This window comes from Lissotriton helveticus, chromosome 1_1 (assembly GCF_964261635.1).
Source record: "Lissotriton helveticus chromosome 1_1, aLisHel1.1, whole genome shotgun sequence".
NCBI classification, from domain to species: Eukaryota; Metazoa; Chordata; class Amphibia; order Caudata; family Salamandridae; genus Lissotriton; species Lissotriton helveticus.
In genome coordinates this window covers 71,140,002-71,208,164 of record NC_136057.1, presented here as the reverse complement: position 1 = coordinate 71,208,164, position 68,163 = coordinate 71,140,002, and the positions used below count along the sequence as shown (strand labels likewise).

The 68,163-nt window shown below is 46.8% G+C and overlaps 1 protein-coding gene across 1 annotated transcript; it reads left to right on the top strand.

Moving 5' to 3' along the window:
• The first annotated feature begins 21,385 nt into the window (after nt 1–21,385).
• On the top strand, nt 21,386–66,732 carry LOC144767578 (uncharacterized). Its single transcript, XM_078650995.1, has 3 exons — nt 21,386–21,445; nt 35,655–37,354; nt 64,027–66,732. Exons 2-3 carry the CDS (start codon nt 35,686–35,688, stop codon nt 64,761–64,763), a joined length of 2,406 nt encoding a protein of 801 aa, XP_078507121.1. The 5' UTR covers nt 21,386–21,445; nt 35,655–35,685; the 3' UTR covers nt 64,764–66,732.
• The last annotated feature ends 1,431 nt before the right edge of the window (nt 66,733–68,163 follow it).

Sequence of the window (68,163 nt, the reverse complement as noted above, 5' to 3'; positions counted from 1 at the left end):
AGGGCGTTCTGTGAGCTGGATACTGTTCCTGTCACTGGAGTGGATGCCATAATCGAACATTTAAAGGGCGTTCTGTGAGCTGGATACTGTTCCTGTCACTGGAGTGGATGCCATAATCGAACATTTAAAGGGCGTTCTGTGAGCTGGATACTGTTCCTGTCACTGGAGTGGATGCCATAATCGAACATTTAAAGGGCGTTCTGTGAGCTGGATACTGTTCCTGTCACTGGAGTGGATGCCATAAACGAACATTTAAAGGGCTTTCTGTGAGCTGGATACTGTTCCTGTCACTGGAGTGGATGCCATAATCGAACATTTAAAGGGCGTTCTGTGAGCTGGATACTCTTCCTGTCACTGGAGTGGATGCCATAATCGAACATTTAAAGGGTTTTCTGTGAGCTGGATACTGTTCCTGTCACTGGAGTGGATGCCATAAACGTACATTTAAAGGGCGTTCTGTGAGCTGGATACTGTTCCTGTCACTGGAGTGGATGCCATAATCGAACATTTAAAGGGCGTTCTGTGAGCTGGATACTGTTCCTGTGCACTGGAGTGGATGCCATAATCGAACATTTAAAGGGCGTTCTGTGAGCTGGATACTGTTCCTGTCACTGGAGTGGATGCCATAAACGAACATTTAAAGGGCGTTCTGTGAGCTGGATACTGTTCCTGTCACTGGAGTGGATGCCATAATCGAACATTTAAAGGGCGTTCTGTGAGCTGGATACTGTTCCTGTGCACTGGAGTGGATGCCATAATCGAACATTTAAAGGGCGTTCTGTGAGCTGGATACTGTTCCTGTCACTGGAGTGGATGCCATAAACGAACATTTAAAGGGCGTTCTGTGAGCTGGATACTGTTCCTGTCACTGGAGTGGATGCCATAAACGAACATTTAAAGGGCGTTCTGTGAGCTGGATACTGTTCCTGTCACTGGAGTGGATGCCATAATTGAACATTTAAAGGGCGTTCTGTGAGCTGGATACTCTTCCTGTCACTGGAGTGGATGCCATAATCGAACATTTAAAGGGCGTTCTGTGAGCTGGATACTGTTCCTGTCACTGGAGTGGATGCCATAATCGAACATTTAAAGGGCCTTCTGTGAGCTGGATACTGTTCCTGTCACTGGAGTGGATGCCATAATCGAACATTTAAAGGGCGTTCTGTGAGCTGGATACTGTTCCTGTCACTGGAGTGGATGCCATAATCGAACATTTAAAGGGCGTTCTGTGAGCTGGATACTGTTCCTGTCACTGGAGTGGATGCCATAAACGAACATTTAAAGGGCGTTCTGTGAGCTGGATACTGTTCCTGTCACTGGAGTGGATGCCATAATCGAACATTTAAAGGGCGTTCTGTGAGCTGGATACTGTTCCTGTCACTGGAGTGGATGCCATAATCGAACATTTAAAGGGCGTTCTGTGAGCTGGATACTGTTCCTGTCACTGGAGTGGATGCCATAATCGAACATTTAAAGGGCGTTCTGTGAGCTGGATACTGTTCCTGTCACTGGAGTGGATGCCATAATCGAACATTTAAAGGGCGTTCTGTGAGCTGGATACTGTTCCTGTCACTGGAGTGGATGCCATAATCGAACATTTAAAGGGCGTTCTGTGAGCTGGATACTGTTCCTGTCACTGGAGTGGATGCCATAATCGAACATTTAAAGGGCGTTCTGTGAGCTGGATACTGTTCCTGTCACTGGAGTGGATGCCATAATCGAACATTTAAAGGGCGTTCTGTGAGCTGGATACTGTTCCTGTCACTGGAGTGGATGCCATAATCGAACATTTAAAGGGCCTTCTGTGAGCTGGATACTGTTCCTGTCACTGGAGTGGATGCCATAATCGAACATTTAAAGGGCGTTCTGTGAGCTGGATACTGTTCCTGTGCACTGGAGTGGATGCCATAATCGAACATTTAAAGGGCGTTCTGTGAGCTGGATACTGTTCCTGTCACTGGAGTGGATGCCATAATCGAACATTTAAAGGGCGTTCTGTGAGCTGGATACTGTTCCTGTCACTGGAGTGGATGCCATAATCGAACATTTAAAGGGCGTTCTGTGAGCTGGATACTGTTCCTGTCACTGGAGTGGATGCCATAATCGAACATTTAAAGGGCGTTCTGTGAGCTGGATACTGTTCCTGTCACTGGAGTGGATGCCATAAACGAACATTTAAAGGGCGTTCTGTGAGCTGGCTACTGTTCCTGTCACTGGAGTGGATGCCATAATCGAACATTTAAAGGGCGTTCTGTGAGCTGGATACTGTTCCTGTGCACTGGAGTGGATGCCATAATCGAACATTTAAAGGGCGTTCTGTGAGCTGGATACTGTTCCTGTCACTGGAGTGGATGCCATAATCGAACATTTAAAGGGCGTTCTGTGAGCTGGATACTGTTCCTGTCACTGGAGTGGATGCCATAATCGAACATTTAAAGGGCGTTCTGTGAGCTGGATACTGTTCCTGTCACTGGAGTGGATGCCATAAACGTACATTTAAAGGGTTTTCTGTGAGCTGGATACTGTTCCTGTCACTGGAGTGGATGCCATAATCGAACATTTAAAGGGCGTTCTGTGAGCTGGATACTCTTCCTGTGCACTGGAGTGGATGCCATAAACGTACATTTAAAGGGTTTTCTGTGAGCTGGATACTGTTCATGTCACTCGAGTGGATGCCATAATCGAACATTTAAAGGGCGTTCTGTGAGCTGGATACTGTTCCTGTGCACTGGAGTGGATGCCATAATCGAACATTTAAAGGGCGTTCTGTGAGCTAGATACTGTTCCTGTGCACTGGAGTGGATGCCATAAACGAACATTTAAAGGGCGTTCTGTGAGCTGGATACTGTTCCTGTCACTGGAGTGGATGCCATAATTGAACATTTAAAGGGCGTTCTGTGAGCTGGATACTGTTGCTGTGCACTGGAGTGGATGCCATAAACGAACATTTAAAGGGCGTTCTGTGAGCTGGATACTGTTCCTGTCACTGGAGTGGATGCCATAATCGAACATTTAAAGGGCGTTCTGTGAGCTGGATACTGTTCCTGTCACTGGAGTGGATGCCATAATCGAACATTTAAAGGGCGTTCTGCGAGCTGGATACTGTTCCTGTCACTGGAGTGGATGCCATAATCGAACATTTAAAGGGCGTTCTGTGAGCTGGATACTGTTCCTGTCACTGGAGTGGATGCCATAATCGAACATTTAAAGGGCGTTCTGTGAGCTGGATACTGTTCCTGTCACTGGAGTGGATGCCATAATCGAACATTTAAAGGGCGTTCTGTGAGCTGGATACTGTTCCTGTCACTGGAGTGGATGCCATAATTGAACATTTAAAGGGCGTTCTGTGAGCTGGATACTGTTCCTGTGCACTGGAGTGGATGCCATAATCGAACATTTAAAGGGCGTTCTGTGAGCTGGATACTGTTCCTGTCACTGGAGTGGATGCCATAATCGAACATTTAAAGGGCGTTCTGTGAGCTGGATACTGTTCCTGTCACTGGAGTGGATGCCATAATCGAACATTTAAAGGGCGTTCTGTGAGCTGGATACTGTTCCTGTGCACTGGAGTGGATGCCATAATCGAACATTTAAAGGGCCTTCTGTGAGCTGGATACTGTTCCTGTCACTGGAGTGGATGCCATAATCGAACATTTAAAGGGCGTTCTGTGAGCTGGATACTGTTCCTGTCACTGGAGTGGATGCCATAATCGAACATTTAAAGGGCGTTCTGTGAGCTGGATACTGTTCCTGTGCACTGGAGTGGATGCCATAATCGAACATTTAAAGGGCGTTCTGTGAGCTGGATACTGTTCCTGTGCACTGGAGTGGATGCCATAATCGAACATTTAAAGGGCCTTCTGTGAGCTGGATACTGTTCCTGTCACTGGAGTGGATGCCATAATCGAACATTTAAAGGGCGTTCTGTGAGCTGGATACTGTTCCTGTCACTGGAGTGGATGCCATAATCGAACATTTAAAGGGCGTTCTGTGAGCTGGATACTGTTCCTGTCACTGGAGTGGATGCCATAATCGAACATTTAAAGGGCCTTCTGTGAGCTGGATACTGTTCCTGTCACTGGAGTGGATGCCATAATCGAACATTTAAAGGGCGTTCTGTGAGCTGGATACTGTTCCTGTCACTGGAGTGGATGCCATAATCGAACATTTAAAGGGCGTTCTGTGAGCTGGATACTGTTCCTGTGCACTGGAGTGGATGCCATAAACGAACATTTAAAGGGCGTTCTGTGAGCTGGATACTGTTCCTGTCACTGGAGTGGATGCCATAAACGAACATTTAAAGGGCGTTCTGTGAGCTGGATACTGTTCCTGTCACTGGAGTGGATGCCATAATCGAACATTTAAAGGGCGTTCTGTGAGCTGGATACTGTTCCTGTCACTGGAGTGGATGCCATAATCGAACATTTAAAGGGCGTTCTGTGAGCTGGATACTGTTCCTGTCACTGGAGTGGATGCCATAATCGAACATTTAAAGGGCGTTCTGTGAGCTGGATACTGTTCCTGTCACTGGAGTGGATGCCATAATCGAACATTTAAAGGGCGTTCTGTGAGCTGGATACTGTTCCTGTCACTGGAGTGGATGCCATAATCGAACATTTAAAGGGCGTTCTGTGAGCTGGATACTGTTCCTGTCACTGGAGTGGATGCCATAAACGAACATTTAAAGGGCGTTCTGTGAGCTGGATACTCTTCCTGTGCACTGGAGTGGATGCCATAATCGAACATTTAAAGGGCGTTCTGTGAGCTGGATACTGTTCCTGTGCACTGGAGTGGATGCCATAATCGAACATTTAAAGGGCGTTCTGTGAGCTGGATACTGTTCCTGTCACTGGAGTGGATGCCATAAACGTACATTTAAAGGGTTTTCTGTGAGCTGGATACTGTTCCTGTCACTGGAGTGGATGCCATAATCGAACATTTAAAGGGCGTTCTGTGAGCTGGATACTGTTCCTGTCACTGGAGTGGATGCCATAATCGAACATTTAAAGGGCGTTCTGTGAGCTGGATACTGTTCCTGTCACTGGAGTGGATGCCATAATTGAACATTTAAAGGGCGTTCTGTGAGCTGGATACTCTTCCTGTCACTGGAGTGGATGCCATAATCGAACATTTAAAGGGCGTTCTGTGAGCTGGATACTGTTCCTGTCACTGGAGTGGATGCCATAATCGAACATTTAAAGGGCGTTCTGTGAGCTGGATACTGTTCCTGTCACTGGAGTGGATGCCATAATCGAACATTTAAAGGGCGTTCTGTGAGCTGGATACTGTTCCTGTGCACTGGAGTGGATGCCATAATCGAACATTTAAAGGGCCTTCTGTGAGCTGGATACTCTTCCTGTCACTGGAGTGGATGCCATAATTGAACATTTAAAGGGCGTTCTGTGAGCTGGATACTGTTCCTGTGCACTGGAGTGGATGCCATAATTGAACATTTAAAGGGCGTTCTGTGAGCTGGATACTGTTCCTGTCACTGGAGTGGATGCCATAATCGAACATTTAAAGGGCGTTCTGTGAGCTGGATACTGTTCCTGTCACTGGAGTGGATGCCATAATCGAACATTTAAAGGGCCTTCTGTGAGCTGGATACTGTTCCTGTCACTGGAGTGGATGCCATAATCGAACATTTAAAGGGCGTTCTGTGAGCTGGATACTGTTCCTGTGCACTGGAGTGGATGCCATAATCGAACATTTAAAGGGCGTTCTGTGAGCTGGATACTGTTCCTGTCACTGGAGTGGATGCCATAATCGAACATTTAAAGGGCGTTCTGTGAGCTGGATACTGTTCCTGTGCACTGGAGTGGATGCCATAATCGAACATTTAAAGGGCGTTCTGTGAGCTGGATACTGTTCCTGTCACTGGAGTGGATGCCATAATCGAACATTTAAAGGGCGTTCTGTGAGCTGGATACTGTTCCTGTCACTGGAGTGGATGCCATAATCGAACATTTAAAGGGCGTTCTGTGAGCTGGATACTGTTCCTGTCACTGGAGTGGATGCCATAATCGAACATTTAAAGGGCGTTCTGTGAGCTGGATACTGTTCCTGTGCACTGGAGTGGATGCCATAAACGAACATTTAAAGGGTTTTCTGTGAGCTGGATACTGTTCCTGTCACTGGAGTGGATGCCATAATCGAACATTTAAAGGGCGTTCTGTGAGCTGGATACTGTTCCTGTCACTGGAGTGGATGCCATAATCGAACATTTAAAGGGCGTTCTGTGAGCTGGATACTGTTCCTGTCACTGGAGTGGATGCCATAATCGAACATTTAAAGGGCGTTCTGTGAGCTGGATACTGTTCCTGTCACTGGAGTGGATGCCATAATCGAACATTTAAAGGGCGTTCTGTGAGCTGGATACTGTTCCTGTCACTGGAGTGGATGCCATAAACGAACATTTAAAGGGCGTTCTGTGAGCTGGATACTGTTCCTGTCACTGGAGTGGATGCCATAATCGAACATTTAAAGGGCGTTCTGTGAGCTGGATACTCTTCCTGTGCACTGGAGTGGATGCCATAAACGTACATTTAAAGGGTTTTCTGTGAGCTGGATACTGTTCCTGTCACTGGAGTGGATGCCATAATCGAACATTTAAAGGGCGTTCTGTGAGCTGGATACTGTTCCTGTCACTGGAGTGGATGCCATAATCGAACATTTAAAGGGCGTTCTGTGAGCTGGATACTGTTCCTGTCACTGGAGTGGATGCCATAATCGAACATTTAAAGGGCGTTCTGTGAGCTGGATACTGTTCCTGTCACTGGAGTGGATGCCATAAACGAACATTTAAAGGGCGTTCTGTGAGCTGGATACTGTTCCTGTCACTGGAGTGGATGCCATATACGAACATTTAAAGGGCGTTCTGTGAGCTGGATACTGTTCCTGTCACTGGAGTGGATGCCATAATCGAACATTTAAAGGGCGTTCTGTGAGCTGGATACTGTTCCTGTCACTGGAGTGGATGCCATAATCGAACATTTAAAGGGCGTTCTGTGAGCTGGATACTGTTCCTGTGCACTGGAGTGGATGCCATAATCGAACATTTAAAGGGCCTTCTGTGAGCTGGATACTGTTCCTGTCACTGGAGTGGATGCCATAATCGAACATTTAAAGGGCGTTCTGTGAGCTGGATACTGTTCCTGTGCACTGGAGTGGATGCCATAATCGAACATTTAAAGGGCGTTCTGTGAGCTGGATACTGTTCCTGTCACTGGAGTGGATGCCATAATCGAACATTTAAAGGGCGTTCTGTGAGCTGGATACTGTTCCTGTCACTGGAGTGGATGCCATAATCGAACATTTAAAGGGCGTTCTGTGAGCTGGATACTGTTCCTGTCACTGGAGTGGATGCCATAATCGAACATTTAAAGGGCGTTCTGTGAGCTGGATACTGTTCCTGTCACTGGAGTGGATGCCATAATCGAACATTTAAAGGGCGTTCTGTGAGCTGGATACTGTTCCTGTCACTGGAGTGGATGCCATAATCGAACATTTAAAGGGCGTTCTGTGAGCTGGATACTGTTCCTGTCACTGGAGTGGATGCCATAATCGAACATTTAAAGGGCGTTCTGTGAGCTGGATACTGTTCCTGTCACTGGAGTGGATGCCATAATCGAACATTTAAAGGGCGTTCTGTGAGCTGGATACTGTTCCTGTGCACTGGAGTGGATGCCATAATCGAACATTTAAAGGGCGTTCTGTGAGCTGGATACTGTTCCTGTCACTGGAGTGGATGCCATAATCGAACATTTAAAGGGCGTTCTGTGAGCTGGATACTGTTCCTGTCACTGGAGTGGATGCCATAATTGAACATTTAAAGGGCGTTCTGTGAGCTGGATACTGTTCCTGTCACTGGAGTGGATGCCATAAACGTACATTTAAAGGGCGTTCTGTGAGCTGGATACTGTTCCTGTCACTGGAGTGGATGCCATAATCGAACATTTAAAGGGCGTTCTGTGAGCTGGATACTGTTCCTGTCACTGGAGTGGATGCCATAATCGAACATTTAAAGGGCGTTCTGTGAGCTGGATACTGTTCCTGTGCACTGGAGTGGATGCCATAATCGAACATTTAAAGGGCGTTCTGTGAGCTGGATACTCTTCCTGTCATTGGAGTGGATGCCATAATCGAACATTTAAAGGGCGTTCTGTGAGCTGGTATACTCTTCCTGTCACTGGAGTGGATGCCATAAACGAACATTTAAAGGGCGTTCTGTGAGCTGGATACTGTTCCTGTCACTGGAGTGGATGCCATAATTGAACATTTAAAGGGCGTTCTGTGAGCTGGATACTGTTCCTGTGCACTGGAGTGGATGCCATAATCGAACATTTAAAGGGCGTTCTGTGAGCTGGATACTGTTCCTGTCACTGGAGTGGATGCCATAATCGAACATTTAAAGGGCGTTCTGTGAGCTGGATACTGTTCCTGTCACTGGAGTGGATGCCATAATCGAACATTTAAAGGGCGTTCTGTGAGCTGGATACTGTTCCTGTCACTGGAGTGGATGCCATAATCGAACATTTAAAGGGCGTTCTGTGAGCTGGATACTGTTCCTGTCACTGGAGTGGATGCCATAATCGAACATTTAAAGGGCGTTCTGTGAGCTGGATACTGTTCCTGTCACTGGAGTGGATGCCATAAACGTACATTTAAAGGGTTTTCTGTGAGCTGGATACTGTTCCTGTCACTGGAGTGGATGCCATAATCGAACATTTAAAGGGCGTTCTGTGAGCTGGATACTGTTCCTGTCACTGGAGTGGATGCCATAATCGAACATTTAAAGGGCGTTCTGTGAGCTGGATACTGTTCCTGTCACTGGAGTGGATGCCATAATCGAACATTTAAAGGGCGTTCTGTGAGCTGGATACTCTTCCTGTCACTGGAGTGGATGCCATAATTGAACATTTAAAGGGCGTTCTGTGAGCTGGATACTCTTCCTGTGCACTGGAGTGGATGCCATAAACGAACATTTAAAGGGCGTTCTGTGAGCTGGATACTGTTCCTGTCACTGGAGTGGATGCCATAATTGAACATTTAAAGGGCGTTCTGTGAGCTGGATACTGTTCCTGTGCACTGGAGTGGATGCCATAATCGAACATTTAAAGGGCGTTCTGTGAGCTGGATACTGTTCCTGTCACTGGAGTGGATGCCATAATCGAACATTTAAAGGGCGTTCTGTGAGCTGGATACTGTTCCTGTGCACTGGAGTAGATGCCATAATCGAACATTTAAAGGGCGTTCTGTGAGCTGGATACTCTTCCTGTCACTGGAGTGGATGCCATAATCGAACATTTAAAGGGCGTTCTGTGAGCTGGATACTGTTCCTGTCACTGGAGTGGATGCCATAATTGAACATTTAAAGGGCGTTCTGTGAGCTGGATACTGTTCCTGTCACTGGAGTGGATGCCATAATCGAACATTTAAAGGGCGTTCTGTGAGCTGGATACTGTTCCTGTCACTGGAGTGGATGCCATAATCGAACATTTAAAGGGCGTTCTGTGAGCTGGATACTGTTCCTGTCACTGGAGTGGATGCCATAATCGAACATTTAAAGGGCGTTCTGTGAGCTGGATACTGTTCCTGTCACTGGAGTGGATGCCATAATCGAACATTTAAAGGGCGTTCTGTGAGCTGGATACTGTTCCTGTCACTGGAGTGGATGCCATAATCGAACATTTAAAGGGCCTTCTGTGAGCTGGATACTGTTCCTGTCACTGGAGTGGATGCCATAATCGAACATTTAAAGGGCGTTCTGTGAGCTGGATACTGTTCCTGTGCACTGGAGTAGATGCCATAATCGAACATTTAAAGGGCGTTCTGTGAGCTGGATACTGTTCATGTCACTGGAGTGGATGCCATAATCGAACATTTAAAGGGCGTTCTGTGAGCTGGATACTGTTCCTGTGCACTGGAGTGGATGCCATAATCGAACATTTAAAGGGCGTTCTGTGAGCTGGATACTGTTCCTGTGCACTGGAGTGGATGCCATAATCGAACATTTAAAGGGCGTTCTGTGAGCTGGATACTGTTCCTGTCACTGGAGTGGATGCCATAATCGAACATTTAAAGGGCGTTCTGTGAGCTGGATACTGTTCCTGTCACTGGAGTGGATGCCATAATCGAACATTTAAAGGGCGTTCTGTGAGCTGGATACTGTTCCTGTGCACTGGAGTGGATGCCATAATCGAACATTTAAAGGGCGTTCTGTGAGCTGGATACTCTTCCTGTCATTGGAGTGGATGCCATAATCGAACATTTAAAGGGCGTTCTGTGAGCTGGTATACTCTTCCTGTCACTGGAGTGGATGCCATAAACGAACATTTAAAGGGCGTTCTGTGAGCTGGTATACTCTTCCTGTCACTGGAGTGGATGCCATAATCGAACATTTAAAGGGCCTTCTGTGAGCTGGATACTGTTCCTGTGCACTGGAGTGGATGCCATAATCGAACATTTAAAGGGCGTTCTGTGAGCTGGATACTGTTCCTGTCACTGGAGTGGATGCCATAATCGAACATTTAAAGGGCGTTCTGTGAGCTGGTATACTCTTCCTGTCACTGGAGTGGATGCCATAATCGAACATTTAAAGGGCGTTCTGTGAGCTGGTATACTCTTCCTGTCACTGGAGTGGATGCCATAATCGAACATTTAAAGGGCCTTCTGTGAGCTGGATACTGTTCCTGTGCACTGGAGTGGATGCCATAATCGAACATTTAAAGGGCGTTCTGTGAGCTGGATACTGTTCCTGTCACTGGAGTGGATGCCATAATCGAACATTTAAAGGGCGTTCTGTGAGCTGGATACTGTTCCTGTGCACTGGAGTGGATGCCATAAACGAACATTTAAAGGGTTTTCTGTGAGCTGGATACTGTTCCTGTCACTGGAGTGGATGCCATAATCGAACATTTAAAGGGCGTTCTGTGAGCTGGATACTGTTCCTGTCACTGGAGTGGATGCCATAATTGAACATTTAAAGGGCGTTCTGTGAGCTGGATACTGTTCCTGTCACTGGAGTGGATGCCATAATCGAACATTTAAAGGGCGTTCTGTGAGCTGGATACTGTTCCTGTCACTGGAGTGGATGCCATAATCGAACATTTAAAGGGCCTTCTGTGAGCTGGATACTGTTCCTGTCACTGGAGTGGATGCCATAATTGAACATTTAAAGGGCGTTCTGTGAGCTGGATACTCTTCCTGTCATTGGAGTGGATGCCATAATCGAACATTTAAAGGGCGTTCTGTGAGCTGGATACTGTTCCTGTCACTGGAGTGGATGCCATAATCGAACATTTAAAGGGCGTTCTGTGAGCTGGATACTGTTCCTGTCACTGGAGTGGATGCCATAATCGAACATTTAAAGGGCGTTCTGTGAGCTGGATACTGTTCCTGTCACTGGAGTGGATGCCATAATCGAACATTTAAAGGGCGTTCTGTGAGCTGGATACTGTTCCTGTCACTGGAGTGGATGCCATAATCGAACATTTAAAGGGCGTTCTGTGAGCTGGATACTGTTCCTGTCACTGGAGTGGATGCCATAATCGAACATTTAAAGGGCGTTCTGTGAGCTGGATACTGTTCCTGTCACTGGAGTGGATGCCATAATCGAACATTTAAAGGGCGTTCTGTGAGCTGGATACTGTTCCTGTGCACTGGAGTGGATGCCATAATCGAACATTTAAAGGGCGTTCTGTGAGCTGGATACTGTTCCTGTGCACTGGAGTGGATGCCATAATCGAACATTTAAAGGGCGTTCTGTGAGCTGGATACTGTTCCTGTGCACTGGAGTGGATGCCATAATCGAACATTTAAAGGGCGTTCTGTGAGCTGGATACTGTTCCTGTGCACTGGAGTGGATGCCATAATCGAACATTTAAAGGGCGTTCTGTGAGCTGGATACTGTTCCTGTCACTGGAGTGGATGCCATAATCGAACATTTAAAGGGCGTTCTGTGAGCTGGATACTGTTCCTGTGCACTGGAGTGGATGCCATAATCGAACATTTAAAGGGCGTTCTGTGAGCTGGATACTGTTCCTGTCACTGGAGTGGATGCCATAATCGAACATTTAAAGGGCGTTCTGTGAGCTGGATACTGTTCCTGTCACTGGAGTGGATGCCATAATCGAACATTTAAAGGGCGTTCTGTGAGCTGGATACTGTTCCTGTCACTGGAGTGGATGCCATAATCGAACATTTAAAGGGCGTTCTGTGAGCTGGATACTGTTCCTGTGCACTGGAGTGGATGCCATAAACGAACATTTAAAGGGTTTTCTGTGAGCTGGATACTGTTCCTGTCACTGGAGTGGATGCCATAATCGAACATTTAAAGGGCGTTCTGTGAGCTGGATACTGTTCCTGTCACTGGAGTGGATGCCATAATCGAACATTTAAAGGGCGTTCTGTGAGCTGGATACTGTTCCTGTCACTGGAGTGGATGCCATAATCGAACATTTAAAGGGCGTTCTGTGAGCTGGATACTGTTCCTGTCACTGGAGTGGATGCCATAATCGAACATTTAAAGGGCGTTCTGTGAGCTGGATACTGTTCCTGTCACTGGAGTGGATGCCATAAACGAACATTTAAAGGGCGTTCTGTGAGCTGGATACTGTTCCTGTCACTGGAGTGGATGCCATAATCGAACATTTAAAGGGCGTTCTGTGAGCTGGATACTCTTCCTGTGCACTGGAGTGGATGCCATAAACGTACATTTAAAGGGTTTTCTGTGAGCTGGATACTGTTCCTGTCACTGGAGTGGATGCCATAATCGAACATTTAAAGGGCGTTCTGTGAGCTGGATACTGTTCCTGTCACTGGAGTGGATGCCATAATCGAACATTTAAAGGGCGTTCTGTGAGCTGGATACTGTTCCTGTCACTGGAGTGGATGCCATAATCGAACATTTAAAGGGCGTTCTGTGAGCTGGATACTGTTCCTGTGCACTGGAGTGGATGCCATAATCGAACATTTAAAGGGCCTTCTGTGAGCTGGATACTGTTCCTGTCACTGGAGTGGATGCCATAATCGAACATTTAAAGGGCGTTCTGTGAGCTGGATACTGTTCCTGTCACTGGAGTGGATGCCATAATCGAACATTTAAAGGGCGTTCTGTGAGCTGGATACTGTTCCTGTCACTGGAGTGGATGCCATAATCGAACATTTAAAGGGCGTTCTGTGAGCTGGATACTGTTCCTGTGCACTGGAGTGGATGCCATAATCGAACATTTAAAGGGCGTTCTGTGAGCTGGATACTGTTCCTGTGCACTGGAGTGGATGCCATAATCGAACATTTAAAGGGCGTTCTGTGAGCTGGATACTCTTCCTGTCATTGGAGTGGATGCCATAATCGAACATTTAAAGGGCGTTCTGTGAGCTGGATACTGTTCCTGTCACTGGAGTGGATGCCATAATCGAACATTTAAAGGGCGTTCTGTGAGCTGGATACTGTTCCTGTGCACTGGAGTAGATGCCATAATCGAACATTTAAAGGGCGTTCTGTGAGCTGGATACTGTTCCTGTCACTGGAGTGGATGCCATAATCGAACATTTAAAGGGCGTTCTGTGAGCTGGATACTGTTCCTGTCACTGGAGTGGATGCCATAATCGAACATTTAAAGGGCGTTCTGTGAGCTGGATACTGTTCCTGTCACTGGAGTGGATGCCATAATCGAACATTTAAAGGGCGTTCTGTGAGCTGGATACTGTTCCTGTGCACTGGAGTGGATGCCATAATCGAACATTTAAAGGGCGTTCTGTGAGCTGGATACTGTTCCTGTCACTGGAGTGGATGCCATAATTGAACATTTAAAGGGCGTTCTGTGAGCTGGATACTGTTCCTGTCACTGGAGTGGATGCCATAATCGAACATTTAAAGGGCGTTCTGTGAGCTGGATACTGTTCATGTCACTGGAGTGGATGCCATAATCGAACATTTAAAGGGCGTTCTGTGAGCTGGATACTGTTCCTGTGCACTGGAGTGGATGCCATAATCGAACATTTAAAGGGCGTTCTGTGAGCTGGATACTGTTCCTGTCACTGGAGTGGATGCCATAATCGAACATTTAAAGGGCGTTCTGTGAGCTGGATACTGTTCCTGTGCACTGGAGTGGATGCCATAATCGAACATTTAAAGGGCGTTCTGTGAGCTGGATACTGTTCCTGTCACTGGAGTGGATGCCATAATCGAACATTTAAAGGGCGTTCTGTGAGCTGGATACTGTTCCTGTCACTGGAGTGGATGCCATAATCGAACATTTAAAGGGCGTTCTGTGAGCTGGATACTGTTCCTGTCACTGGAGTGGATGCCATAATCGAACATTTAAAGGGCGTTCTGCGAGCTGGATACTGTTCCTGTGCACTGGAGTGGATGCCATAATCGAACATTTAAAGGGCGTTCTGCGAGCTGGATACTGTTCCTGTGCACTGGAGTGGATGCCATAAACGAACATTTAAAGGGTTTTCTGTGAGCTGGATACTGTTCCTGTCACTGGAGTGGATGCCATAATCGAACATTTAAAGGGCGTTCTGTGAGCTGGATACTGTTCCTGTGCACTGGAGTGGATGCCATAATCGAACATTTAAAGGGCGTTCTGTGAGCTGGATACTCTTCCTGTGCACTGGAGTGGATGCCATAAACGTACATTTAAAGGGCGTTCTGTGAGCTGGATACTGTTCCTGTCACTGGAGTGGATGCCATAATTGAACATTTAAAGGGCGTTCTGTGAGCTGGATACTGTTCCTGTCACTGGAGTGGATGCCATAATCGAACATTTAAAGGGCGTTCTGTGAGCTGGATACTGTTCCTGTCACTGGAGTGGATGCCATAATCGAACATTTAAAGGGCGTTCTGCGAGCTGGATACTGTTCCTGTGCACTGGAGTGGATGCCATAAACGAACATTTAAAGGGTTTTCTGTGAGCTGGATACTGTTCCTGTCACTGGAGTGGATGCCATAATCGAACATTTAAAGGGCGTTCTGTGAGCTGGATACTGTTCCTGTCACTGGAGTGGATGCCATAATTGAACATTTAAAGGGCGTTCTGTGAGCTGGATACTGTTCCTGTCACTGGAGTGGATGCCATAATCGAACATTTAAAGGGCGTTCTGTGAGCTGGATACTGTTCCTGTCACTGGAGTGGATGCCATAAACGAACATTTAAAGGGCTTTCTGTGAGCTGGATACTGTTCCTGTCACTGGAGTGGATGCCATAATCGAACATTTAAAGGGCGTTCTGTGAGCTGGATACTGTTCCTGTCACTGGAGTGGATGCCATAATTGAACATTTAAAGGGCGTTCTGTGAGCTGGATACTGTTCCTGTCACTGGAGTGGATGCCATAATCGAACATTTAAAGGGCGTTCTGTGAGCTGGATACTGTTCCTGTCACTGGAGTGGATGCCATAATCGAACATTTAAAGGGCGTTCTGTGAGCTGGATACTGTTCCTGTCACTGGAGTGGATGCCATAATCGAACATTTAAAGGGCGTTCTGTGAGCTGGATACTGTTCCTGTCACTGGAGTGGATGCCATAATCGAACATTTAAAGGGCGTTCTGTGAGCTGGATACTGTTCCTGTCACTGGAGTGGATGCCATAATCGAACATTTAAAGGGCGTTCTGTGAGCTGGATACTGTTCCTGTCACTGGAGTGGATGCCATAAACGAACATTTAAAGGGCGTTCTGTGAGCTGGATACTGTTCCTGTCACTGGAGTGGATGCCATAAACGAACATTTAAAGGGCGTTCTGTGAGCTGGATACTGTTCCTGTCACTGGAGTGGATGCCATAATCGAACATTTAAAGGGCGTTCTGTGAGCTGGATACTGTTCCTGTCACTGGAGTGGATGCCATAATCGAACATTTAAAGGGCGTTCTGTGAGCTGGATACTGTTCCTGTCACTGGAGTGGATGCCATAATCGAACATTTAAAGGGCGTTCTGTGAGCTGGATACTGTTCCTGTCACTGGAGTGGATGCCATAATCGAACATTTAAAGGGCGTTCTGTGAGCTGGATACTGTTCCTGTGCACTGGAGTGGATGCCATAATCGAACATTTAAAGGGCGTTCTGTGAGCTGGATACTGTTCCTGTCACTGGAGTGGATGCCATAATCGAACATTTAAAGGGCGTTCTGTGAGCTGGATACTGTTCCTGTGCACTGGAGTGGATGCCATAATTGAACATTTAAAGGGCCTTCTGTGAGCTGGATACTGTTCATGTCACTGGAGTGGATGCCATAATCGAACATTTAAAGGGCCTTCTGTGAGCTGGATACTCTTCCTGTGCACTGGAGTGGATGCCATAATCGAACATTTAAAGGGCGTTCTGTGAGCTGGATACTGTTCCTGTCACTGGAGTGGATGCCATAATCGAACATTTAAAGGGCGTTCTGTGAGCTGGATACTGTTCCTGTCACTGGAGTGGATGCCATAATCGAACATTTAAAGGGCGTTCTGTGAGCTGGATACTGTTCCTGTCACTGGAGTGGATGCCATAATCGAACATTTAAAGGGCGTTCTGTGAGCTGGATACTGTTCCTGTCACTGGAGTGGATGCCATAATCGAACATTTAAAGGGCGTTCTGTGAGCTGGATACTGTTCCTGTCACTGGAGTGGATGCCATAATCGAACATTTAAAGGGCGTTCTGTGAGCTGGATACTGTTCCTGTCACTGGAGTGGATGCCATAATCGAACATTTAAAGGGCGTTCTGTGAGCTGGATACTGTTCCTGTCACTGGAGTGGATGCCATAATCGAACATTTAAAGGGCGTTCTGTGAGCTGGATACTCTTCCTGTGCACTGGAGTGGATGCCATAAACGTACATTTAAAGGGCGTTCTGTGAGCTGGATACTGTTCCTGTGCACTGGAGTGGATGCCATAATCGAACATTTAAAGGGCGTTCTGTGAGCTGGATACTGTTCCTGTCACTGGAGTGGATGCCATAATCGAACATTTAAAGGGCGTTCTGTGAGCTGGATACTGTTCCTGTCACTGGAGTGGATGCCATAATCGAACATTTAAAGGGCGTTCTGTGAGCTGGATACTGTTCCTGTGCACTGGAGTGGATGCCATAATCGAACATTTAAAGGGCGTTCTGTGAGCTGGATACTGTTCCTGTCACTGGAGTGGATGCCATAATCGAACATTTAAAGGGCGTTCTGTGAGCTGGATACTGTTCCTGTGCACTGGAGTGGATGCCATAATCGAACATTTAAAGGGCGTTCTGTGAGCTGGATACTGTTCCTGTCACTGGAGTGGATGCCATAATCGAACATTTAAAGGGCGTTCTGTGAGCTGGATACTGTTCCTGTGCACTGGAGTGGATGCCATAATTGAACATTTAAAGGGCCTTCTGTGAGCTGGATACTGTTCATGTCACTGGAGTGGATGCCATAATCGAACATTTAAAGGGCGTTCTGTGAGCTGGATACTGTTCCTGTCACTGGAGTGGATGCCATAATTGAACATTTAAAGGGCGTTCTGTGAGCTGGATACTGTTCCTGTCACTGGAGTGGATGCCATAATCGAACATTTAAAGGGCGTTCTGTGAGCTGGATACTGTTCCTGTCACTGGAGTGGATGCCATAATCGAACATTTAAAGGGCCTTCTGTGAGCTGGATACTGTTCCTGTCACTGGAGTGGATGCCATAATTGAACATTTAAAGGGCCTTCTGTGAGCTGGATACTGTTCCTGTCACTGGAGTGGATGCCATAATCGAACATTTAAAGGGCGTTCTGTGAGCTGGATACTGTTCCTGTCACTGGAGTGGATGCCATAATCGAACATTTAAAGGGCGTTCTGTGAGCTGGATACTGTTCATGTCACTGGAGTGGATGCCATAAACGTACATTTAAAGGGTTTTCTGTGAGCTGGATACTGTTCATGTCACTGGAGTGGATGCCATAATTGAACATTTAAAGGGTTTTCTGTGAGCTGGATACTGTTCCTGTGCACTGGAGTGTACAACGTAACAGAAGATTTAGAAGGATAAAAGGTTTAGCAAGTTTTGTGTCAAGAACTATCAATTCTATTAAGTATACGAAGGTGAGGATTATGCTCCTCAATCTTTGCTGCAATATTCGCAGCAGCCATTAAGACAGTGAAACACAAAAACTGCATTTATCATCAATTCAGTGACTAATCAGCGCATACATGTCCCTTCATCAATCAGAGGCACCAAAACTATTCCTCTCTCTCTTTGCTCAATTAACCAAAAGATCAACAACTTGGAACTTCACTTCCAGAAGAACAAAAAGTGACTGTAATCAAACAGAATTGTAACAATCTGGATTTCCACTATAGAGCAGAACCCTCCAGGAGGTCATGGGAGTTAAACTTTTGTCACTAAAGACACCAACTCCAGAAGAACCACAGATCCAACCTGTTAATGGCGCAATGCCTATAAGACCTGGCCACTTCCTAAAGAGGGCTTTCCTGCGCTTCTGCTCAGTACATCAAACAAGGTAACGTCCAACCCAAAACAGAACATTCAAATAATAGAGAGGGACTTCAAACAAACATATTCAAACCAGACACAATTATGGAATATAATATTATGGGCTTGATTTATTACTGGGAGGATGGCCTTCAGTTTACCTAAGGGAACGGAGTATATTACTCCATACCCATGGTGGAGAGGCCGTACGCCAGTCATTTATCAAAACATGACGGCGGTTCCTGGCAATGTGTATTACTCTCTTCTACGGGGCTGTGCCAGCAGGACGCAGCCCTGTAGCATGGAGTCATTGTTTATTGTTTGCAAAAAGAAAATCCTGAAACTAGATTTTCTTTTTGTAAACAAAAAATATATTGCTCCTTTCACCATGAGAGTCTTCTCCCATGGTGAGTGGAGCATTATAATGCTTTTATTGTTTCTTCTGGCAGTAAGAAACAGCATAAAATTACTACATGTTCAGGATCTAAACTGGACTGGCATGTAGCCATTTCTCCAATGGCTCTTACACCCGAGGGCTGTTGGAGAAGTTATGCCACGGCGGAGAGGGAGCAGTCTCATTCTGGACACACTGACGGCCCATCTGCATTTAAATCAAGCAGATGGACCCTCATGTTGGCGGTATGCATATTCTGTCACTGTTGTGATGGAGTATACCCAACACCAACATAATATTCACGACCTAATTCACATCTAATGCACATGTTGACTAACACTGGGATAATCTTCATCCTGTGCCCTTAATAGAATTGAAAATTCTTGATGCAGGAGCTAGATCATTTTTTATTCTTTGTCAGGAACGGAGGCTGAGATTATGCTTGTTTAAAGCTGGTCAACGAGCACAGATGGCACATTGGATATTGGTTTATAATAAAATGTCTTGAAAGTAAAATCAGATGACCAATCTATACAATCATTAGATCATCTAAACTGGCGCATAATAAAAATGTTTTGGGCACCACTGAGCCCCTGACTGAGTGTGCCCAAATTTACTCATGTCAACCCAGTCTTCTGCCATAAAATGCCCAACCCATCTGACCAGATCAGCTGATCTGACAGGACCATATGGCTTTTGGCAATCAACAAATGGCCTTCTGCATCTTGCTTGAATCCCATCGAGCAAAGCTCATCCGCTTTCAAACATTGTACAACACAAAATGTAGGCTCATTAGGAAAACCTAAATATGAAACATTTAGGAAAGGTGCTATTCTGTCTAGGAATGTGGAAAGACATCCCTTCAGGCGAAAATACCTCTTAGATCTTAAGCTCTTATAACTAAAGATCTGCTTCATGACATCCAGCATACAAGCATCGTCAGTCGGAACAACAGTTGTTTCACAATCTGGGCTTTTCTCAACCCGTCTGCCTTTTAGTTAATTAAGTCAATAGAGCTCCCCTCTAGCCTCAACTCCCCTCTACTCCCCTGGACTCACCTCCCCTCTCCCCCCTGGACTCCCCTCCCCTCTACACCCCTGGCCTCACCTCCCCTCTCTCCCCTCTACACCCCTGGACTCACCTCCCCTCTACATCCCTGGACTCACCTCCCCTCTCCCCCCTGGACTCACCTCCCATCTACACCCCTGGACTCACCTCCCCTCTACACCCCTGGACTCACCTCCCCTCTACACCCCTGGACTCACCTCCCCTCTACACCCCTGGACTCCCCACCCCTCTACATCCCTGGACTCACCTCCCCTCTACATCCCTGGACTCACCTCCCCTCTACATCCCTGGACTCACCTCCCCTCTACATCCCTGGACTCACCTCCCCTCTACATCCCTGGACTTACCTCCCCTCTACATCCCTGGACTCACCTCCCCTCTACACCCCTGGACTCACCTCCCCTCTACACCCCTGGACTCACCTCCCCTCTACACCCCTGGACCCACCTCCCCTCTACACCCCTGGACCCACCTCCCCTCTACACCCCTGGACCCACCTCCCCTCTACTCCCCTGGACTCACCTCCCCTCTACTCCCCTGGACTCACCTCCCCTTCCCCCCTGGACTCACCTCCCTTCCCTTACCCTCCCCCTCCCTCACCTTCTCTGTACACCCCTGGACTCACCTCCCCTCTACTCCCCTGGACTCACCTCTCCCCCCCCCTGGACTCACCTCCCCTCCCCCTCCCTGGACTCACCTCCCCTCCCCCTCCCTGGACTCACCTCCCCTCCCCCTCCCTGGACTCAACTCCTCTCTCTCCCCCTGGACTCACCTCCCCTCTACTCCCCTGGACTCACCTCCCCTCCCCCTCCCTGGACTCACCTCCCCTCTCTCCCATGGACTCACCTCCCCTCTCCTCCCTGGACTCACCTCCCCTCTCCCCCCTGGACTCACCTCCTCTCTACACCCCTGGACTCACCGCCCCTCTACACCCCTGGACTCACCTCCCCTCCCCCCCTGGACTCACCTCCCTTCCCCCTCCCTGGACTCACCTCCCCTCTCTCCCATGGACTCACCTCTCCTCTCCCCCCTGGACTCACCTCCTCTCCCCCCTTCTGCTCCCCGCCCCCCTCTCAGTCTCACCCTCTCTCGTCTTTCAAGGGCCCCCCTCCTCCTCCCCTCTGCCCCCTCTGTGCCCCCTCCCTCCCCTCCTCCTCCTCAGTCTCACCCTCTCTCTCCTCTCTCCTGGGTCTCTTCTCCTTCACTGTTGGAAACTAATGGACAGTTTTACTTCCGGGTCACCCGGGGCAGAGTCGGTGGAAGCAACGGAGCCGATGGAGCGCTCCTCAGGCCTGTGAGGTGAACAGTATCCTGGTCACCGGGGGCAGCGTCAGCAGCAGCAGCGGAGGCCGAAAGAAGCCTCCTCCCAGGATAACATTACCCCGTCCCCGCCCTTTGAGTATTGTCTGCTACCGGGTCAGCGGGGGCAGAGTCAGCACCAGCAGTGAGCCCAAGCCTGCTGCAGAGGAGAGGATCCCTGAGGGTCTATCTGTCCAGTGGAAGGAGGAGCCCTGGCTGCAGTTACCTTCAGTTTCATCAGGGGTAAGTGAGACCTCACAACCAAGAGGTGTGAATACAGCCTGAGGTTTACTGACCTCACACCATCATCAGGGGGTGCGGGGTGCGGGGGTGCAGGGGGCAGGTGTACTGGCCTCACACCATCATCAGGGGGTGCAGGGGGCAGGTGTACTGGCCTCACACCATCAGCAGGGGGTGCAGCCTGAGGCTGTACTGACCTCACACCATCATCAGGAGGGGCAGGGGGCAGGTGTACTGACCTCACACCATCATCAGGGGGTGCAGGGGGCAGGTGTACTGGCCTCACACCATCAGCAGGGGGTGCAGCCTGAGGCTGTACTGACCTCACACCATCATCAGGAGGGGCAGGGGGCAGGTGTACTGACCTCACACCATCATCAGGGGGTGCAGGGGGCAGGTGTACTGGCCTCACACCATCAGCAGGGGGTGCAGCCTGAGGCTGTACTGACCTCACACCATCATCAGGAGGGGCAGGGGGCAGGTGTACTGACCTCACACCATCATTAGGGGGTGCAGGGGATAGGTGTACTGGCCTCACACCATCATCGGGGGGCAGGTGTACTGACCTCACACCATCATCGGGGGGCAGGTATACTGACCACACACCATCATTCGGGGGGCAGGTGTACTGGCCTCAAGCAATCATCAGGGGGTGCAGGGCAGGTGTACTGGCCTCACACCATCATCAGGGGTGCAGGGGGCAGGTGTACTGGCCTCACACCATCATCAGGGGGTGCAGGGGGCAGGTGTACTAGTCTCACACTATTATCAGGGGGTGCAGCCTGAGGTGTACTGGCCTCACACCATCATCAAGGGGTGCAGCATGCAGGTGTACTGGCCTCACACCATCATCAGGGGGTGCAGGGGGCAGGTGTACTGACCTCACACCATCATCAGGGCTGCAGGGGGCAGGTGTACTGGCCTCACACCATCATCGGGGGATGCAAGGGCCAGATGTACTGGCCTCACACCATCATCATGGGTGGCAGGTATACTGACCTCACACCATCATCAGGGGGTGCAGAGGGCAGGTGTACTGGCCTCACACCATCATTGGGGGGCAGGTGTACTGACCTCACACCATCATCAGGGGGTGCAGGGGACAGGTGTACTGGCCTCACACCATCATCGGGGGATGCAGGGGGCAGGTGTACTGACCTCACACCATCATCAGGGGGTACAGGGGGCAGGTGTACTGACCTCACACCACCATCAGGGGGCGCAGGTGTACTGACCTCACACCACCATCAGGGGGCGCAGGTGTACTGACCTCACACCATCATCCGGGGGGCAGGTGTACTGACCTCACACCATCATCAGGGGGCGCAGCCTGCAGGTGTACTGGCCTCACACAATCTCAGGGGGTGCAGGGGCAGGTGTACTGGCCTCACACCATCATCAGGGGTGCAGGGGGCAGGTGTACTGGCCTCACACCATCAACAGTGGGTGCATGGGGCAGGTGTACTGGCCTCACACCATCATCAGGGGAGAGAGGGCAGGTATACTGACCTCACACCATCATCAATGGGTGCAGGGGGCAGGTGTAATAGCCTCACACTATCATCAATGGGTGCAGGGGCATGTGTAATAGCCTCACACTATCATCAGGGGGTGCAGCCTGAGGTGTACTGGCCTCACACCATCATCAGAGGGATGCAGGGGGCAGGTGTACTGGCCTCACACCATCATCAGGGGTGCAGGGGGCAGGTGTGCTGACCTCACACCATCAGCGGTACAAAAGGGGGTGGTAATGAAGGGAGCATCTGAACCAATCAAACACTCACACCCAGTCAAAAGATCTGGGTTTAATCCATCACCGTTCTTTAGCCCACTCTGCCACCCCAGTTCAGACATGGCTATATGCCAATGAACCTCACACCATCATCAGGGGGTGCAGGGGGCAGGTGTACTGGCCTCACACCATCATCGGGGGATGTAAGAGGCAGATGTACTGATCTCACACCATCATCAGGGGGTGCAGAGGGCAGGTGTACTGGCCTCACACCATCATTGGGGGGCAGGTGTACTAACCTCACACCATCATCAGGGGATGCAGGGGGCAGGTGTACTGACCTCACACCATCATCTGGGGTCCAGGGGGCAGGTGTACTGACCTCACACCATCATCAGGGGGTGCAGCGGGCAGGTGTACTGGCCTCACACCATCATCAGGGCAGAGGGGGCAGGTGTACTGACCTCACACCATCATCGGGCGGCAGGTGTACTGAACTCACCCCAGCATCAGGGGAGTGCAGGGGGCAGGTATACTGACCTCACACTATCATTGGGGGGGCAGGTGTACTGACCTCACATCATCATCTGGGGTGCAGGGGGCAGGTGTACTGACCTCACACCATCATCAGGGGAGAGGGGGCTGGTGTACTGACCTCACACCATCATCAAGGGGTGCAGGGGGCAGGTGTACTAGCCACACACTATCATCAGGGGGTTCAGCCTGAGGTGTACTGGCCACACACCATCATCAGGGGGTGCAGCCTGAGGTGTACTGACCTCACATCATCATCAGGGAGTGTAGGGGGCAGATGTACAGGTCTCACACTATCATCAGTGGATGCAGCCGACAGGTGTATGTGTGATGTTTAATAATTGTGAGACTACATGCCCATTGTTATATATGAATCCCTTCATTTAGTCATGGCTCTTTAAAGAACATTGGATTATGAAATGTAAACACCCATATTAACAGTGTTTAGATCCAAGCTACATGTCCCCGAATGCTATGTATCCTTGTTGAAATTCAGGACTTGATGTGTACTGTGCAAGGGGGTCACTGTGTCACCTTGCTATAATACATCAAAGATTTAGTGTGATCTTAACTCCTGTATACACTTACAACACAGGCATTACATCGCAACATCCTTTACAAGGCATGACACTACAACACAGGCATTACAACGCATGATACTACATCGCAATTCACTACTTCGCAGGCATTACAACGCATACCATTACAAACGATACCATAGGAGTTAGAATAGTAATTTTTACCCCTACACTATCCAACACTTACCCTACTGTTGCACCCCCTGGAGTTGGAATAGTAATGTTTACCCCTACACTATCCAACACTTACCCTACTGTTGCACCCCCTGTAGTTAGATTAGTAATTTGTATCCCCATACTATCCAATACTTACCTTAAATGCAATGTGATGGCAAGCGTTGTAATGATATGCGTTGTAAAGGTAGTATGCGATGTAATGGAATGCGTTATAAAGGTCGTTTTTTAAAATGCGATGTAGTGTCATGCGATGTAATGCAATGCGTTGTAGTTGATTTTGTGATGTAAAAACTGCGTTGTAAGTGCATGCGTTGTAACGTCATACATTCGTCCAGAATGGGTCCGCTTGGAGTTGTTACTCATTTTCATGAATACCTGCTCAGACCTTGTTTTTTAATGTTTGTATTCTGTGGGAGGTTGTCTCTGCAATGGATTAAGAGGTATGCTAGGAGGAAACAAAAGCATATTTTTACAGAACAATATTAGTTTCTTCTCTCAGAATACATGTCTTTATTAAGCACCTTTGTCCACAGTTCTGTACATTGAACCCTTTGATATCCCCACTTTGTTCCCTAAAATAAGGGGGTTGTTTTATTCATAACTAGCATATGAAGCTGACTTCTAGTTCATTGATATACTAATGATTTGAGGGGCCCGGGCAACACATATTTGGGGATCCCTATTTGGAATACATTTGAATTTATTACTTCGTTTAGGGTCATTGAAGTCCGTGTGATGCCCAAAAAAATATTTAATCGTGTTAAGCCTTCAGAACCCGGGGCCGGCAAAAGCTTCTAAAAGCCCAAGCTGACTAGAGTCCACCAGCCCAGTACAATCAAAGAAGCTTTAACAGACATTGATAAATATTCTTTTTGCGTTTGAGTCTAGATTTTTTCCTGCAAAAAGGTTTTATGTGGCTGTCCAGTCAGCTTGTTACTCCCATTGCAGGAAATCCTGTTATGGGTTATGTGTTCTACGTTTAGTGGACTAGTGCATAACATTACAATAAAAAGACATACGTATAGCACTTGAAAGTGTAGCTTTAGTTGCTGAATATTTGTAATTACAAATAAATCCCCTTTCACCATTGGCATTCCTGCTGCAGCAACGAAAAATCAAAGCACCGATCTCAGGATTTTCGCCATCGCATTTGTGAAAATAGAATAACTTTCTCTTTATTTCTCTTCCCCTGCCTTGTCCATCTCAACTTCTATATATGTGTAAACCTACAGCTAAATGTTCGCGCAGAAACCCGAGCCGCTTTCAGTGGCGGGCCTTGGTGGGGTCGGGTACCCCAAATCTCAACAACAATCATTTTGCTGGTTTCCCACAAACGATGCCAGGGCCACAAGTATTCCTTTTCAGCGTGTTTTTATTTTAAGCCAAGTCACTCGGTGTGTTTCGGAGGCAACATCCTTGATCACGAGTACGAGTGCAAATCACAGTGTTTATACAATATCACGTGACACACCTCTACGTATTAGACAGTGACAACAGATTCAAGGTGTTTGAACGTCCTCGGAGCTGGGCAAAACAGACTTGTTTAGTCAATGTTGGGAGGTACATCATGAGACATTGCATTAAAATCATCATGCAGTATGTAAATTAAACATTAGGTCATTGCTGTTAACCTAAACATTTTTCTTGAGTTTTTTACGTGCTGTTGCGAAAAGCAATAATTCCGCATCATCACATGCGGCACTTTGTCATTTCCAACCAAATAAGTGCTGGTGAAAGTTAACTGTGATTATAAAATAAACTACGTCATCTGTAATTCTACGCGCTTGGTGTAAAACACATTCAATCATTAGTGCTTGTGACCAAGCGCATAGAATTACAGATGACGTGGTTTATCTTGTAATCACACAGAACTCAACTCTGAGTTGAGGCTGGGTAGACCAAGCATACACAGTTGAATGTGAGGGTTGAGACTGGGCACACCAAGCATGCGCAAGAGAATTTGAGGGTTGAGACTGGGCACACCAAGCATGTACTAGAGAATGTGAATGAATGAATGAAACGAATCTTATCATGCGCATACTTAGCCCCGAGGGGCGTCAAGGCGCCTAAATAAATATATCGACTAAACCCCCTACAGTACACTCAGCAACATGCTCTCATTGGTAGGCCCTCTTAAAGAGGCAAGTTTTAAGAGCTTTTTTAAATAGCTCAAAAGTGGGGAGGGTTTTTATATCAAGAGGGATAGCATTCCAGAGCTGAGGGGCAACCACAGAAAACGCTCTGGCTCCCCATCTGGCAAGTTTGAAACGCGGAACTACCAGTTGACAGAGTCCCGCGGAACGAAGGCCTCTAGTAGGAACATAACGCATAAGGAGCAAGTCCATAGCGCTAGAGGAACCTTCTGTCACGGCTCTGTAGGCTAAGCACAGAATTTTAAAAGAAATTCTGTGCTGCACCGGTAACCAGTGGAGTTCTTTCCTAGCAGCAGTAGCAGAGGAGGTTTTAGGAAGGGCCAAGACAAAACGAGCTGCAGCATTCTGCACAACCTGCAGTCGATGCAACAGGCTTTTATTGACTTCCGTATAAAGGGAATTACAATAGTCTAGTCTCGATCCTACCAGGGCAACTGCAACCTGCTTACGCGCCTGAAAGGAGAGATACCCACGGATTTTATTGAGTACCCTAATTACTCCCCAGCATGTGGCCACGGTCCTGTTGACTTGGAGGGAGAAGGATAACGAGGTGTCGAAGATTACGCCCAGATTTCTGGCAGATTGGGAAGGAGTGGTACAAATACCAAGAGAGGGTGGCCACCACTCACTTGACCAGACATCTTGGTCCTTCCCAAAAATCAGCACCTCCGTCTTTTCGCCGTTAAGTTTCAGGGAATTTATAGTCATCCAGTCTGCCACATACTGCATGCATACCCTGAAACTGGCAGCAGATGTCCTAACAGATGAGTGAGCCAGAGACACCATGATCTGAGTGTCATCTGCGTAGGATACCACCTCCATCCCCTGCGATCTTACTAGTCTTGCCAAGGGAGCCACATAGATGTTGAATAGGGTCGGACTTAACGCCGACCCTTGTGGCACCCCACACTGCAATGACTTGGCAGGGGAGAGGTGGTTCCCCAGCATCACTCTCTGCTCCCTATCCAACAAAAAAGAGTTGAGGAGACTCAAGGCCGGTCCCCTGACACCAACTTCCCTAAGCCGAGATGTTAAGATGGCCGGGGAGAGGGTGTCGAACACGGCCGTGAGGTCCAAAAGAACCAGGACCGTGGATTGACCTGAGTCCACTTTAAGTCGGATGTTATTGACCACACAAGTGAGAGCGGACTCAGTGCTGTGGTGCTTTCTAAAGCCGTGTTGCGTGTTGTCCAGGTATTTAGATGATTCAAGGAAGGAGGACAGATGAAAATTCAGATGAGCCTCAAGCATCTTAGAAGGGGCAGGGAGGAGGGAGATAGGCCTAAAGTTCTTCAATAAGGCCGGATCTAGGGACGGCTTCTTGAGAAGTGGTTTTACAATTGCCTTCTTCCACACAGCAGGAAAGGAACCCTGAGTGATAGCCATGTTCATAACCTCAAGCATGGGAGGAAGAAGGCTATTCCTACACTCTTTGAGTTTTTTCAGGGGTAGGGGGTCCAAAGGGGAAGCAGATTTGGTTCTGTCAAGCAACAAGTTCAGTCCTTCCAGGGTTAGAGATGGAAAATCCGTAAGAAAGCAGGAGGGAACTGAACCAAAGGAATCAAGACAGGAAATAGCAGAGCAAACGCTTTGGTCCAGGGCATGACAGTGAGCTTCCAGAGACAAATGAATGTCAAGTATTTTATTGTGGAAGAAGTCAGAGATGTTGTCGCAAAGTTTTTGCGAGCTGACTACAGGGTCTGGGAGTTGCAGGGAGCATAAGGAGTCAGCAATTTTAAAAAGCTCCCTGGAGGAGGATAGTGAGCTGGTAAGGTTGGAAAAATAATCCTGCTTCGCTATCACTACTCTCCATTTATACTCCCGCAGTGCGGACTTGTGAGCCTCCCGATCAGCGGCGTCCCAGGATTTCCTCCAGTGTCTTTCACTACTCCTACAGATCTGCCTCAAGAGTCGCAGCTGATCCGTAAACCAGGGTGCTGTAGGCTTTCGGCGAGCGACATAGCGCAGAGAAGGAGGAGCAAGTTGTTCCACTGCCCTGGCAACAGAATCCGTCAGATGTTGAGCTGCCGTGGCTGCGTTTTTAGGCAGTAGAAATTCGGGGGTAGAAACAAATGGAATAAGGGCCTCATCCGATATCGCCCTCGGGTTTCTCCTAGGAATGAATGGGGAAATTCCCATATTAAAACTCCCTAGAGCAGGAAGGGAAAGTGCTAGTGGCACAGCACAATGGTCAGACCAAACAAGAGGTAGCGGAGGACCAGTAGAAATCCTGACATCGTTGGAAAATACACCGTCAAGTATATGCCCAGCCTTATGGGTAGGAGTATTCACAAGTTGGGCTAGGTCACAAGCGCCTAGAGAATCCACCAGCGATATGGTATCCTTTGAGTAGACCTCATCCAAATGAAAGTTAAAATCACCCAAAATAGTAAAAGCCGTTTTCCCAAAATAAGGTTCCAAGAGTGTCAATAACTCTGAAGGGAAACTAGATCTGGGACCGGGGGGTCTATAAATCAAAATCCCAGTAAAGGAGGATGATGGAGAAAAAATAATACAAAAATATAAGGCTTCGAATCGATCTGACGGAGTCGATAGAGATTTAATGCTGCAGAAAAGAGACGATTTAAGAAGGATGGCAATCCCACCTCCTCTGCGGAGGGGTCTGTCCAGTCTATGGAGAAAATATCCGTCAGGAATGGCTAAGATCAGGTCATGTCCTGAGGTATCAGAAGCCCAAGTCTCAGTAATAAACACCCAGTCCGGCTGTCGCTCCTCCACGAAATCGTGAAAGGCGACGTTGTGCTTAATAAGCGAACGGGCATTAATCAAATAACCAGATCTAGAGGGAGCATCAGGTTGTATGTGCGGGAGGGAAGATGGTACGCAACCATTGCCACAAGAGGCAAAAGGGACCGTGCACGTCCTGCACATCTGCTGGTGCAGGATCCCCTCAGGTGAATAGCGATGCAGACAGGGCTGAGATAAAGGTCTAAGTGACAGAAAATCCAGCTTTGAGTATCGCCTAGTTATCCTATCAGGAGAAAAAGAAATGGGGACAGAGTCCAGCCCGCCCTGCAGCCCGTACTCAGCGCGGACGGGCGCAGACGGGCTGAACTCTGGCGTAACTCCGGCGTCAATACGGCGTCCCCGCTGCGCGTTTCCGCTGCGCGCAGACATAGCTACCTATGTACTCGCCTTTAGACACAGAGAGCGGACTGGGACACGCCAATTCTGCCCTTCCCCAGTATGGCCGCCGTCGAGACTGTGGTAAAGGACCCGCGAAATGCGGTGAATATACAATTATATTGCAGGTAAGATGTCAGAGGTGGGGGTATGCGAGGCCAGATATTTAAAATCAGGGGAAAGTGCAGGAAATAGTATTAGCAAACAAAAAGACAAAAACGGGATTTTTAAAAATACAAGCGCTACAAATGAGGGCGCTGCAACCAGTGAAGCGCGAGAGCAACTGTGAGGGTTGAGGATGGGCAAACCAAGCATGCAGAAGAGAATGTGAGGGTTGAGGATGGGCAAACCAAGCATGCCGAAGAGAATGTGAGGGTTGCGGATGGGCAGACCAAGCATGCACAAGAGAATGTGAGGGTTGCGGATGGGCAGACCAAGCATGCCGAAGAGAATGTGAGGGTTGCGGATGGGCAGACCAAGCATGCACAAGAGAATGTGAGGGTTGAGACTGGGCAGACCAAGCATGCACAAGAGAATGTGAGGGTTAAGGATGGGCAGATCAAGCATGCACAAGAGAATGTGAGGGTTGAGACTGGGCAGACCAAGCATGAACAAGAGAATTTGAGGGTTGAGACTGGGCACACCAAGCATGTACAAGAGAATGTGAGGGTTGAGGATGGGCAGCCCAATCATGCACAAGAGAATTTGAGGGTTGAGTTTGAGCACACCAAGCATGCACAAGACAGTGTGAGGGTTGAGGCTGGCAAACCAAGCATGCGCAAGAGAATGTGAGGGTTGCGGATGGGCAGACCAAGCATGCCGAAGAGAATGTGAGGGTTGCGGATGGGCAGACCAAGCATGCACAAGAGAATGTGAGGGTTGAGACTGGGCAGACCAAGCATGCAAAGAGAATGTGAGGGTTAAGGATGGGCAGATCAAGCATGCACAAGAGAATGTGAGGGTTGAGACTGGGCAGACCAAGCATGAACAAGAGAATTTGAGGGTTGAGACTGGGCACACCAAGCATGTACAAGAGAATGTGAGGGTTGAGGATGGGCAGACCAATCATGCACAAGAGAATTTGAGGGTTGAGTTTGAGCACACCAAGCATGCACAAGACAGTGTGAGGGTTGAGGCTGGCAAACCAAGCATGCGCAAGAGAATGTGAGGGTTGAGGCTGGGCAGACCACGCATGCACACTATGGAGCAGATTTATTATTTTTAATGCAACATAGTTCAGCAGTTAGGTGCAGCGCTGTGACGTGCGAGGGGGAGAGAGCCGCGCTGAGCCAGATTTATGAAAACAACACGCTGCTGCTCACTACCCCTGCACTAGTACACAGTCTACCTAGTGCCACACAAAAAATACTTAACATTATATGCCAGAGGTGTGTGTGCTGTCTAGCATAGGATTCGTACTGGAAGCACACCATTCCAGTATAGAATCCTATACATAGAGTAATCCTTAAACACTCCAGAGTTTGTGTTTGTGCTGTAAAGTGCTGCACAGGTTGTGTTTGTGCTGTAAAGTGCTGCACAGGTTGTGTTTGTGTTGTAAAGTGCAGGGCAGGGTGTGTTTGTGCTATAAAGTGCAGGGCAGGTCGTGTTTGTGCTGTAAAGTGCAGGGCCGGTTGTGTTTGTGTTGTAAAGTGCAGGGCAGGTTGTGTTTGTGTTGTGAAGTGCTGCACAGGTTGTGTTTGTGTTGGAAAGTGCAGGGCAGGTTGTGTTTGTGTTGTGAAGTGCAGGGCAGGTTGTGTTTGTGTTGTGATGTGCAGGGAAGGTTGTGTTTGTGCTGTGAAGTGCAGGGCAGGTTGTGTTTGTGCTGTGAAGTTCAGCGCACATGCAATGTGTGGAGTGTTTGAAGAAGTGACAACGTTTCTCTGTGTTATCACCTGATTCAAGGGTTTTTTTAACCTAAAATTCACAGATCCTCATTACTCTCACAATGCGATATTGCAGCGTTGTACATTTTTCCATATTTCCGCGTGTCGCTAATATATGAAGTATCGCGTGTCCATGGAGGTGATAGAAAGGAGGAGTTTATTTCTTACAGACTGCTCCATCCACAGATCTGCTTCCTCCTCAGATACTGACACCTTCCAACTCCCTCAACAGCATTCCACACTGGGTGTTGCCTCAGAGACTCTGGGATGTCACAGCTCTGTTGAAGAGACTGCAAGAACTTTGTGTGAAGAGTGAGCCGTGATTATTTGAGTTGTTACATGTGATTGTGCAGATCTGTGCCCGCCCTGTGTGTAGGTCTCTTGGAGTAGTTTATGCCCGTGAATGGCTTGGATGAAGCTTAAGCTTTCACTACAAAATGTATGGAAGTGATTTGTGTGTGCGAGACAGTGTGTATGTGCTTGTTTGTGATTGGTCGTCTTGGGTGAATACATTATATATGAGCCTGTAAGCGACTGATCCGTCTGATTACTCATTTCCACAAAATATATGGAAGTGATTTGTGTGTGCGAGACAGTGTGTATGTGCTTGTTTGTGATTGGTCGTCTTGGGTGGATACATTATATATGAGCCTGTAAGCGACTGATCCGTCTGATTACTCATTTCCAGTGTGTAGGTCTTTGTGTCTGGGGATGAATTGTGTTTCATGTGTGTGTGCGCGCAGCAGAGCACAATGCCTGTGTAATTGTGCAGCATTGAAGATGTGGTTAAGAAATATCTGGTTTGTTACATTAATCCATTTATAAATGAGGTGTGAGGCTGTACCAGTGAGAGCTGGAGTTTGTGTCACATCTGTGAGTACGCAATTGAATGGACTTTTTAAAGAGCAATTTTTTTTGTGTCCGTGTTTGTTGCAAACATTTGGTGTGTGTGTTGCAAGCATTTTGCTAAAGACAAGCCTGTCTGCTCCCAGGCACACCTGGCCGCCACCGCTGGGACCAGAAGTCAGGTAGTATACTCAAAAATTCTCATATTCTGCATAAGATCTAAAGTCTTTCAGGTACACAGATTTTAGTATCTCCCCCATGTTTGTTTTGTTTTTAGAGGCAAATGGCGTGTATGCCAACCACACATATAGAGTAATCTGGTACTCAACAGCCCTCACTTTGGACCAACAAACAATAAGACTCTTCTAGATCCTCAGATTGAGGAATCGTTAAAAGCGGCTTTACTAAACCCACCCTCCCTAGGCAAAGATAAGGTGGAAATACTCAAATTATTAGAATCTTCTAACCTGGATATCCTGTTCTTAACTGAAACCTGGTTGTCAGAGGAATCTACTCCAGATCTCCAGAAGCCATACCCGAAGATAACCAAAAGAGCACGAGCTCAGAGAAGGGAGGTGAGATAGCAGCAATTATTCTCCAGTGGATCCACACATCTCTGAAACAAATTACTCAAACTGAAGGGGTAGATCTGCTTTCCTTTCTGAAGTTTCGAGTTGATGACGACAACTCGGTCCCTAAAGATAATGAATTTGCTGATTTAATGATGTTGAATTTACACCAGCACATTACATGCTCAGATCACATAAATTGAAATCCCTTAGATCTGATCTGGGCGTATAATTCGAATTGACTGAATATAATCATCCTTCCTTGCATATGGTCCAATCAGTATTTGATCAGCGTTTGTATTCTGGTAGATCTTTCTAACTTGATCCACAAGCAGGAAATGAAACCATACACACTTGGCGATACATTAATACAGATCCAGTGTTATCAACACTTTCAAACCCCTCCCCCCTCTTCCCATCAATTGAAGACATTCTCTCTAAAGAAAAATAATCCACTATGTGGGTCAGACGTGCTAGTGGTCCACACCCCTCAAATCCAACAGCGTGTTATAAACCGCACCAGACCAGTGCCCTGGTACAAGCCAGAGTTAAAGGAGGCAAAACCTGAATTGCATCGACACTGGCAGGAAAGTTATGCTGAAGAGAGCAAAATCACATTTTAAATTGAGCTTGCAGAATTTGAAGGCAAACCCGTTGCATGCAAAGTCCTCTTAATAGACAAATAATAAAAATACTTTTTTTATATCCTGAATGATTTGTCTCCCCCAGATGAATGAGAACTTCCCTGACTCCTATTGACGCATTCTGTGACAATCTAAATACTTAAACATTCTTTAAAGATTCTTTAAAGATAGTATAAACTATTACAGCAGCAGTAATTCTGAAGTTGAGTCTGAAAAGAACTCTGCTCTCCTTATCCTTGTTTGAAAAAATAAACAGGCTTCAGGAATTTGTGATCAAGGTCAAATCCGGGTCACCAACTGACCCTTGCCCTCCAGCAGTCATGGAATCTCTGACCTCATCATTCAATCAATCATCATTTATAAAGTGCACCCCAAGGATATCTGGGCGCCGAGGGTGCTGCGTCTCTGTCGAAAAGCCAGGTCTTGAGCAGTCCCCTGCAGAGCGTTTTCATCAATTCAGCAGCTCAAGCTGTCGCTCCAAGCGCGTTTCAAAATGATGTAGAGCTCATGTTACTGAAAAAACAGGGAGAAGTCCCAGATATAACCAAGAATTATAGGCCAATACCTCTGCTCCCTTAACCTGCAAAAACTATTGGTCAGAGAACTATCTTCAAGAGGTTCCAGGCCTTATAGCTACACCGGCTCTCAGATAATTCTTATCGATGGAATGCCCGCCTCAAAACTCCAGGCTCAAAATATGATGCAATTTGAGGATTACGTGATGAGGTTGAATCAGCTAAAACTGGATATTGACCAAACTGAGATTATAATTTGAAAGAATAAGACCAATCTTTGGAACCAACTTTACTCTCCAACAAAAATGAGATTGTTACCGGAGCCTAAACCCACAGCTGCAAGCCTCTGAGTGATAATCAATAGTAATCCTAGCAAGAACCAGCAGGCTGGAGCAGAAGGATCTAAATACAGATTTATACTGAAACTACTCAAGAGAATAACCCCACTCCTCCCACTTAAGGCAAGAAAAGCAATACCGGTGGCCGCAGTCCTATCTAGATCTCATCATGCCAACCGTGTATATGTAAGAATGCCCAGTATCACCATTCATAGACTACAAGTAATTCACAGCGATGCAGCTTGTTTACTACATCATCTTCAGAGGTGGGCACATGTCACACCTATATTGAAATAACAAATCCACTCTAAGACCCTCTGCCTCAGCCCTAAAGGGTCAAGAGATCTAGCCCCTCACTTCATTGCAAACCAGGCGGAAATGCATACACCCGTACAAAACCAGAGATCGCCTCACTTGAATTTACTTTCTATTCCAAAATTACAGAGGATCAGATCAGGTGGACGCAGCTTTGGTACAAGCTCCTTCCATTCGGATCTCTCTCCCGGCTAAGTCCATTTGAATCTAACTTCAAGTGTTTTCCCAGAAATCTGACAACCCACAAACTATTAATGCTCGATTCTTCCGGGTCTGATTGGTTGTCTCCTCTTTTATGTATATCTGATTCAGTTCCAAGAAACCCTAGGTTGAACATGCTCTCTATATATGCAATGACCTAACACAGATTTTGTAGATCCTGTAGAGGTTTGGTGTGTTGGAACGTGCTTCAGTCACTGAACTGAATATTGCAAAAGAGAGGCGTACAGTTCAAGTGAGGATGTTAGCGCAGTCTTGTCTGCCAGTGTATTATAAACCTTTGATTGCTGCAAGGCTGTTACAGTATTCCATTTTTGTGGGAGCACAGTGTTCAGTTTGAGCAGGTCAAGGAACAGACATAGTGTTGGAAACATTTCAAATCTGTGCCTTTCATAATATATGAACTATGTTGCGGGTATTGTGACATTTTAATGATTCATTTTTGTCTGGTTTTAGAAATGAGCGATGTTCTCATCACACTGGGGTTGGTGAGACAGGAAGGAGTATTTTGACCTAACTGTCCTGTGATAATGCGTTGTCTTTTCTTTTTTCCTCTCCTCTGCAGACACTTGAGACTTGAACATCAATTTATCGGAATGGGGAGAAGACGGGCTCCAGGAAAGAAAGTGACAGCGCAGTGTTCACGTGAATCCGTAAGAGCCACAGTCCCATCTTATCCTCTTCATGACGTCTCCGCTTCAAGATCTCGAAAAGATACTCAGAGGGACAATGAGCTGGAACCGCTTTCGGAGAAGCTGCCGCACATTATTCTTCTATCCATGCTGGAGGAGTTGGAAACCAAACTGGATAACTTGCTGAATACTGTGGAAGACGTACCTTCTAGAGTCGCTGGGCTGATTAAGAAAATCTGGATAGAAAAGGATCAAGGTTACCTAGATAATGCTAGAGTGTCTTTGGAGATGATCTGTCCGGCGAGCATTAGAGATAGTGCTATTAGCCAGTCTCCTGCGACACCTCAACTGGACAGGTCAGAGGAACCGAGCTTGTGTCTTCAGCCAGTGTTCTCTGATGGGCATGCACCAAAGCAGGACTGTACGCTCTCCTCGCCAACTGATGTTGAAGGGCGTCCAGAGGAGCCAAACCTTTGTCTACAGCCAATGTTTCCAGATCGACATCATCTACAGCAGGACCAGTGGGTGCAACCTGGGTTTCCAGGTAGAAATGGAGTACAGCAGGATTGTACTATATCCAGGTGCCCCCAGACAGATCCTCCAGGCAGATCACAGGAGGCAAAGCTGTGTCTTCACTCGGAATTTGTTGATGGGCAGACACCACAGCAAGACCAGTGCGTACAGACGGCGTTCCCAGAAGAGTGGGAGCCAGATGAGCCCCTAAAGCAAGAACCATCCCCATTGTCTACTAATATCTGGGACCAGCAACAGAACCTCTGCCCACACCCGCTATTTCCTGAAGGACACGAACCACAGCAAAACCACTGTATACAACCCGCTCTACCAGATGGGAACAGACCTGATGATCCCTTGGAGGAAGAATTGATGTGTTCTGATTTCCAAGATCCCCAGGAGAACCAGTGCCTACAACCCATGTCACCTCATGGGATGTCATCAGACGAACACTTAGAGTCTGGGCTGTTGTCCTTTGATGAGTTGGGGTCACAACAAACCCAGCGTCTACAGCAACACCTATGCTTGAAGCAGGAACTTCCTTATGCGCAGGATCCAAACGTGAACTACGAGCTGGAATCTATGCGCCCTGAAGCACAGGAACCAGATCAAAATGACAATCTAGAACCGGCCTGTACTGATGCACATGGTTCAGATCAGAATTACAAGCTAGATCCACTGCACACTGTGGCACATGACCGAGAGCTAGAGTCAGTGCTTCCTGAAGCACAGAAACCAGATCAGAACTTCACGGTGGAACCACTGCACACTGCGGCACAGGACCGAGAGCTAGAGTTAGTGCTTCCTGAAGCACAGGAACCAGATCAGGACGACGAGCTAGAACAGACCTGTGCAGATGCACATGGTTCAGATCAAAAGTACAAGCTAGAACCTCCCTGTACTGATGCAGAGGGTTCAGATCAGAACTACATACTCGAACCACTGCACCCTGAATACCAGCATCAACATCAGAACTGCAAGGCAGAACTGCTCTGTCCTGATGAGCGGGGTCAGTCTGTGCCTCCATCATTCCTAGGACTGGATACAAATACTGCAGATGAAGACTCAATGGAGAGAGGAAATACAAAATCACATTTATTGCTGTTCGAAGCTACCTCAGGTATGTATTTTACTATAAATGGACTCTCGGAGTGCATACTATCACATGTAACCTCTTCAAAATGTGTATGGGCAGATTTTAGAAAGTCTCCAAGGGGATCATTTGGGATTGGGTGGAACCCCCTGAGCGATACTGACCCCCAGAGTATGAGTACACTGGGTGAAGATGTTTCCCTGCATTCTCCTTCTCTGGTTCCATACAGGACTGTATCCTTCCTGTGCAGAAACAGGCCTGGTAATGGGACTCTGCATGAGACAAACAGGCCAGTAGCTCTTCTCGTTCCTTGTTCGTCCCCATTCCAGGTTGAGGAACTGGAAATAGCGCCAGTCATGGGAGTATTTACTGGCCAGAATCGCACGTAATAGTCGGATGCAAGTGATGTGGTGTTCTTTGAGAATAGCAGACATGCGCAGTCTGGAGAGGGAACTGTGTTTCCAGTTGCACAGTTACATTGGGTAGGACGCAGTCGTCTCCAGTTCCTGATATAAAAATCCTAGTCTGTATTCGGCCTCAACAGCAGGGCTGACCAGGGATGTGGTTGTCACTGCAGGGTTCTCCTGGAGTGCACACCACCTCATGATAGACAGATACACAAAGGTTTTGGAACTCTGAGGTGACTTGCAATAATCTTATTATATGCACCAGGTGGTACTTTATCCCGTATAATACATGGTCACACCATCACCTTTCCCACAAACCTTGGTGCGTAGCTTCTACATATGCAGCAGCTAACCTGTTTGCAAACATGAAGAATGAACTTAAAACCTCTTGTGCAAAAATAAACATAAAAACTGTTAGATATTTGTTGCAAAAAGATGTTAGAAACTGTTCAATAAAAGCCTATTAAAATAAAAGCTGCAGTAGCTTGAAACGTGTAGAAACATGCAGAAATATTCCACCCTTCCTTTATCTAAGGAAACTAATAAACATATTCCCTCTGCTTCTCATAGTAAACTAGTAACACACAGCAGAAGTAATAAAAGCAAAGTTCTGTTTGTTGCTTTAAACAGCTGCTTCAATTATGCTTCGTGGGGTGGGGTGGAGTGGAATTGGATACATTGGGTGGATTGTAGTGGGGTGGTTTGGATAGAGTGGGGTAGATTGGATGGAGTGGGGTAGATTGGGTGGAGTGGGGTAGATTATAGTGGAGTGCAATAGATTATGGTACATTGGAGTTGGGTAGATTGTGGTAGTTTGGAGTGGGTAGATTGTGGTATGAGTGTACATGAGTTGAATAGATTGCAGTGGGATCCATTGAAATGGAGTTGGGTAAATTGGACTGAAGTAGGGTGAGGTAGATTGGGGTGAAGTCAGTTAGATTGGAGTAAATTAGAGTTGGGGTAGGTTGAAGTGGAGTGGGGTAGACTGGGGTATGTTGGAGCCGAGTGGGGGTAAATCTGAGTGGAGTGTGGTAGATTGGGTTAGATTGAGTGTATTAGGGTAGATTGGATTGGAATGGGGTAGATTGAGTTAGAGTGGAGTAGATTGTGGTGGGTAAATTGGGAATGGATAGATTGGAATGGGGTGGATTGGAGTGGGATGGATTGGAGTGGGGTGGGGTGGATTGGAGTGGGGTAAGTGGTGTGGAGTAGAGGAGTGTGGAGTGTTGTTTCATGGGGTGAGTGGCATAGATTGGAGTGGAGTGGAGTGGAGTTGAGTGGCTTAGTGTGGAGTATACTTGGTGTGGTAGCGCACTTCCATTACAGACAACACATTTTCAATTGAAATGATCATTACATTTACACCGAAATATGGTTTTACTGCACCTAAATGATAATTTTTGCAAATGTCATCCCCTAGTGTATTAATATGTTTCAATCTTATTCAAATATTTTTCTCCACACTTCAGTAATAGACAGACCCTCCAGGATATCGCGATTTCGCGATTTGCCGCAAAATCGGCACTTTTTAAAAAATGCCGCAATTTTTACAAAAATGCCAGCAAAATCGGCATTTTTGTAGAAATCGCGGCATTTTTCGCTATATCCTGGGGGGTCTGCTTTATGTGGCTATCGCCCCACCTCCCTTCTTCACTCCGATGCTGCACCAAAGCTCCTCAGATACTCAGCAGCATTGGAGAGTCACAGCGGGATGGCGACCCTCACACCTCCAGCCCTTGATGAGCTGTTAAGAGGTGCTTCGAAGGTGACTGAGAGGGAGGGGCTGCAGGTTCAGGAACAGGGGCATCCATTCACATGCAAACAGCCCTGAATGCGGCATGTCTCTGCTATTTAGAGGGGGGCTCACACATTCCATTTCTACCCAGTGCCCCAAACATCCGAGACTCGGCCACATTACACCCCTGATTACACAGAGGCAGCACGTGCTTCTCTTCACCGAGCTTAATTACTGTCACTAAATTGTAAGCAAACCTCGGTTCTTCAAACATGCAGTCTATAATGTAATACAATAAAGAAATGGCACAATCGCACCCACACTGCTTAACAAAGTATGGAGGACAATCAGTTCAATCAGTTCTCTTAGAGTATCTCCTGTAAGTACTGTACATCACAGTGGGGGATGGCATTTTGGACAGAGAGCCTGTCTTCTCGTTGTCTTGTGCAGGAGGGGGCGAGGAGCCCAAGATGATACTAGAATACTGCATGCCCACCCCTGTGCCCACCCTTGTGGATCCTGTTCCCTCTCCTGTGATGGCTCCTGCCCTCCCCTCAGTGATGGCTCCTGTCCACCCCCCGCCTGTGATGGCTCCTGTCCCCCCATGTTGTGGCTCCAGTCCACCCCCACCTGTGATGGTTCCTGTCCCCCCCTGTGGTGGATCCTGTCTCCGCCCTGGGTTGCTTCTGTCCCAGTCCTGGAACGGCTCCTGCAGCGAGGGTGAAGTTCTTGATGGGCCTCTCCTCAAAAGGGCTCAGCTCAAAATTAATATGGAAAGGTCGGCAAGTAAGTAAGTGAAGGGATGGGTGAATGGCTGGATGAATTAGTGAAAGGGTGAATGGATGAATGAAAGATTGAATAAATGGATAATGAGAGAGGATGGATGGATTGATGAGAGGGGAAGCATGGAGAGAAAATGTAAATAGCTGGATGTATGGGTGGAAGGGTAGCTGGATGATGGATGAGGGGAAAGATGGATGAGGGGAAGGATGATGGATGAGGAGATGGATGGATGGAGGGGAAGGATGGATGGATGAGGGGAAGGATGGATGGATGGATGGATGGAGAGGAAGGATGGATGGATGAGGAGAAGGATGGATGGATGGATGGATGGGTGAGGGGAAGGATGGATGATGGATGATGGATGAAAGGAAGGATGGATGAGGGGAAGGATGGATGATGGATGAAAGGAAGGATGGATGAGGGGAAGGATGGATGGATAAGGGGAAGGATGGATGAGAGGAAGGATGGATGGATGGATGAGGGGATGGATAGAGGGGAAGGATGGGTGGGTGAAAGGATGGATGGATGGATGATGAGGGGAAGGATGGATGGATGGATGATGAGGGGATGGATGGATGGTTGATGAGGGGTTGGGTGAAAGGATGGATGAAGAGGGGAAGGGTGGATCTTTTGCGCCGCCGCTGCGTCACAAAAGTGACGCAACGGCGGCGTAAAAGCAGCGCAAGGGGCTTGTAAATCTGCCCCAAAGTGTCTACATTGTAAAGAAACCAAATATACATAGCTTCATGTTGTTAAGTAACTAAAAAAACGAAGATATCTGTGTTTGTTGTAGGAAAAATGGCCACATAAAATGCCGCAAAATTGCCGCTAAATTTCCATATTTGTGCCGCTAAATTTCCATTTTTGTGCCGCTAAATTTGCTAATCCATGCCGCTATATCCTGGGGGGTCTGAATAGAAAACAAATGTGCTTTATTTGTACTAATTCTGATATACTCTGAAACATCAGCACAGTTCTTTTTTTTAGGTCTTGCCGCAACAGTGCTTAACTTTGTGGGCTTACTGCCCACCCATTACTTTTTATTTGTTTCTTCGAATCTCCTTTAAACAGCCTTGCTTCCAAATGGCTAATCTTTCCTACTTGTCCCTCCTTTTCTTAGATTGTTCCCTCCCACGGAGCACCGTCCCGTTACTTGTATCCTTGCAATGGTCCCATATTATCAACTGCTTTAGGCACTTTTTCTTTTTTCTTTGTCTAAGAGCACTTCATATGAGCACTTTTTTCACTCGCTCCAAGCTTTTTTGTAAATGGCTGTAATTCTTGTTCTTATCTCGTCACATTTGCTGTTCATTCACAGACCGAGATCAAATGTTAGATGATGTTTCCCCTAAAAAGTCTGTTCTTTCTCGGACTTCAAAGTAAGAGAGCCAGTTCCTCACCATCTCACTTATCGCTACTTGCCTCTCCTTGCTTGTAATGTATAAAAGCAAATTACTTCATTTTCTTGCCTTCACCACCTCCCCTTCGCATAATGGTAGCAGCCGTTTCAACTAAAGTGCTCATGTCTACTGCGGCCGACCAGAAACTTCACTGTCAACTGTAAAGTTGGCACCTAAGGAACTGCAAGGACGGCTTGGGGTGGAGGGGACATTGGCATGTACAGAGGGCAGTGCCATTGAAGCATTTCTGGCACCTCTCACCAGCAGCATCATGACGTGACCCTGCCCCATCTGTACAATGTGTCCGGGCCGAAAGCAGTATAGGATAATAGCTATATATTCTGTAACCAATCTGTTTGCTACGTACAATCCACTGTACTAAATGATATGAGGTATTCTTAGTACATGTATTTCTAAAATGTCACATGTTGTAATATTTAGGACACTTACTATTGTAATGCAAGTTGATCTCTAGTCATCTTTAGGACATGTATTATTTGTAAAGTAGAAATGCTTTCTACTTAAAATTGAATATATATACTTGGTAGTTTGTTTAAAGGACTAATCAAACCAAATGTCAGAAGTATAATGCTATAGAATTGTGAAGCACTCTGATACCCAGTTGGGTCATGTTGGCACTATATAAAACACTGAATTAATGAATGAATAACACACCTGAGTGCGGGGAGACCCCCCCACACACACCTGGTGCCTGTTGAGAAGGTGTGTGAGGGCTGAAAAATTACCTTCACGCCCTGCAAGGCCAGCGCCCTCGATGCTGCCTGCGTGGTGGCCATATTGAAGCAGAAAACCATCAGGACATCTCAGGCATTTACACCCAATACTGTGAAAGACGGCAAGCCCGTAGGCTGATTTGGAAATTATTGGGCACTTTGCTAGTGGTATCTTGAGGAAAATAATCAAATACCGGCGGCGAGGCCAAACTACTTTTCAAAAATAACGTACTCACACTGAGGAGAGACTTCTCAGGCTCTGATTGTGGGCTGGAATTCCCTACAACAGAGAGCAACCATTTGTAGCTTCTTATCAGACTAATAGTCCCCTTTCCCGGCGTTCAGAAAAAAATGTAATATCAGCATTTTTAGGTGCAGCACCTAAGGAGCTTATTGATGGCACAGTAATAACTCTCCATTCCCGGCATTCTATTTTCATTAATCATATCCACCACATTTGATTGAAATTCAAAGGGTTAGGCCTCAGTAACTACGTGTCGATCTTTGCAACCCGGCTAAATGCAGTAGGATATTTCTTTTTCGACTGATGGTGTGGGACACTGCTAAAAGTCATTTGCAAAGTCAGTAGTTCCGCAAGGCAAGACCAATTGGCTTTGCAAGTGCTTGTTTTTTGTTGTGTGCTAGGAAAAAAATCTTACACCTTCTCCTCTTGTATGGATACTCAGCAGAATTGTCACATACATTCTCTCATTTTGAAGTCATTGGAAGAAAAGTAAACACCAAGCTTTCTCAAAGAGAGAGCTTGACATTTGACCTCTGTCTTTGAATGCACAGCAAATGTGACCAGATAAAAACAAGATTTAAAGGCCTTTTACAGAAAGCGTGTGTAACACCTCGGGTTCGCCCCTACTCGCTGGGGTCGGTGTAGGCGCTACCAAGTTCCCTTCAAACAGACTTACTGACACAGGGATTTTGGGTAACGCAGGCTTTATTAATTTGAAGGTCCTTTTCTTGTGTATTGTTTTCCTGTAGTAGGGCAGGGGGCCTTCAGATTCCGCCGTGTGTCTGAGCTGTCGCTTCTCTACAGCTGTCCGGCGGTCGTCCCGGTGTCTTCAGGGACTTGTAGTCGGGACCTTTTCCTCCACGATGTCGAGCCTTAGTGTCACTCCGAAAGAAAGAAAAGATAGCACCGTTTTAGTTTGTTGTGCTACCAAAAAGTCACAGGGAAGGGAGTGAGGGAACACACGTGCACGAAGAATCAACTAGGGTCCGCTGTGTTTGGGTGGTGAAGGAATGGTAGTGCACGGGAGGGGTGAGGTGCTTTTACGGTGGTTTGGCCCACTTAAATCCCGCCCAACTTGAAAACCTTGATCGTACCTCTGGTAGCCACACTTCCCTTGAAGTGTGGCTGGGCGATGCGCCTTCCTGTTGGCCTCCTGGCTTGTTGGGTTCGTCTCCTCTTGATCCTCTGATTCCGCCTCTCCGCTCTCCTTCTCCGGCCGCCGCCTCCTCCCTCAGATGGTCTCTCTCCCGCTCCGGTCTCCTCTCCGCCTCTTTCCTCCGATGGTCACTCTCCTGCTCCGGTCTCCTCTCCGCCTCCTTCCTCTGATCTGCTCCGCTTTCGTCTCCTCTGCTCTGCTCCCGCCTCTCCTCCTCCTTCTTCGCCGATCTCCTCTCTCTTCCGCACTCGTCCTCTTCTACGGGTAATAAATAAATGCATCACAATTGCAAGAATATGCACATTTTATCAACACACAACCTGCCCCAACAGCAGGTGACCTACACGCACGCTATGTGCTGCAAAAATCATTCAGCGCATTCAAAATTTCTTCATTATATATTTTTCAATAAATACATTTTGGGACTACATGCCCCAGAAGGCCTGCGTTGTATTCACCGGGCCCTGAATATACCTGATTGGCTGATCGCTATCATGTGACCAAACCTCAGTTTTTTTAAACCTTTGGTGTTTGTCTACATTTTGCTTCGTGCTCATTTAATGAGAGAAAACAGAAAGATTAGAAGGTAAGACCGCGAACAGCGCGCTGCCCGGCTTTGGGCACTTGGTTAAATTTCGCCGCATTAAGTATGAACACTGATTCTGTGTTCGTCTACCTTTACAGACATAATTCCTACTCACAGCGTCACACGCTCGATTGCGGTGGGCTGTTCAGCCTTCAGAGTTATTATAAAATGTGAGTATGACAAACCTGATATATTAAAAGCGGCTGGCGCCGCGTTAAAAAGGGTTTAAATGAAATGCAACTTTTTGATTCAGGCAGCATGTTAGTGACCTGGGTTCATTTCGCAAACTTTACATTGCAGAACCAACTTTAAGCACAGTATCTCACGCAAGGTTGCGGTGGACTGTTTGGCTTCTGAATAGAGAAGACTTGTGAGTACCCCCATGTTTTTCTCATAAGTAATGCAAAGGTTTTGCACAAATATATGTAGGCGGACACTGATAAAAGCGTTTATCCACACTTTAGGTCACCAAGGAACTATAAACAATGCCTTGACAAGAGACCATCCTTGAGGCTTTCACTTAAGGTAATTTCACTCCCTATTTTGTAGCACAGCGTGCGTGCGGGCACCTTCTTTTAAAGGACAATCATTTGAATATATTCCTTCTCTGTTGCAGTGTGACACACAGTGGCGGCCACACTACTATTAATAAAAGGTCGCACTCAAGCCCTCAATCAGGTACGATGCATCCAGCGGATGCTCTTTTAGCTTAGTGTTGTTGGTTTTTAATGAATTTGGAGGAACCCTTACTAAATATAGATCCTTCATTTTTCTCATTGATAACAGTTCCCCGTGGAATCCATTTAATGCTGCCCTGATGAGAGCCCTGTGATTTTCTTAACAGGACTCGAAACGCGTCGGCTACGGCACTAGTTCGCATAAAATTCATGTTAATACATTTAATATGAATGTTCAAGTTTAAAAGGAATGTTTAAACTTTGACTCATGTGGTTCTAAAAAGAAATAGTGCACCACATTGTGGAAACTGAATGCATATTTAATATTGGCAAATTCTTTCTGTCCATGATTAACTGTTTTTTTGATAATTGGAATGAAATGATATATGTTGATTTAATGTTCTTTGTATGTCACATGTACATTCGTCCTTTTTTGTTAAGGTTTATTGATGATTAATTCAATGTTTTTTGTATGTTATTTGTACATTAGTCTTTTGTGAAAATTCAGTCGCTAGAGGTTGAGTTGATAATGTTGATTCTCTTGCCCAAAAATAATGTTTTAAAAAACTGATTCTAAAGATACTGACAAAATAAATTGTCTAGGTAAAACTAATTCATTTAGCTTTATCTATTGTTTTAATGAGTGATTTAGTAATACATCCCGGAGGCATAGGTACAATTCCCTTGTTTTACTTTTAGAAGTTGGCATTGCTGTGTGTCTGCCTGCCTGATGTGAATTGCATGTCTGGCTTGTGAGTGACAGGGGCTGGATGGTGTGGGTGGCTCCAGGTGACAGGGTGAGTCAGCCCAGTAATGAATAGAGAGATCCTCATGCAGATGGGAGGGAGGAGTTGCACCTGGGACCTGAATAGGGCTATGCCTTCCCTCCACAATGCTGGCTCTGCCTCCTGTGGTGCGTCTGATCAATGAACCCCCACCTAACAATAGGGAAGAGGAGCCTGGTAAACAGAGTGCTCCAAAACCAATTGCACCTGGTTATCCAAGCCCAATGCTGTAACACAAAGGAAATTGTCCAATAAATGTAAGGGCTGTGACCCCATGAAGTGTTACGTTTGTTCTGGGAGGACACTCTGCCAGGAGGAACCGCCGCTGCGTGCTGGCCTGCCTCGCTGCACTTTGCTGGGGTCTCCCCAGCACCAAAGACTCTCTTATTTTTGCCTTTTTGAGGACATTTGTGGCCTAGCGTCTCGTGAGCGCTGTATTTGGGTTGCCTAAGGGAAGAGGAGCAGGCCCTGCTGCAGTGCGAGGCTGCAAGGGAATTCCGGCATGTGGGATTCCCCCCTGAGCTCCTTATTGAAGCAGGAGCCCACCTTGCATTTGTGTGTGCTGCCGGCAGGTGCCCACCCCGCAATCATCTTTATTGAAAGAGTGGGTGCACACCTCGCACTGCCGCTGTTTCCACGGATTAGTACTATTTAAAAAAACAAAGCGGGAGCCCACGCCGCCGGTTCTGGCCCCCCGCGTGAGGCCGCAGAGAACACAGAGGATCTACAAGAGTGGCCGTGCCAGTGCCCATCTTTTTGGATTTCACAACTGTCCAACAAGTAGAGGGAAGCTGCCACGTTTAGGCCAGCATTCCTTTGGGGGCATCTCTGAATGAGGTAGGAGTGAGATGCACTCCTCTGCCCATCGCAATTGCGCCCTGCGAATTCCGCTGCATTGGCAGCAGCCCTGACATTTGGAACATAGGGCATTTGAGCCCCTGAGAAGGCCAGTTGGCCAGGGGGACTAATAGGTTTGTAGGGCGCCAGGCCCTAAGGTGATTTATGAGTATGAGGTCTATCCTAATGTGTTTATGCCGATGGAGATAGTGTAATGTGTGAATGCCCAAAGTGATACAGACAGAATGTGTTTATTACAGGTGATAATGCTGAGGTCATTATGGTACCAGTAGTTACTGGTTGTTTCATTACTTGTGTTTTACTTACCTGTTCTGATGGTTATGACCAGGGCCCGATTGGCCTGGTCCTGTATATAATCCCCTGTGAATGTTGCCTAGTGCCAGTTGGCACAGTGTATATTATGTGACTATGTTTTGAATGTGTTTATGACAACACAAAGGCTATTTCTTATATAACCTTATTTGGAGTGCCTTTTGTGGTGTGCCTAGGGTGTTGCTGCTGTGTATGTGTGTGTTGCGCAAACCCTTTACAGATTGCCTCCGGGATAAGTCTGACTGCTCGTGCCAAGCTACCAAGGGGGTGAGCAGGGGTTATCTTTGGCATGTAACTCCCTTGCCCTGACTAGAGTGGTGGTTTCTGCCTGTCTTTGGCGCAAGCCTTAGCCAACCAGAGATCCCATTTCTAACATTGGTGGTCAGCGGTGAGGATAGGACCTGCGTTTGGCAAGTACCACAGCGACAACTGGTTGCTCTACAACCCTGCATTTAGATAATCACGCGTTTGGGGATTATTGTTTTTGAGTTTTATTTTAGTTTTTTTCTCCTAAAAGTGTCATTTTTGAATTACGTACCCCTGTTGCAGCTCTTGCACCTAGGTTTCCTGTGTTGCTCGTGTCTCTGAGCGTCCTGCCAAAATAGAGTCTGCCTTTAATTTCTATGGTCCGTTTAGATACAAGTCAAAGTCAAGTCAATGATAGCTTTATTCGATTCCATAAAAAAATCATAAAAGCACATAAAATTACGTATATACAATAAAATTCAGTAATTAATTGATCAATCAAAAAGCAATCCTCTATGCAGTTCTATAAAGTTCTATAAAGTTTTTAACACATTGAGGATCTGCATCTAATAATACTTTTTAAAAACATAGAGACCGTAGTTATGGACATTTCATCTTGTAATAGCTGAATCCTAAGAAAGGCAGGTCTACATTGTCTCAATCCCCATACTTTTAACAAGGGTAACAAGTATCTCTTCCTACTATGTGAGTAGAATTTACAAAATAGGATTCAGTGTATGGGTGATTGTAAAGAGGACTAATCACAAGGGCATGGTATTAAGTTTTTTGACCCGTCATTTATGTCTGGAAAAGTGGCCAGTCTAAAGAAAGTACCAGTTCTCAATCCTGTTAACAACATTCTACTATAGCTGGACCAGTTAGATGATAAGTACAACTGAATGCCCGGGCCCTGCAATAGATATTGGTGTTGGATAACAGACACCTTCTTCCCCTCTGTCTGCCAGCGTTTATCTTCCAGATACTCAAAGCAGGCCTCCTTCAGTGCTTTTCTAGAGATAGCGGATAAAGTAGACGGGTCATTGTAGAGCTCAGGGTGGCCTATGTCTGTTAGAAAAGCTTTCACATATCTTAACCACTGGATATGTTTTGCGCTGTAGGGTTTAACACAGTCCTGAATAATGGCCCTATTAAACTCCGTTTCAGTGGATGACCATACTTTATGTCACAACAAAACTGGGGAAGTCTTTACCAGATCTGATATATGGAGCAAGGCAAGCTCCTTATGACATACATAAGTGGAGGTAGATTTAGGGACGGCTAACAAATATCTCATAAAACTATTTTCACATATTTGAATTTCTGAGCTGTCAGCAGCCCCCCAGATGCCCGCCCCACATATGGCAGTTGACACGCATTTAGCCTTCTATATATCCAGCAAGATGCGTACCGGCCTTCCCCCCCAGTTTGTTTGCAAACTGTTTTACCGCTCCAATGGCCTGGCAAAAAGCCAATTTGCTTGAAGCTACTGCTGTAGACCATATACCTTTTTTATTAAAAACGATCCCTAAATATGAAAAGGTATTCATAACATCTATCTTTGACTGTTTTAAGAAAATGTTGCAAGGTACATTCTTTTTAGATGAGCAGCACATGGTAAAGGTTTTTCCCGATGTTAATCTTTAAACCTCTCGCACCCATGTATTCTGAAAAACTAGTTAGCGCCTTCTGGAGGCTTACTTGGGACCTTGCCATTATAACCGCATCATCTGCGTACAAAAGTATGGGTACCGGAACACCTTCAATGCAGGGGTAGTCCAGATCTTGGTCAATTAAAAAAGTTGCCACACTATTTATATACAAGTTGAATAAAAAGGGTGCCAAAATGCAGACCTTTCATAATTTGAAATTTGGCTGTGCATTCACCGTTTTTACCAAAACCCACCTTCGCCCCTTCCCCTCTATATAATTCTTTTATAAAGTTAAGGATATTAGGGTCAATACCGATATCTTTTAAGGTGTCCCACATCACTTCATGACTCAGACAGTTGAACGCTGAACTCAAATCAACGAAGGTCATAAATAAATTTCCCTTTTTGGCCACTACATACTTTCCCGTGATCATGGCAAAGTTAAGACCTTGTTCGACAGTACCTAAGCCAGACATAAAACCATACTGGAATTTAGAAAGGGCATTTATTCCTTGGCCCATGTATGTAATCTATTCAGTATGATTCTGCCGGCCACTTTCATTAAGGAGTCTAGTAGTGATATTGGCCTGTAACACTTAGGATCACTAGAATGCTATTTCCAGAGGGAATAATCCCTGGGTATCAGGCTCCTCAATTGTCTGGTGGCCAAGACATTCTGAGCTAACTGTTTCATCTTTCTTGTATAGTTCAGAAAAATGGTTAACCCATACGGCCTCCTCTATGGCTATCTCAATTGTATCTGTTTTCCTTTAAACAAAAAAGGGGGCATTTATGGCCTTCCAGAAGGCGGTATTGTCTCTCAATGCACACGCTTTATGGAGAGCTTCCCAGGCATCCTTTTTTAGTTCTAGTTTTCTCTTCTTTACTGCAGCTTTATAACCTAATCTAGCTGACCTTATGTCTGAAATATTTTTGGGTGTTTTTTTAAGAATTGACATTAAAAAAGCGTGCGCTTTCCTACACTCTGAGTTAAACCAGCCTTCAATCTTAAGTCTCTCGCCTTCCCTTGACCTGCGTGTTAATTGATTACAGATTTGACCTGTTATTTTTTGAAAGGCGGATACAACCAGTGCTGGACTGACCTCTTCCTCCAGGCAGGTCATAAAATTGTTTAAATTGCCTAATATTAAGTTATGCAGAACGGTAGCTGGGTCCACCTTATTCCATTTTATGGAATAACCGTTGACTCTAGACAGTGCAATCCCATGGCGGTAAATATTTTCAGCCACATCTATGTTCTGGGGATTATCCACCCCAAAGCTAAAAGATGAAGAAATTGGAAAATGATCGCTCATTGCGTTGTCCTCCGTTTTAAAACTCAGGACACAGCGATGGTAGCTTGTTGTTACTAGTGTGAAGTCGATCACTGACCTAAGACCCCGCACATTAAAGGTTGGTTGAAAGGCCACCTGATGGGTACAAAACTCATTTGCGAATCCTAAATCCCATTCATAAATCAATTTATTAAAAATATTCCCAATCTTTGAGTGCTCAAAATGGGTACAGGGATCTCCCTTAAGATTAATAAGCCTGCATGTGCCAAACTCACTGTGAGGGCATAGGTGGCAGTTAAAATCACCAGTCAAAATGACACACATCTCTTGTTGCCCCAGATCCTGTTGAGTATGGAGGATGCTATTTAGGTCATTAAGTACCTTATCTGCGTCATCCTTTGGGATGTTGTTATATAGATTGATCAGGAGGACCTGTTGTTTCCCTCCCACCTTAAGTAGGAGTAGCTGGTAGTAGTCTCCCCCTGTACTTAGAGTTTTTACCACCACGTTCAACATATTTGATATAAAAATACAAAGACCACCTGAACTCCTGCCCCTACTAGTCTGTTTCGCTGCTGTGAAGAATGTACGATAGCCATTTATATGTATCTCCTTTTTTTCCCAGCATTCCTGTAAACAAATGACGTTAAAATTATCTACAAATGACAGGAATGTGGGGTTATTAACTTTGCTTGATAGTCCCGCTATGTTCCAAGACAGGGGGGTTAAATTTCCCCCTGCCTCCACCTGCATGTGGCTACCGTTATCCTGAGATTTAGGTTCTAAAAGTTCACCATGATCCCCCAACCCATCAATTAAGACCGTTGGGCAGTGAGCCCTATTGCCCGGGTCTTCATGGGCAAGGATAGTTCCAGTACAATCATTGAGTACCTTCCCCTTTACTGAAGGACAATCGATAGTGAAGTTATCTACCCCGTTATCCGGCTTTTGCTCAAGTGATGGATTGATAATGGGATGGGCGGCCCTACTTAAAGGTGTGTTTGTGTTAGTTTGCCCCCTCCTGCATTCATCTATGCTGCCTGATCTCGTTTCCAGTCAGCCCACCATCTCAAGCCAGCTGAACCTATTGGTGGTGGTATTCCCACTCCAATTTTCCATATGTAAAAGGTTCCTGTTTGGATATCCTCCCCACTCTTGGTATCCTGCATTCCCCGCATTACCCCAATGTCTTTTGTTGGACCCGGCCTCGTGGCGTGGTCCTACCCCTCCCGCATGGCGGGCCCCGGACGACATCGGCCCTCCATCCAGCCCGGGTCGGCCTCGGGCACACCTCTGCACGACCTACAAACCACCAGATCCGCCACCCGGCGGCCCACAACCACTGACACGGCACACTCGGGCCGCCCCAGCATTACCGGTCCGGTGCCCACCCCGGACCCTCATTCCAGGCCCGACGCCATCTTGGGCCCATCACGTCACAGACACGTGGTCCCGGCCCAGCCGCGGCCACGGCCCCAGCGAGCCCGCCATCGAGGCACCAAGAGCCCTCCGGGTGGTAGAGTGGCCACTCAACCAGAGACAAGGAGAGGGGAGTTTTGATGGCTCTCCAACCGTCCCCGGATGCCTGGTTTCGATCGGCCTCCGGCCTCCCTGAGCGCTGGCTCCACCCCCTGCTGGGTGTCTGGACACCATCATCCCGGCCCCTCTGACCCCCAGGCGAGAGGGTCCGGACATCAAAGGACTCCAGACCTATATCTGGGCCAGCCCCGTAGTAGGACGGGAGTTGTATCCCAGAGTCGAGAAGCCCTGCTGACGCTGTCACGGCTGACCCTGAGACGAACTCACCTTGCTGCTCTGCCTGGAACCTGCTGGCGCTGCCGCGGTCCATCTTCGTTGTAACCACCTTGGAGCCTGCTGGCGCTGCCGCGGTCCATCTTCGCTGTAACCATCTTGGAGCCTGTTGGCGCTGCCGCGGTCCATCTTTGCTGTAACCATCTTGGAGCCTGCTGGCGCTGCCGCGGTCCACCTTCGCTGTAACCACCTTGGAGCCTGCTGGCGCTGCCGCGGTCCATCTTTGCTGTAACCATCTTGGAGCCTGCTGGCGCTGCCGCGGTCCACATTCGCTGAACCATCTTGGAACCTGCTGGCGCTGCCGCGGTCCACATTCGCTGAACCATCTTGGAACCTGCTGGCGCTGCCGCGGTCCACACTCGCTGAACCATCTTGGAACCTGCGGGCGCTGCCGCGGTCCACACTCGCTGAACCCTCTTGGAGCCTGCTGGCGCTGCCGCGGCCCAACCTTCCGGAACCCCCCAGCTCGAGGATTGAGAGCTGTGCGTAGAGTCTCCTTGCAACCGACCATCTATAAGACTGTCCCGCTACCTTGCCCCTTTGTCACGAGACTTTCCAGATCTCGGGATCTGCTGTACATATTGAAACGATACTTATTGCCAGATAAAGATTGAAAACTCTATCTACGTGTGGTGTACATTTGTAGTGGTGTGGTTACTCTGCTGTACGATTCTAGGAGAGGGCCCTCACGTCGGAGGCCCCTCGACATCGCTCGGTCCCTTCTCTGAAGGAGGGGTAGACCTAGGGGTGGTCAGTCAGACTCCTTCTGCCTCCCCCGGGTTCGCCTTTCTAACATCTTTCATAATCAAAGCCTTGAAAATTGGGTAGAAGTATGAGAGCCGTCTAGTTTCTATCCCTACGAAACTAGTTTGTGTGCTCCATGTGCAAATATAATCAACTGTGCGCCGGTCCTCAAAATTAACCAGCACGCAGTCCCCTTTTATTGATTTCCTCTCGTGTCCTACGCATGGCACCCTACGCACCATTAAAATCTTGCTTGACATATTTCGTGGTAGGGGGCGATTTATGTTCAGCCAATGGGAAACTTTATTTTTCAAAGACCAAGTTGGTTCCTCGACAAACTCTTCCAGTTCCGGTATCCCTGTCAGGACTACTACGTAAGGACTCGCCTCTGGGGGCAAGTTCACAGCAAATCTGCCCTCAGTAGCCCCCCTTCCTCCATGTTTTTTAGGGTGAACAACGGGAGTAATAGATGGATTCTCCTCCCTCCCAGGTTGCTGAATCGGGCCAGGAGGTCTATCTGCTACTTTCTTCTCAGTTGCAGTTACAGGGTTAGAGATTACTTTTTTCGCTGGTGTTAAGAGTTTTTTTGTTTGTTGTCCTGCTTGACCAACCTAAGGGGGTTTAATATTAGGTATTTTATTTGCCCCAGGGTTCACCGGGTTCTTGATCAAACTATGCAATTCATTAAGCTGTTTTTCAATGTTTACTAATCTAATTTCTAGTGGTGCGAGGAGGGTTTTAAATAGTTTCCCCATATTGGCTAAAAGTTGACCCTCGGAGTCCGCCTTAATTTCCACATCTATGCTTGTTAAAACCTCAGCTCCACTAGGGTCCGAAACCATGTTTACTGCTTCTATTGGTAATCGTTCATGCCCTTTCTTACTAGGCTGTTCTTGGCCCATCCCCTGTTTATTGGGTGTATTACGAATGCCATTGGATTTAGCTACTTTAGATTTTTTTGCCCCTGGGATAGTCATGTTAAAATTAATGCTTTTCTTTTTAGAGATTGCACCCTCCCTCCTCTCCCTGGATAAGTTGGTGCTTATTTCTTCTTTTGAGTACTCCATAATGAGTGATGGGGTTTTTTCCAGGTCTGTATCTGAATTCAACGATGAGTCTGATAGGGACAACGAGGTTGATTGATCTCCCCCGAGCGACATACTATGCACCTCCGCATTAACCTCTAAGAGGGCTACTCCCTTTATCGGTTCAGGGGTGCGAGCCGCCGCAAGGTGCCCCATAGATGACCTTTTAGCAAATGCTAAGTCTTGGGATAGCCTGCGTTCCATTATACTGATACCCTGATCGATTACAGAATTTACCCGTATTATAAAGTTGTCTAAGGTGCCTGTTAAGTTTGCTCCCTCTGCAGCAGTTTTACTCCTTCTACCTCGGGTAGACCTAATTATTAGTTAACGTGATATATACCCACAGTTCAAATGTACCTAATTAATGTCACACAGGCATACATACAATTTACTCTGTTGTAAACAAAGGAGGTGAAGGAGGGAGGGCCTGGTCCGGTCTCACCCGGTCTCTAACGGGCTCAAACGGGCCCGCCCTTGGCCCGGGCTTCGCCCGGCGTGCGCCCGCGCGCGTCCCGCGTAACGCGGGCAGTAGGTGTTACTATATAGGGACCGGATGAGGGAAACAAAGAAAGGGGCGGGAAGAGTCTCAGCTGCACCCAATGGTCCGGCGCTAGGGCTGCTGGATCTCGCAGTCCCGCCGCGCCTCTCCCGATGTCAGCTCCACTTCCAAACGTCCTAGTCGAAGTAATAGGTTGGTGGCAAGTTTAAAAAGGTAAAAGATTATGCTCCCAGTCACAGCAAAACCGCAAACCGCTGTGAGCGGCCCCCGCAAAGCGGGGGCCGCGAGCAGTTATGTACTGCAGGCAAGAAAGGGCGGGAAGAGTCCCAGCTGCACCCAATGGTTTGGCGCTAGGGCTGCTGGATCTCGCAGTCCTGCCGCGCCTCTCCCGATGTCAGCTCCACTTCCAAACGTCCTAGTCGAAGTAACAGGTTGGTGGCAAGTTTAAAGAGGCAAAAGATTATGCTCCCAGTCACAGCAAAACCGCAAACCGCTGTGAGCGGCACCCGCGAAGCAGGGGCCGCGAGCAGTTATGTACTGCAGGCAAGAAAGGGCGGGAAGAGTCCCAGCTGCACCCAATGGTCCGGCGCTAGGGCTGCTGGATCTCGCAGTCCCACCGCGCCTCTCCCGATGTCAGCTCCACTTCCAAACGTCCTAGTCGAAGTAACAGGTTGGTGGCAAGTTTAAAAAGGCAAAAGATTATGCTCCCAGTCACAGCAAAACCGCAAACCGCTGCTTAGATACAGTATGTGGGAGTTGCTGGGGTTCTGTGAGGAGAGAGACATAGCAGTGAGTGGGTCAGACACCACGTCAAATCTTCGGGAAAACCTGATCCAATGGCAGAAGGATGAATGGGAACGTGTGCGCAATGAGGAGATGAGGACCCTGGCCGCCCGCCAAGAGGGTGGTAGGTGTGGGGGGGCCCTGTGGAGTTTGAAGGGGAGGAAGAAAATGACAGGACAGGGACGCTAGTCGATAGTGAGGACCCCATAGATAGGGAGTCCCTAGCTGGGTCCAGTGTCGGGGGCAGTGCCCCATCCCTTTCCCTATCCCCAGAGTAGTGGGTAGATAGGACGGAAGAAAGGGAGCATCAGCTGGCTTTGGAGAAGCTCAGGTTAGAGCATGCCAAGGAGATAGCGAGCTGAGGGTAGAGGAGAAAAAGCTAGAGACCGAAAGGGTCTTAGCGCAGGAGAAGATGGCAGTGATCTTGTAGTGAGGGCCATGCCTACCAAATTCAATAGCTGTTTTCTTCAGTGCAACTAACAAGCTTATTCTTGCAGTAGTAGCATCGATCCTACATGAGTGACTTCAAAGGTATATCATCGGTAAGGACGTAAGCGCTGGAGAGATGAGTTAAAGGCCGGTGTAGAACGTTGAGTTCTGACGTACATGCAGTGTAATCAAGACGTGTTCAACTACTCTCCGTGTGTGACTTGGTTATTGGTGAGTACCTGGGCTGGAAGGAAGCTATAACTGGTAACAAGATAGGGGATACGAAGCCCGTACACTAAAAGTGCTCTTCCGGAGTTTGCCGTGGTTAAGCACACTGCTCGTGCGTGCCACATGTGCCTCGGTTGAAGTGCAGAATCGATGCTGGCACTGGTGGAGTCTCAGCACAGTGCCAGCCTGAATAAAATGATTAAAGATAAAGACAGTGACACTGAAAGTCTACATGTCGCTGGACAGGAACTGAACGAAACAGCTTCTAATGGAATATATGGCGCCATTACGCAAATTAATACGATTACGCTATGTGGAGTAAGAAAACTAAAGGTGGACAAGGAAAGCACACAGAAATAGTTCAGTTCACATTACACTGAAATTCACATGCTATGAAGCAGAGATTAACCAGGTGTTTATGAAGAAACATTTCAGCACAAAATCGACTAGTGTTATCTGCTTTCATGTACTTGTAGTGTACAAAGATTTATCTCCTTCTCTAAACCATCAACAAATCATTGTCTCACAACATGCTGGAGAGCAGTCTCAGAAAGTGGGTTGGGTTGAGTTTGCTGAGTTTCCCCAGACGAAGCGGCCCACCACCAAAGCTGCTGCATAAGGGGCCAGAACAACTCCTTAGACAGCCATGACACACAGAGCTCCGATGGAGAGCCAGGACGAGATCCAAGCTCCAAAAGTCATTAAGGCTGACCCCGAAGCCAGCACATCACGAGGCGCTAGAGAAGCTCTTGCTGATCAAGTTCCACAGGGAGTGCCTGAGAGACCACTACTGTCCTCCAATGTATATACGGCTGTTGCATTCTTAAAACCGCCAACTGTGTTTGATACTGCAAAAAAACAGAATATTGCCGATAGATGGATGGATAGAGACTTTTGAAGAGTTCATAGATGCAATAGATGAAAAAGAGTATAAAGTATCTTGAGAAACATGACAGGTGAAGGAGGAAAGAAGCCATGAAAAAGAATTTACAAGAAGGTGAAAAGACATATGATCAAATCGAAAAGGCCTTTAATGTCAAGTTTAAGCCAGTGCCAAATGTGAATTATAAAAGATATATATTCATCCGGAGACCAGGTTAGACCGTTGATGAGTTTGTTGAAAGACTGGATGTTTGGTAAAGCACTGTAAATTCAATTAATTTATGATTAGGAGGCTACCCTCCTCAGAGTGATCAATGGATGTCTGTTGTAAGCATTTCAACGACGAATGCTGATGGAAACTGAGCTTGTATCAAGTCCTCAAGGCCGCTTGCGCTGACTAGCGTACTTATCGCCAAGTGACTGACATGGAGGCAGTAGGTGCCCAAAGTGCATCGGTCATGAGCACGAAAAGTAAGCCATGGTACAAGGCAGAGGGACACAAGGTCTTGTCTCCACAGAAAAACAAAACGTGTTACAGATATGGACTGTCATTTCCACTCGAAGGTAAATGTCCCGCCATTGGACAGATATGCATAGACTGTGGTAAAGCGAATCATTTTGTGACGACTTGCAACGCGAAGATAAAAGTAAGTGTGTTGCAGCGTGAAAACAAAATGGCCGACCAAACGCTACATCAGTGACATTCGATGTACTCCCACAAAGCTAAGCGGTCACACCAATTGAGGCAAATCGACGCAAAATGAAGTTGATAATCGTGTATAAATCATCGAGAAAGAATTCCTCTGTGTGTGTTTATAATGAAAGGGACCATGACAATTGTGCAATATTAATGTTTACTGCAAAAAGGCATGCACATATGGGGCTAGTCGAATGTGAGAAAAAATCCAAAGTGAAGACAATTCAACATGAAGACAGCTGTGCGTCGATAAATATTATGCCTCTGGAGATGTATCACAAATTATCTCCGGTACCACAACTTTACGAATTCAAAGACTAAAGTATACTCATTGACTGCCTCAACGCTCTTCAAAAGTCAAATAAAAAATTTGTAGCCACGATGAAACTTAAGAAAACTGTGGTGAATGTGCATATTCATGTACTTCAAGGAACAGCTTCAAGTGCTTGCTGAGTTTCCATAGTGCTACTGATATGGGACTGATATCAGTGAACTACACTATGAATGCTCATCGTGAAATTGTAAGTCGATATCCTTCATTATTTCATGGGTCGGGAAAACTCAAATATTCTATTTTGCGCAGACCGAGGAAGGAGGGGGGCGTGGGGCTTTCCGACATTCAATTGTATTACAAGCAGCGCAACTCCGAGTATTGGTAGAATGGACACAACAGGAGTCAGAAAAACACTGGTTACATATGGATCGGAGCATTGCAGGGAGGACGATCTGGGATTTGGTATGGAGGCCCAAGAGCGACAGGCCTAAAAAAGTTTATATCAGCACCCCCACCCGCACTACTTTGAAGGTTTGGGACTCGGTTTCCAAGGATGACAGGTGGACTACCTTTCCCTCCCCTTTTACGCCAATACACTTCAATCCTGCTTTCCCCGCAGCGCTAGAAGAGGGTCCCTTTGAGGCTTGGAAGGAGGGAGGCTGCCTTGCATTAACACATCTCTTCCATAACTTCGATCCGCTCACCTGTGACAATTGTAGGAGGGACTATGGGGTTGGGGAATATGAATGGTATCATCACGCACAACTACTTCACTGGGCACTATCCCCTCAGGTGAGAGACGCAGCTACACGGCCCCTCGCGAAATTTGAGTCCTTTCTCACCAAGACCTCCTTCATGAAGGGTGTCATATACGGGTTCTTACTTTCCACTGTGATTTCTCCTAGACCCCGATACATATCCATGTGGGAGGGAGTCCTTCGACAAGAAATCACTGACGAGGAGTGGACGCATTTATGGTCAGATATCGCAAAGTTTAATCACTCCTTGGAACTTAGGGAGGCGCACATGAAAACCATGATGGATTGGTACCTATACCCAGCCAAGCTGAGACAGATATTCCCTGGTACCTCTGACGGATGTTGGAGGGGATGTGGGCTACTAGGGGACTTTCAGCATATCTGGTGGGACTGCCCCAGCATCCGTCCGTTCTGGGAGGAAATTCTTGCCCATATTAAAGAGATGTTGGGTTACTTCATCCCTACATCGATGGCTACTACCCTACTAGGTCTCCGTGATCCAAGTCTCGAACATCAGACTAAGGCAGATAAAAAGATTGTGTGGCTCTGCATTGGGGCGGCCAAGCTCACCCTGGCTGCGGCGTGGAAAAGGAAGGAGGTGCCGGCCACCTCCCTCTGGCATTCACGCCTATGGAAGCTACTGAGTCTTGAGCGGATGGCTGACATCTTTAGGGATGATTTTAAGAACTTTGAATTCCGCTGGGGCCCATTGGTCGCTTTTCTTTCCAAGGGTCTTCCGTCTGCAGTGTGTCCTGCTAGTGTTAGAGCCCTCCACCTCTTCCAGCTATGAATCCCTGACAATATGTGTACTTGACGTCCGTCTTTTTTAAGTTGCTACCACCACTGGGGAGGGTTTTGGGTGGGGAGGGGGTTCCGTATTTTGTTGTTGTTTGTGTGTTTGTTCCTTCTTATCATTTCTTTTACGACAATGCCCACAAGGGAAACTACTTGGTGAAGCACTCCGATTGACATTCCGCAATGCGGTGGCTATTCATTTTAGCCTTGGGACTGTAGGCCACTGTACGAGCCGCTGGCAGTGCGATTGCCTTGAGCCTTCGTAACTTCTCCTCTTCATTTGGCAGGTCGCATGGTATACCCTGTTTCTGTCAGAAGCTGTATCCTTCAGAGAGCTAGCTTGTGTGATAGGGGTCCTGCTTATTTGGGGTTTTGTCTTGCTCCACCATGTTGCATTTGGGCTTTGGTTTAATTGCTACCCCCTGCATGTGAAGATGAGCGGGATTGTCGCATGTTTCTGTTTTAAATAATAATAAACATAACTTTGACAACAAAAACATAGACGAGTTGCGTTTCACTTACAAGAAGCTGTTGAAAAGAAACTTCATTTTTTACTTTTACATGACATCATTGAAAGCTCCATTGGTCTGACACCATGGCTTTCTCCCAATGTAACAGTGCCTAAAAGAGACAGGGAAGGAGCTGTACGCATGCGTCAGGCCAACAAGACAACTGAGCGAGAGAAACCTCACAGTCTGCACATTGCTGATATAATAACTGAATTGAATGGCGCAGAGTTCTTCTCTCGACTCAACCTAAATAAAGGATCTTACCAATTGGCCCTTGAAGAAAAATCCAGGTACGTTGCAACCTTTTCTACGCATATTGGTTTGTTTTGCTACAAGCGATTGAGTTTTGGTATATCCTCTGCTGCAGAACTTTTCCAAGTCGTCATTTGACTTATCATATAGCCTGTAGTAAATGCATTTAACTGTAGTGATATATTGGTATTGTGGGGCTGCACAGAAAGAGCATTACAAAACTCTCATGCAAGTATGTCGTTTGCTGAATGATGCAGCCTTAACTCTGAATGATGACAAATGTGAATTCCACAAGAAAAGCTTGAAATTCTTCAGCCATGTCTTTTGTGATGGGGGTATGAAACCTGATCCAGCTAGCGTGCAAGCATTGTCTACTGCAAATCCCCCACAAGGCATTTCTATGATACAGTCATTTCTTGGAACAGTCAATTACTGTTCTAGATACATACAAGACTTTGCTATGGTCATTGCACCAGAACTAACCAAAAAGTATGTGTCTTTTCATTGGTCAAGTGAGTGTGAGAAGAGCGTCTCAAAATTCAAACAAGCCATTGAGAGCGCCATTGAAACGCCTGACTTTGATCCCAAACTCCATACAGAGGTTGTAGGTGATGCTAGCCCTGTAGGGTTAGGCGCAATCCTTGCACAGCACAAGGGACCGCAAAATGCCTGGAGACATATCGTGGTACATGCCAATAAGAGCCTGTAACAAACTGAACGTGCATACTCGCACCCTGAGAAAGAAAGTGTGGCACTGGTTCGGGCTTGTGAATAATTTCCATGTAAAGCCCTTCACATTAGTGGCTGATCACCAAGCATTGTTGATGGTATATGGCAATCCCACAGCAAAAATGCCTCCTCGAATTGAGCGTTGGGGTTTGAGGTCACAAGAATACAACTACACGATTCTTCATCGTCCAGTGAAAGATCAGAAACTGGCTGATTATGCCCTGGTACCCCATCTAAGACAGTGGAGGATTACATCCAATTTATTGTGAAATGGAGCACACCAACTGCCTTGGCTTTAGAGCAAATATTCACTGCCACGAGCTAAGGTAGTGGCATGTCAAGATTAAAAGTTGTGGAACCAGTATTCTAGACCTCTTACTAATAACAGCGAGTATATGAAGTTCAGAAATGTAAGAGATGAACTTTCAGTAACGCAGGAAGGCCTCATTCTGCAAGGTACATGGATTGTTATTCATCAAAATCTCTGACAACAAGTAGTCGAATTTGCCCAAGAAGGAGATCGAGGAATAGTTGCCACTAAGAGAGCTCTCCGTGATCGAGTCTGGTTTCCGTATTTTGACCAAAGGGTCAAAAAAGATTTGAAGACTTGTCACATATGAAACGGTCTTTCATCTGAAGTTAGTCAGCAACCTTTGATTGTGTCAGAATTGCCCCATCATGCTTGGGAGAGAATTGCTATTGATTTTTTTATGGCCCTCTGGATAATGGACATTATCTTCTAGTTATTGTTGATCAATACTCCCATTTTCCATTGGTAGAAGACCTTTCATCCACTACACATGAGCAGGGTTATTCAAAACCTAGATGGCATCTTTGCGACATGACTTGTACCTGCAATCTTAAAATCTGACAACGACCCACCTTTTAATAGTTGAGAATTCAAAAACTTTCTAAATCATCTCAATATAAAGCATCAAAAAAAGCACTCCCCTTTGACCCCAGGCCAATGGTCTGGTAGAACGCCTCATGAGTACTCTAAAGAAATCTGTTCAGCATTCTGCATTGGGGAAGCTCGACCTCGAAGGTGTTTTGAACACTATTCTTTGAGGTTACCGTTTGACCCCCTCACTCAACCACAGAGGAAACCCCTGCAACTATCATGTTTGGAAGAGCCATGAGAACAAAGCTTTTCCAATGGGAGCGGCTGGGTGTGACAGGGATACATCTGCATTCATCTGCATGCTGATAGTCTTCTTGGGCTGGGAGAGAGGTGATTCACACTTTCATTTGAATAGGTTGTGTCCTGCCCTCACTCAAAGGGCTGATTTACCCCCTACTGATCGTCTGGAGCCAGGAATGGGCTGCAAGGGACTGTTGCACACTTCTGAGGGTTCATTTGAAGTCACCCGTTCATCAAATACATTTTTGAGTATATGTACTGGAGCTCTGATCCCATGTTTTTAGACGCTGCTTGGGACTTGTAGCCAGACACTGTTGGCACTACAAACTGCTCATTGCCATGAGAACTACTGTGCTGCCAGGAGCAACCACTATTTCGACTAACTGCCTTGTTGTGTTGACCTGCTGCTGCTGGGCTGCAGGAGGGACTGCCAATCTGCAACCTAACTGTATGTGCTGTCTGCTGCCTGCCACCTCCTTTTGTGCCCTGAAGTGCTCTCCAAGGGTTTGTTTGACTGCCCCCTGTTCTCTTGAGATCTCAGGGCCAGCAAAGAACGTGTTGCCTCTTTTCCCCAAGACTTCTGCTGGGTGAGCCCATTATACAAGGGCTAGCATGTCACCAGTGCACCCTTCTGCACCAAGGTAAAACTTTGTGCATTACAGGAGAGTGCACCATGGGCCTGCAGTGCAGGGCTCTGACCATCATGGGCCTGCAGTGCAGCGCTCTGACCAGGGGAGTGCCTTTGTGCCTTCTAGGGAAGTGCTCCATGTTTTACAAACCAGCATGTGGTGAGCGTTTTTCTCTAGCGAGAACAGCATTGTTTCCCCTGGAGGCATTACCAGAGAAACAAACACGTCCTTGTGCCAGCGTGCTCACTGCAGCTGAATTGTATTGTGAACTTCGCCCCCGGAGTCTGGCAAGATATCACCACCGTCAGATGCCACCAAGAACAAACTAGTGTGTCCGCTCTGGTCGTGAGACTCGAGGAACAGCCCCCTGAAGACTTGTACTGCTCTGAGGTGATACAGTGCTGCGTCCAAGGCTGCAGAGCTACAGGAGCTGCACACAGCCTTCGAGGCAGGCCTTTAGATTACACGTTGTTCCGTAACATGCGGCGGCCAGCATTCTGAGGCTCATTCCAGCCAGCCTTGTCCTCTGGTTTTAACGCGTATACTGCACGAAGCTCTCAACATCGGGTCCCGCTCCCGAGGCATGACAACATTGTTAGCAAGTTACAGATGCCCTGAGGACAGTGACCCTGCACCCACAAAGGTACTGTGAGGCGGGTTGGGTCGAGCAGAGTGGTAAAGCCGCCCTGCTCTCCTTCACGGGTGGCTTGGTTTCCCTTGGGCAAAGAGACCCGATTCAAGTGGCTCCGGTGGGCTCCAAATTCGCAAGAACGCAAGGGGCATTTCTTGTTCAGCATTGTCTCTGCTCTGGAGATGACCTCAAGAATGGTGCAGGGCCGTCCATAGAGGAGAACTGCTGGAAGACTCAACCTCAGTTACTGTTTAGCGTTTAGTAGGTGCTCCTGCGCCGTACGTTTGGTTTCTAAATGCAATCACTCCAACCACGTTCACTACAGTTACCATATGAAGTGTAATAGGAGCGCAGGTGCGCTGTTACCTATGTTTTCATAGTAATTTATTTGTTTTTCTCTATCAAACCTGCATTATTTGCACTAACGGTGTGATTTAAGTCATTTTGGTCTTGTTTGATGTACAATATAGATTCTATTTTTACTTAGTCCTGCGTGGATTCCCTTTTGGGATTTACTCACTGTGTTGCTGCACTAGTGTGTTGCACAACTGCTCTGCACATTGCCTCTTTAAACTAGCCTGACTTCGCTGCGCCAAGCTACCAGAGGGTGAGCGCAGGTTATCTCAGGTGTGTATCTGGCTTACCCTGACTAGAGTGGTGGATACTGCCTGGCTTAGGTGCCTACCCTAGCCAACCAGAAACCCCATGTCTAACAGTGGTTCTTGTGAATCACTTGATTTCCCAGCATGCTCCTGCTGCAGGACTAGGTCAACGCACTTTATGTAGGAGGACTAGCCACCATTTGTGTCTCAAAGGGAACTGTGACTCTTTTTCTTAGAACATAATTTTTTTTCTCTGAATTGTAACTGTTCACTTCTCCATATTATAACAATGCAGCTTTTTCAATAAATATTTTCCATGTGTAATTTTCAATGTTTTTTCTATTTTTCAGAACAACAATCACATCTAGAAAGTATGAATGTGAAAGAAAGCCATAAAGGTTCCGGAGGAAAGATGAATTTTACTAAAAATATCTACTTAAAAAAACGGCGCAGAATGCACATGAGCGAGAGATGCTTTGCTTGTAATGTCTGTGACAAAGGATTTATCAATGAGACACTTCTTGTGAGGCACAAAAAAGGACACACCAGCCTCAGGCCATATCCCTGCGAAACGTGTAAAAAGTGTTTCACTCAAAAGGCAACTTTTTTACAGCATCAAAGAACACACACTGGAGAGAAGCCGCATCACTGCACAGTGTGTTCCAAGCGCTTTGCTTATAAGAAAGGCCTTGTACAGCATCAACGCATACACACAGGAGAAAAGCCTTTTCACTGCACCATGTGTGAGAAGAGCTTCAATCAAAAGGCAACTCTACTAAAGCACCAACTTATACACACCGGAGCGCGACCTCATCACTGCACTGTGTGTTCAAAGCGCTTTTCTCAAAAGGGAGACCTCGTACGGCATCAAAGTGTACACACAGGAGAGAGACTTCATCGTTGCACTGTGTGTGAGAAGCGCTTTTCTCGTAAGTCGACCCTTGTACTGCATCAAAGAACACACACCGGAGAGCGACCTCATCACTGCACTGTGTGTTCAAAGCGCTTTTCTCAAAAGGGAGACCTCGTACGCCATCTAAGTGTACACACAGGAGAGAGACCTCATGTGTTCCAAAACCTTTTCTGAGAAGGAAACCCTTGTACTGCATCAAATTGTACTCACAGGAAAGAAGCTTTATCTCTGCACTGAGTGTTCCAAGCGCTTTGCTTATAAGGGAGGCCTTGTACATCATCAAAAAACACACACAGGAGAAAAGCCTTTTCGCTGCACTGTGTGCGAGAAGAGCTTCAATCAAAAGGCAAATCTACAAACGCACCAACTAATACACACTGGAGAGAGACCTTATCATTGCTCTGTGTGTTCAAAGCGCTTTTCCCAGAACAGAAGCCTTGTACGGCATCAAAGCGTACACACATGAGAGAAGCCTTTTCACTGCACTGTGTGCGAGAAGAGCTTAAATCAAAAGTCAAGTCTCGTAACACCAAACACACAGGTGAGAAACCTTATCACTGCAAAGTGTCTTCCAAGCGCTTTTCTCAGAAAGAAAGGCGATGTATGGCATCAAAGTGCACACACAGGAAAGAGGCCTTATCACTGCACTGTGTGTGAGAAGAGCTTTACTGGTAAGGCACATCTTCTACGGCTCCGAAGTTTACACTCCAATGAGAGGCCTCATCGCTGCACTGGGTGTGAGAAGAGCTTTACTCGAAAGGTACATATGCAACGGCACCAAATAATACACACTAAACTGAACCCTATCACTGCACAGTTTATGCCAGGAACTTCACTCAAAATGAGCGTTTCTACAACACAATTAATACAAACAAGATAGATCCATTTTCACTGTAACAATCTTATGTCCTGCTTACCCCAAAGTAAGTTTTACTGGAATGTTGTAATTTAGTTAGGGCTTATAGTCAAAAATTCCTAATGGCCAGTGTCCCCTGTAGGGAGCGTGCATATAGTTAATAACCACGAGTGCGCAAACTCCGTTGCGAAGCGCATACACTTCACACATCACTGAGGCACAATTTGCAGCTTTTGCTTTTCAAAAGCGAGCAGCGTGGAAAAAAAGAAGGAGCACAGAGAGCAGATCTTGGGCCTAGCAACATACCACAGCGGAAGATGGGAGAACGTTGCAGCGTGCCTCTTAAACGGCAGGTATCGGGTTGCCGAGGTTCACAAGTTGTGCAGCATCTTTCTTCTTCGCATGACGTTTGCTGCACTAGTTTCTGAGAGAGGCTGCAGGACTTTACAGGCAGCTGTGGCTCTCCGGGCGTGATCCATCCCTTTTTAAATAAAGGCCATGCACTAATTAGCATTGTTCGGTATTTAAGGGCATGATGTGCGGCATACTGATGTTTAAGTCCCAGCTAAAAGTGTTCAAAAAGCAAGCACTCGGTGCATAATGGTATGCCTGTGCTAAACGTATTTAGAGAAGTAATTTCTGACCCTGCCACAAGCATGCTTAGTCATAGGTGCCCGCAGTGAGGCAGCATCATTCAGATGAGTCATTTTCCCGGCTCCATAATTGCAGCTCTGGTCACCTGTGAAGCGTGATTGCGAGCAGCCATACAAGAATGTAAGGAGATATGATCGGTAACCAATCACACCCTTGTGTTATTTCTTTATAAATGTCCAGAGCGTTTCTCACTGCTAGTTGATTCTATTGCACCAACCAAATATAGGTTTCATTTACTACCTCGCTCACGCCGTTACATGAGAGCACAGCCGCAACGCTCCCTTGCCATCTTACAAATCACACACTAAACTACTACTTACACGTCACAACAACTTTGAGCTCACAGCTAGGGCTCTCAGCACAGCCCCCTATTTGCAGATGCCAATGTGCTAACAAATCGTAAGCCCGATGCCCCTCTGCAGCGCACAGAGGTACTCGCCTCGCGGAACAGACTTGCTTCCGTCTTCAGCCCAGGTGCTGCTCACTCTTTGTGGTGCCTAATTACCGTTGGAGCTGCAGAAAGAAACAGGGGCTCTTTTCCCTTCCCTTCATACCTTTTACCACATATGTTTCAGAGTTAGTAGTTGAACTGTGGTTATTGCAGATGTATGTAGACCTATTTTCCTAAATAAATCCTGCTGTATCTTGCATTTCAAAGGGTTCGAGTCTGTGCATTTAAGATCCCCTCCTATAGGGCGCACATTTATTTTTGTGTCGCTCTGTAAGCTCTACAGCGCTCAGGCTTCGGTAGTGAAGAGTGCGGCCACAACCAAATGGAAAGCAGCTAACCCACTGAGCAGCCATGTATCTATGAGTGCCGCCAGGTATAACTTGATTTACCTCCTGTAAGGAGTAAGTATTGTGTCCAGACTGATTTTTTAATTTCTTTTTTTAAACCCAGCACTTTTTTGCTTTCCTCAATAGAAGAATGCAAAATACACCAAGACTTAGGGCAGGATGAACTAGCATCAGGAATACCGATTTCTTATTTGCGATACTCTGCGAGTCGCAATTTGGAAATCGGGATTCGTAATGTATGAAACTCTTTTGAGTTTCGTTAGCGATTGCTAGCGAGTGCCAAATAGACCTGCCTCATGCATATTAGTGAGGTAGGTCGCAATTTGAGACCCATTTGGAATCAAAACCATCACAGAGATGGCAGCCTACTGAGGTCAGCAGACCACCATGTCTATGATTTGGTTTTTAAAAAAGCAGTCTGTTTTTTTTTAATGCAGCCTATTTTACTTAAAGGATAATGGGGTGCATTTAAAAAGAAAAAAAAAAGAGCTTTTTCGTTTAATTTTTTAAGAGTAGACAGTGGGTTCCGTGGGACAGCTGCCTGCTCTTAAAAATATTTGTTATCCATTCTTCAAAGGACCCCTACCTATTTACAAATGGGTTACCACCTACTTCAGGGAGTCAGTAAAATGTGACCTTGATTCAGTCGCAAAACTTTCATACAGCCCATTCAGATTCAGTAATTGGAAGAGATGCCGTAAACACGCCCCTTTTAAATACCAAATCGCAAACACTAATTGCAAGTAGGTAGCGTGTTACTGAATCACAGTTTGTATTTGGTACATTTGTAAAAGCATTTTTGTGGTTGGACGTTTCCGACTGCAAAAATGCTTTGTACAAGTGGCCCCTAATGATTTACTCCCACCGCAGGAGGACTAGCCAATAGGGCACTAAACTAATGGTGCAGCGCCAGCTTTGCACGTGTGCAGCAACAGTGGTGGCATGAGTACTGGCACATTTTTTTTTTAAACAAATGAATCACTGCAAGCATTCATTTATTTGTGCTCCTCATGATTGAAGATATCTCTTGCAGCCTTAGGCTTGGAGATAATATTTTGTTTGAAGTCCATGTTAGTGTTTTCCCAGTGGATGGCAGATGCTCCTGCTGTTCTTGGTCCATTCATCACACACTCCTGCTGGTGCTTGCTGACACTTCATGCTTCTGTGCACTTTACTAACGGTGCAGCAGGTGCAGTGGCACGGGGCCCAGGACTGTGAGGGGCCTGTTGACCCTGTAAATTACTGTATATTAGCAGCCCAACAACA

Excerpts from the sequence above, each read along its gene's own strand:
- LOC144767578 (XM_078650995.1), top strand. The coding sequence starts at position 35,686 with ATGGGGAGAAGACGGGCTCCAGGAAAGAAAGTGACAGCGCAGTGTTCA. Across the intron at positions 37,355-64,026 it reads GCTGTTCGAAGCTACCTCAG|AACAACAATCACATCTAGAA; the intron begins GTATGTATTTTA and ends TCTATTTTTCAG.